Source organism: Stegodyphus dumicola, chromosome 7 (assembly GCF_044657685.1).
Source record: "Stegodyphus dumicola isolate Sdum_Otavi_A_Nest chromosome 7, ASM4465768v1".
Taxonomy (NCBI): domain Eukaryota; kingdom Metazoa; phylum Arthropoda; class Arachnida; order Araneae; family Eresidae; genus Stegodyphus; species Stegodyphus dumicola.
The window spans coordinates 176,811,296-176,874,915 of NC_140774.1; the positions used below are offsets into that span (position 1 = coordinate 176,811,296).

The window sequence follows — 63,620 nt, forward strand, 5'->3', positions numbered from 1 at the left end:
TTTTTTTTTTTTTTTTTTGCTTCGTAGGAGATATGTATAGTTCGACCGCCTCATCCGCGACCATGAGCGCAAACACGCATGCGCCATTCGGACCGAATTATTCTCAAAATAGGGTGGAATGATGGAGACTTTCTTCAAAGAATCTCTTAAGGATTAGAAATTCTTTGCTGTCTTTCCCTCCAGTATAGCTCTTTCCGGAGAAGAGAAGACCTTTCACGTCGCAGCGAGTAATACCGCCCTTTTTGGGCTAGTCTATGTGTTTTGGCAGAATGTCAACCCGTTTCTTAAATTGTGGGACCACCCCTCCAGCAGGAGGTCCCCAAAAATTTTAGCAGCTTTGTTATTTCTTTAACTTATTATAATAATTTTACAATTACTAAATATTTTTAAGCAGTGTATTTGAAAATAGATAAGACAATACAGACAAAGAAAAAAACGAAAACGATTCTTTTTATAATATAAAACGTTCATTTTCCTTGCTTTGCACGTGACGCTGTATTTTCGTCTGTTACTTATTTAAAATTTTCACATTTTTCTGTGTGTTAAAATTAGAAATTAAAGTTAATGACCTAAAACTGCAATAGTATAACATTACAAGTGAAAAACTTGACACTTTCACCCATGCGTGTGACGAATTTGCGCAATACTTATGGGGGTCCAACAAAATTTCTGTAAACATTATGGGGTCCTGGGGGTCGCGAAAAAATCTCAGTGATAAAAAGGGGTCGCGACTGAAAAATTTTAAGAAATTCTTATGATCGTGTTTGCGTTAGTTTTGGTTTCGTATTAATGTAAGCAAACTGCAATATTCGTAAAGGTTAATAAATCTTTTTAAAATTTTCAGACAAAAATATTCCCCTCCATCAAAAAAAAAAAAAAAAAAAGAAGGAAAAAAAGAAAGCGAAAAATACTATATTGCCGCTTTCAAAGAATCAAAAAGACAAGGGAAAATTACGTAGGTGAAGTTTGGTAAACTATCATATTGCTCAATATTAGTTTTGTGTGTGTGTGTAAAGCATGTAATCAAGGAGGTTAGAATAGAACCTAGTGCTGTTTGGCGATGGAAAGTTTGAATATTTTTATTTTATATGGTGGGAGATCTATTATGTCGTGGAGGCGTTCAGAATTTCTCAATTTCATAATTAAATAATTTAAGCTAATTAAGACACAGCTTATTTTGCTAATTTTGAAATTTGAATTTAAGCTAATTTTGAAAGAACACAAAGGCATTGATTTTCTTAGGAGGAGTAATTCAATTGAATCTGATATACCTCCTCTTGATAACATTGAATCAGAGTTTCATTGCATTCCTCTTCCTATTTTTTGTATTTATATTCCTGGTTGGTGTAGGGAATTCCTCTGGTTTGAAAACAATTAACTGATGGTTTTCTTTCTTTCTTTCTTTTTTTTTTTTTTTTTTTTTTTTACATTTTATCGGGAAAGATTTTATTGATTTCGAAATTCCTTTCTTTTTTGTGAATTACGTTCTAAATTTCTTACTATTTGGTCTATAATTGATCAATTTTTGAGCACATTGCGCTGAAATATTATTTGGATATTTTTGTTTAAAAAAATTGTGAGGCTGTAATATACACACACTTATATATTTGTGGACACTAAGTATATAATAATATTAAGTAGCCTCTACTTGAGTACTTGAGAAGAGAAATCTTTCATCAAAAATGCTTCAGCTCTGAGGAAATCACCTAAATACAATTTAGTCACTCGCATGTGCAGACTGTAGCCAAGAGGTTCTTTTCTGTAACAGTGAAACAGTCGGACTCTGAAATTTGATTTCTTCACTAACTTCATTAGTAATTCTTTGGAAATGGGTGACAAATGCAGGAAGACAGAATCACCAGTATAGAAGTTAAAACTAGAGCGCCTGATTGCGAAAATGTTTCAAGTAGAAATCTTAATCTTCAGTTTCTTTCTAGTAAGATGATTTCTGATGTTCGACCTGGGTGCAATACATAGCGCCACTTATCTCACAGTACGTCTCTTATTAGTTAGGATGATTTTTTTGTTTGTTTGTTTGTTTTCTTTGAGGACAGTAATGTTTTAGGATTTTCTCCTTTGCACCTTCTAGCCTACCCTACCTCACACAAGACTCTTTTCCAAACTTGCTTATCGTCAGACACACTTTCCGGCTTTATCTTCTAGAGCCGGAAAGCGTCGAGTAAAAGACTCAATAAGCTCGCCATACAACTAGTAGCTGTAGTTGGACTATGTCTATGGCGAGAACATTGCTACAATCTCAAAATTCGCTGGACATAATTTAAGTGAGCATGTGTAGTTTAAATTGGAGAAATGGTTACGACAAATATTATATACAACATGAAATTTTCAAGAATGTGGGTTTTCCTGTTAAAATCATGGTAACAAATATTAAAAAACAGCTGTACTTCGCAAAATCAGTGAGTGACCTTGTCAGCTTATTAGACACTGTATTGTTAAGCTGATATAATTGTATTTTAAAAATTATAATGTTCAGTTTCTTCGTATCATGTAACAAAAAGAGCATTAAACTACTGTACATATAATTAGTACTTACGTTTTTTTAACACAAAGTTTTGTTAAAAAAAAATTAAAAACTTTTTAATTTCGCAATAGTAGCGAAATACTGCCCTCTAGATCAAAACCAACGACAAAAAATTGCACAAATTCAATCTTTTTGGCGTAAATGAACTACTACATGACGGCTTTGAGACTCGCTTTTTACTATTCTTTGTGTATCCCTTAAAACGATCCAAAACATAGACTTAAGATTTTGTAAGTTTTCAGACACAAAAAATAAAATGAATTTCTGGCTTTAAATCCACAAGTCATTAAGCATTTTGACCCTAAAATTGCTTTGCCTTCATTTGCAGAACTTTTTGATATGAATTCCATAATTGGTGAAATCTTTAGTCATTTCTTGAACAGCTTTTGCAATACACAATTAAGATGAGTATATAACCCTAAAGGTCAGGTCTGTTTGATCAATGAAATGACACTGTAATGCCACCTACCGGTCACTGCAATTATGGTTATAACATCGGCCATCACTGAAAAATTTTTGAGTTATGCATTCCCCCTTTTGCAGACCTGAAACAATGATTTTTAGTTTGAAGGGCAAACTGGCTTCTTATTGTTAATCTTATGAAGATAAAGGAATATTTTGTCAGTTTGCTGTTTTTAATAAAGGTTAATTTTCTCTCATAAATTCTTTCATGAAAGCATCCTTCCCCATCGACATAGCCCTAATGTGCTTTGTAGTTACTAAACACTTCAGCTCATGTCCCAGTTTCATATTTTCAGTTTTATAATTCTTTAAGGATATAAATGACTATGGGTTTCATGCACCCTGTCTCATATTTTAATATTTGAAATCTGGCTACTGCACTGTGAAATGCTGGGAGCTCTATATATGCCTCCCATACAGAATTCGAAAAATTTAGCACTTTCATTTATGAAACCATGTAGTTCATACTTACTTGTTGCAGTCATAGACATACAACATCTTTAAGCACTTTTTGAAGAGCAATTTACACAGATTGAGTTAGACAGGATAAAAACTACAGGTGCGATTTAAAGCTAATATGAAAAGTCTGGGGGATTTAGAAAATCAACATCCTCTTTTTTTTTTTTTTTTTTTTACCTTCACTGATAATACTATTCCTGTAAACAAGGTAATTAATTTTGCATCATTATTCAAAAAAGATTTATATTTCCCATTAAGTATTTAAATAAAATTGAATAAGATATCTTTCTTTACTCTTAATTATCAGTTGGATGTGTTAGAAATTATATCTAGAGCTGGATTAACCATTAAACAAAATAAGCACATATTTAAGGCATCACAACAATTTCTCAATGTTGGGTTTACTATGGAATATGTGGTGTAATCAAGAAGGAAGAAACGGGTAAAAAACAAGCATAAATTAATATGGGGGCATAATAATCATTAAAATGTTGACGGTCCCTAAAGATTATAACTCGGCTGTGATTATATCAACAAGGTATATTTTTAAAAAATAAAGATTTAAATTATTGATAAGTGGCCATTTTCACTTTGAAATTTATAATTTGTTAAGAAATATGGTTATAATTTGAAAAATAAATATTTTCTGTCAAGTCAAATGGCAACATTATGGAAGCTTGCTACTTATCAAAGCACATAGATCTTCTATAAAAGCACATAAATGCTATATATGCTTTATCACATAAATGTGAGTATGCAAGTTGTGTCCCACACATAAGGACCTAAGTAGGAAAGGTGCCATTTCATAATGGATGCCTGACTGTTCAGCATTAAATTAACTGGAATATTTCAAAATTTTAGAAACATTTCCTTAAAAAAAGAAACAATTAAGCCATCGGAAACCACATACAGAATTACAACTTAGAGTAAACAAAACGTATAGCCAAATTGCACGATTTAGTGCCAATAATGAATAAGCATGATGATGACCCTGGTTTTATGTAAATTTGATTAATTCTTGATCATCAGTTTTTTGTGAAGGATGAAAGTTAACTACTGTTTCTCTCATTTTCAGTTACCTTAGAAAGTCCTCCATAAAGGCATCCCACTCCTTAGGCAGATGGACAGGTGAATGCAGGGCCAGACACAAGGACGGCTTTTTATGACAAATCGGATATCGTCTGGTACCTGTAACCGTTTAGTTGAGCCCTGGTTTTAGGATCCAAAGCGTAAGCAATTGCGCAAGTAGTAGAAAAACTTGATTTCGCACTAAATGAATTTAAGATTATACTTTATATATATATATCATAGCACTTACATTATCATTTAGATATATCCCATTATTTCAAACTTCTGTGAAATGACTGGCTCAATTTTGGCCAACTTTCACAGTTGATGGGATTTCATAACAGGATAAGATATTTTATATGTATAAAGCCTATGAAACTACACGAGACTTTTGTGTCTGAAATGAACCCCCCTGAAATCTTACATGTTTTAAATGTAGGCTTTTGATATTCTAGCTGATAAATATATGATGCCAATTAAAAAATTTTAGACTGGAAATTTCTTTATTTCTTATTCAATTTTTATATGCTGACATTTTCACTTATCTGGCATTTCCCAAGCTTTCTGGATATTCGAGATATTATTGCATTTTCATGCCCAACCAGAAGGCGCTTTGGCCATATTTTATGTGTAGCATCAGAACTAGGAAAATGGCTTATTTAAATTAGTTCTACACATTTCACAACTCATTAAATTTACTCTCTCAGGAGCCATCTTTATGATTTCTGCTTTAATTTGGCATGGCAATGAATAGTAAATTTCTTAGTTTTAAAAACTAAATAGTTTCCTTATTCATGAAATAAAATTTAACAAAATAGCTATCACACCTTAAATAAACAGCACAATAACAGTAGTATTAGTAGTAAACTTAACGAGAGATTAGCTGCTTTGTTTTGATATATCATTTCATGTGTGGTGCATCAGAGCAAGGTTTCATATCTTTGGTAAGCCAATATGTAATCCATCACCTTTGCATTCTCAAAAACATTTTCTGTAACATAAATAATGCTATGTCCAGTGAGGAGGATGGCTATGTCCAGTCAGGATTTACCTCCCCCAAAAAAACCCTCTAGGTATCCAAAATTTATACTTGGCACTGACACACAATATCTGGACTTATAAAGGGCCCCATAGCTTAGGGCTTCATCAAGTCTGTCACCCAAAAGTCTGTAGCTCTCAAATATTTTAAAATATGAGAAACTTAAACTGCTACTGTATTATGGAAAAAAAAAAAAAAAAAAAAAAAATTATACAATACAGCAATAACTATACAAAATTTAGAAAAAATATTAATATCTATCATAAAACAGTTAAACTTCACAATTCTGTTTGTCAAATGACAAATACTACGTAACTTCAATTTTTAAGAACAACAGTTTATAAAGATAATGATAATTTTTTAACATTAGTAAAACCTTTTGCTAAATTTTATTCAACAATGATAAACATATGCATCATATCCAGACTTTGCAAAAGAAATTTTAAAAAAATTTCACAGTTTATGTAAATTTTGATAGAGTTTGTTTATTCCAGTTTTTTTTTATGAAATAAAATCTTATATAAAGTTTGCTTACCTGAATATGGAAATTTTATTTAGTAATAAAATAGTTTGTAAAATTCTAAAGATAGTATTTAAGCACTTATTTTTTAGAATTTTAAATTAACAATTTCATGAAACCCCACTGAAAAAAAAATTGGCATGATTTTTAACTCTTTATTCACTGAGTTTTTGTTTATCCAAAGTTGTTATGGTCCCAGATCTTGAATAATCAAGGTTCTACTATTATTTCCATATTTGATGATAATGGTATTGACCAGGGCTGTGGAGTCAGAGTTGCTAAAAACAGGTCGAATCTGACTCCATGGACAGTTTGAATTTGAAATGAAATTAAAATGAACTGAAAAAAATTAATGACAAGCTGAGCTATTTTTATTTATCGACTGTATACATTAATAAATAGTTATTTTCTATTTTATTGACCTATTAATAAATAATATAAGGGAGGAGGATGGATGGGATATTTGCTATTAGAGATTAAACCGATTCATTTAGTTACAAATCTCACTGGTAAATTTAGGTAAGCAGTAATAGCAGTAAGAACTCCTAAAATTGATGCCATTCTTAGGAAGCGAGCAGGAAAAGGAGCAATTATTGATAAAGCAATGCAATAAGGAAGTACATATTTGATGATAAGGAGGTATTTTTAGAATTAAGAACTTTTTAAGAAGATGTAGATAACCCTAATGTTTCAGTAACAGAAAGACTGTGGAATGATCTTGCAAAATTGAGAACTCTTCTTTCTATACCGTATATAGGCACAAAAAAGCTGCAATCTGAAGAATTGACAGAAGGCGAGAATGGGATGTTTGTTCTTTCTGAAATGAAAGGTTTATTCCAGAAGGAATAATTTCTTCAATGAAGAAAAGAGAAACTAGTTTGCTAGACAATGAGATCTTGCTGAGTTCAACATATGGAGATCAAAAACACCGAATTTTCTTGGAGGACGAACAAATTAAAAAGGCAAAGAAAGTCATACATGAACTTTCATTAAGAATGAAATTATTCTCAGAACAATTGGAGAATTCGAATCAGGACAATCAAACTGCAGACATTGCAATTGAATCTCTATCATCCTTTTCCATTGATGAATTAGATTCTGAGAAATATTTTTGGATAATATTGAAAAAGCTAAGACAAAGCAAATGAAAATAAAAAACAAGAGCCTTTAGATATAAAAATGAAAAAATACAAACAAGATTTCTACATGGCCTACGAAGAAATAGAGAAATATGATTGTGCTTGCAAGACACCTCTTTTAGAACTTATAAAAATCTATCATGAAAAGTTAAAAGAAGTATCCCTAACAGTAACAGCTCTTCCTCCTACTCAAATTAGTGTGGAAAGACTCTTCTCAGCTCCGAAGTTTATCAAATTGGATCTATGGCCCTCCAACAAAGAAAATCTTGCCGAAGTTATACTGTTTCTTAGAAATAACTAATGCCAGTTTTTCCATTTCATAATAAATCCTAATTAATATAAATAATTTGCTATGCCATCAATTTTTTTTTCTGTTGCATCTATTACTTCTTTTACATTAAAAAAAATAAGCTGTAACCCATGTGTATATGTTTACATATATATATACGAGGAAGTTGCAGTCGGTCATTTTTCCTACCGACTCCACAGCCTTGGTATTGATGAAAATATGCAAATTTAGCATTTATACAGAATACCTGAGAAATTTCCATAAAAATGTTGCCATTATTTACTTTCTTTTTAAAATTAAATGCTAACAATAATATTTTTTTAAAATATTTAAAGCTTGCTTCTTCATATCTTGCTTACATACTAAGAAGCAGATTAAGATAATAAAAAGGCTTCTATATTTATTACTAGATTTCAAAATATAACTTTCACATAAGCTGAGCTAACAGTACAATTACTTCTATAACTCTCACCTCCCCCAGAAAAAAAGCACAAGGGGGGGGCAAAATAAACATTTTTGTTTTGGTGGTTAACAGATGCTAAAATTCCATGTTCCCATCTAAAGAGAAAGGCTGGAAACAGTTACTGTAATTCTAATTCTAAAGAGAAGGAAACATCTAAACAATCATCAATAATTATTATTTCCAGCACTGGCTGGATATTACCATTCCAATTTCAAATTAGATACTATATCTCTTAAGTTTGGAGGAAGCTCTGTCCATATTTGCAGACTTTTCATCTGCTAAGATAGAGTAAAGTGATCAAAACGATTATGCAGTCCAAATTCTGATCGTCCAGGAATGATTTATTATCCAGATTTCCCATATACATATGTATATTTTTTTCTTTCAGAATACAAAAATAGAGATTATGATATTCAAGGAAAAAAAAAGCAAGTGCATTTAAACTGGTTTTTTATCTTATTAGTTGAGATTTCTTTTAATGAGAAGCATCATTATCCGCAACAGTATTGAATCAAGATGTGGACACCATGACTTCCTTGTACATCCTAAATTAAATTATACACATTTATTGCTACACTTCATTTAAATTTATTTTCTTGAATTATTCTAACTAAATTACTCAATCTCTCAAGGTAAGTTGAAAATGACATCAAAAACTGAAAATTTGGAAATTAAATACTTAACTGAACTTTTGTCATATAGGAGTCAAACTTTTAAAAATAATATAAAAAAATAATGATAATATCAAATAATAATATCAAATATAAGTATTTTTTTAATAACGAGTATAAAACTTCCCCGAAATATTAGTATAGAAACTGGGAGAATGCATTAAAAATTGGATTTCATTATTTGTCAAAAATTATTCTTTTAAGCAGGTGGGTGTATATAGAGGTTGTCCCCAAACGTTTTTTATACAATTTCACTTTGCTATATATATATATATATATATATAAAATCATCCGTTTGGAAATTTCCTTTTTAACTGCAACGATATTTTGGAAAGTATAAATTATTGTCTGCAACTTGGACAGTTTTGCCTGTAAGGATTATGTTAATTTTATTAACAGTTAAATTTTAAGTGAAAGTTCCTTTCCTGTCAAATTCTTAACTTCAACTTACTACTTCCGGCCAAAACGTACTTTTGGAAGTCCAGTGGTCCTTTGTAGAAAAAAGAACGGACTACCACCTGAACACCCGGACGCATATAGGTTTGCAGTTGATTATCGTAAGTTGAACAGTATAACAAAATATCCCATGTATTCCCTACCAATAATTGATGAAATAATTAGAAAAATTCGCTCGACTAAATTCATGACAACCCTAGACCTCACTTCAGGTTACTTTCAAATCACTGTTAAGCCGGAGGATGTCCAGAAGACCACGTTCATAACAAAATCAGGCGTGTATGCCTTTTTAAGAATGCCCTTTGGTTTAAACGGAGCACCAGCTATGTTCCAAAAAGCTATGGACTTAGTCTTGAAGCCAGTTTACGTAAAAGTACAATTATTTATCTTGACGATATCATAGTTACCAGCGAAACATTAGAGGAACATTTGAAACAAGTTTTTGCCTTACTTAAAGAGGCCGGTTTCAAAATAAATGCAAGAAAATGCAAGTTCACGGCAAAGGAATTGCGATACCTCGGGTACAAAATCTCTAATAAGGGCATAGAGACTGATGATTCAAATATTAAGTCAATTAAAAGTTATCCTCCCCCAAATACGGCTAAGAAATTGTCTTCATTTTTGGGCTTACGTTCCTATTACAGAATGTTCATAAAAGACTTTGCGAAAATAGTTGAGCCTCTTCTAGTGCTAAAAAGAAAATAAAGTAGATTTTCTTGGACAGCCGATGCGAACACCGCATTTGAACAACTAAAGAATGCCCTAGTCAATGCCCCAGTCCTTAAATTCCCAGAAGGCGAGCAAGGTCAGGAAATTTCAGCGGATGCATCCGATTATGCATTTGGAGCGGTGCTCTCCCAAAATGGGCAACCTATAGCTTTTTTTTTTTGAAAACCTCGAATGCTACTCAGAGGAACTATTCCACTACTGAGCGAGAAACGCTCGCTGTGTTATTAGCAGTTCAGAAGTTTCGTGTCTACTTCGGAAGTTCACCGATAACGGTTTACTCAGATCATGCGGCAGTGGGTCGCTTGTATTCAGGAAAAAATTTATCGCCTCGCTTGATACGGTGGACTTCAAAATTACAAGAGTTCAACTCAATCATAAAACACACTCCAGGAAAAGAAAACTTATTAGCTGATGCCCTTTCACAAATAAAAATTGATGAAGAGGGAAACACAATCAAGTGTGCTATGCTCACCTCAAGAATTATTGAGTCCCGTGAAACAATAGTCGATGAATTGAAAAAGGACCTCGAATTTAAAGATATTTATGCATACCTGGAAGATCCTGAAACGTTTGAACATACAGATTTAACAGCTATTCGCAATAGGGCACAGCATTACGAAATAATTGACAAATTGTTATTTTATACAAAGGTAACGAATGAAAATCAGGAATACCGACCAGTAATCCCAGCGAGTCTACATTTAAGTATCTTAGAGGAGTTGCACGATCTATCTTCTGCCGGACATTTCGGAATACAGAAAACACTAAAGAGGGTACGCGAAGCGGTTTATTTTCCGCAGTTACAGAAAGTTGTTATGGCGTATGTTAAGTCGTGCCATATGTGCCAATTAATAAACGATGTTAATTACAGCCCGGCCGGGTATTTAAAAAACATAAAGACCACTTTTCCATATGAAATAGTTGGCATAGATTTACTCGGACCCTACCCTAGGACAAAAATAAATAAAAACAGATATCTTTTAACAATCATTGACCATTTTTCAAAATGGGTAGAAATAGTCCCTCTTAAACGAGCTTCAGCTAAAATAGTCACAGATTCATTCTTAAATAAATATATATTAAAATACGGGGCCCCACTAAAAGTAATATCAGATAACGGAAAACAGTTTGTTAGTAGTATATTTAAAAATTTGTGCACAGGACTTGGCATACGCCATCTAAAAATGGTACCGTATAGACCGCAGTCGAATAGCGGAACACGTAAATAAGAATATTGTAAAAATTATCAGGCGATATGTGAAAAATTTTCATGACCGCTGAGACAGCTGTGTCAATGAGTTAGGTTTTGCCTTGAGAACCGCAAAGCATGATAATACGCAGAAAACCCCCGCGGAGTTATTTTTAGGAAGAAAAATCATAACGCCTTTGGATAAGTTGTTCTTTGTACAACAGAGAAGAGAAGAATTCAAGTTAAAAGACATTCAAAAAATTATCGACGAAGCAATTAAAAGCTCTGATATAGCAAGACAAACACAAAAAGTTTATTACGATAGAAATAGAAAAGAATTTGAATATAAAGTGGGACAGAAAGTTCTTAAGTTGAAATATTCGTTATCATCGGCACCAGAAAACAGAGTTGCGAAGTTTGAGCAAAGGTTTGAAGGGCCGTACATGGTGGAAAGAATAAGAGAAGCCACGTTTTTTTTATTTAAAGGCCGAAAATGGCCAACAACTGGTTGCAAATATCGATCAGTTAAAACCTTATTACAGCAGCACTGAAAATATTGCAGGATTTATTACAGGATTCTGGAAGTAAGGAAAGAAGCCCACCAGCTAAAGTAAAAACCAGCTAAGTAAAAGTAAAGTAAGGAAAGAAGCCCACCAGCTAGAGTCCCCCAACACAAAAAAGAAAGCAGAGCCAGCAAACTTCGACCAGGGAAACCCATTCTAGTAATGCTACAAGCGCACAAAAAAGGAGGAAGTTAGTACCGACAGATTAACGAGTCAGAACCGAGGATTCTGCAAAAACTCAAGTACCATCGACCACAAAAGGCAGGCCTGCTGACAAGGGTCCAGGAAAGGAGAAAATTCAATGATGAATGAAAACGAGACGTAAAGCACAGTTTCCAGCATCAACAACTACAAGGGAGGCCCAAAGAGGACCAGCATGGAGACCGAAAAGCCAGAAAAGACCTGTAGACACAACCATGCCGGACCAACAAGTTAGAAGGGCCAAGAGAAGATTCAAAGACCCTGAAGGACGGATATCCCCAAAAAAGGAAATTGGCATTCCAGAATCCGCAACCTGCTCGAAAGAGTCCCAGATTCCTAGACAAGGGGAAAAAAAGGAAAAAAGTGGAATTAAACGGAGCGGAACATCAAACCTCGAGAAGAAGATTGGAGGTCATCCGGTTCCCTACATTTGAACAGTTCTGTAACATCAGGATGCAGGAATACAGAAAAAGATATGGAAGGATCAAGACCTGACATAATTACAGCAGAATAAAGAGTCCATTTATGAAGATGTATGTCAAGATATATGTCCAGAAAGGATCAACTGCAAATTTTACTTTTCCTAGCTTTTAGAATTGTTGTAAAGTTGGCCCTAAAAACAAAACTTTAAAGTCATTTAGTTAATTTGAAAGTTGGAAGAGTGTAGTTAACGTAAGTTTTCAGACTTTAAAGTCTTAAACAAGGTCGTTTTGAGACCTTATTTTTCGAGTATTTTAAGTCTGGTCGGAAGCTATGTAAGGATTATGTTAATTTTATTAACAGTTAAATTTTAAGTTAAAGTTCCTTTCCTGTCAAATTCTTAACTTCAACTTACTACTTCCGGCCAGAACATACTTTTGGAATCTTGTTGAATATTTAATGAGAAGGAGCGGTATTTAAAGCATGAAGTTACTTACTGAGTCAGAGAGAATCAGAGTTTCTGATTTACGCACGTCTGCCTTTTTGGCCGCTCTCTCTCTCAAAGCTGTTATTACGCACGGCCGTACTCAAGCCCTTGCTAAGCTTCGTAGTAAAATAAATTAAGGGGCCAAATCAAATTGAACCTTGATAGCTTCGGCTATACTTGTTTAGTTAATTTTAGTTTTAGTTTAATTCTTAGTCTTTTAAGTCCAAGTGCGGGCTTTGCTTGTACACTCCCAGGCGGAGTTTTGTTAAATCTTTTTGGAATAATAAAGGGTTAGTTACCCTTCTATCTTGTTGTTTCTTGTCACCGAATGCAAGCGATTATTTGCTTATCAGTTCTTAGATTCCTCACTTCCAACATTAACTTAATTCCAAAGTGAGGTACTCTACATGCCTTCATACGAAATAGTGCTTTTAAAAAAGCAATGGATGGAAGGCTATGTTTATGGTCTTTCCGAAGAAAATTATTAATCTAGTAATTAAAAACCGTTGTGAAGGCCATGGTTTTTCAATAGCTAAAGCTACAGTAGGTAATATTGTCAAGAAGAAAGGGGAAAAATAAAATGTCAGATTTTGGCTTCAAGTGGAAAAGTTTTTTCAAATATATATCCAAGGGGGAAAAAATGGAATGTTTCATATTCGAGCTCGTTTACAAGTTACACATGAAGAAAACCATAAAAATGACAATACAGCCAGACCTTTTGCAGAGATTTGAACCCCAGACCAAGCTATCAGTGTCAGAGACTTTAACGCTTGGCCGCTGGTGGGCCTGTTGTTGAAATAATTCACTCTTCATCTGATCAAATAGAATTAATTTTTGTGTTAGATTCTTCATGAGAACTATTTTCTGAACCACAACTTTCATCATATAATTCTTATAAACATTTACTATTCTTCTTCCAACAGATATATATCTATATATTTTTCATCTCTGCTACGTGGCATAATAAATACAGAAAAATTTACTGATTATAAAAAATGGTCAAAAGCCTCGAGTAATTGCAAGTGAAATGAAGAGTGCTTTGTGACACAGATCAAGGCAATTTTATGTTTGTGTCTTGTCTGAATATCTAAGACACAAACATGAAATTCACTTGACATTTCCCCCTTTGGGAAGGGTAAGCCTCAATTCTGTACCAACAAGCTGCCAAATAACATCTGGTATGTAAATAAAAATAAAACACAAACAAGCAAAAACATCAAGCCACTAGCAGGATGTATTAGACTTCTATTAAACAGGGAAGAACAGTCAAAATAAACACCAGCCATAATTTTAGATATATACATACAAGATATAAGAAAAACATACAAAATACAGCAAATAAATTATTTTGTAAACTTGATATATATATATTTAGAAAAGTAAAAAGGAAAATACCTAGTTTTCGTGCATTAAAAAGTTTTTAACACTTTTTGACCACATAGGTCTTTTTTCGTTTATTCTTTTTTTTTTTACTTTAAGAAAAGTAAAAGTATAAAAATTGTTAAAAATACGAACAATTTCTTTTGTGATCAAACTGACTGCTTCCGTAAATTCTGGTATTAATAGAATATGTGAAGAAAGGTTAAATGAAGATGAGGAAGCAGAAATTTTCAATTGTGATGGCAATGCCTCAGTTGTCAATGAACTAACAGATGGTAAAATCTGTAATATGATCTTAAATCCAGCACTATCTATGGCAGTATATTCAAACAAATTTAGTAACAAAAAGGTTGTTGAAAAAAAAAAATCAATTGATAATTTAGTATAAATTATCGACAAAATTATCGACAGAGCAATTAGAGAACTTAAGTAATAAAACAAGCAGCTACATCTATCTATAAAATCAAAGAGAATATATTAGCCTAGAAAATTAAACTGCTTAAACAACTTACATTGAAAGGCATATTTAATAAAACATAGTAAATATTAGCATTAAGGTTTCCTCTTTTTCTGTAAATGTTGACTCGCTTTAGGTCATAAATTCTTCTTTATTTCACAAACAGCTATTTCATATTTATAATTTCTACACGTAATCTTGTGAGATTTAAATCGATAATCTAAAATCCAAAACTGCCAATAGATCTATATTTTGAACTTTATACTTAAGCAGTACTAAGATATCAATAAAATGCTTACCTGAATAAAGAATCTCAATTATCAAAAGAATTTGCTAATGTATAGAAAAAACCTTCAATATTTAAGCAGTGTGGGATTGGACTACCTTAGGATGCCTTCAGCTCTAATAACATGAAATTTTATTCCTTAACAGTGAAATTCAAGCCATAATGCTCATAGATGATCAGGCTCTCTCTATATATACATAATATCTCACAAAATTCGCTAAGAACTATCCATCATGCAAAACAAGTCTCATTAAGCCTCCTGACTTGAAAAGAAAACTGAATGCTAGCAAATTATGAAAAGACCTTCTCTCAGATGAAACACTAGTTTCATACTTGAAGTACAAGATGAGAGAACTGATATTTAGTATATAGACACTGTACCTTACTGACATTACATGTTAAAGACTTGCTTAACTTAAGTAAGACTATATTGAAAAGGTCAAGATTAAAACTGAAAATATACTTCCCATTCTGAAAAGATTACATGCAATTACTCAGTTCTGTTTTAAAAACATAAGCACAATTTATAAAATGTATAATACGCCAGGTATCAATTACTGTAATGAGATTTTAATTTAAGCTTTGAATGATGCAATTATAAAAGCTCAAAACTAACAGCGAATTGAGTCCTATGCCTCATAATAAGCTGTACCACATTGTCATATGCAAATTCTAATCTAATTGAGGATGAAATTATAACAGATCCTATTGCCTTGTATAAAAAGCTTGAACGACTAGCAGATAAGGAACTGTTATCAGAAAGATTAATAGAAAAATCTAAACACATACGTGGGTTTTTATTCAACACGCTATGGCTATATTAGAAATCATATTTATGTCTTTGATTTTCTGCATATTAATATTAATCAATAATTGAGGGCAAACATAAATAAAAATGAGATACCCGACTTGCAGATCCATGCAATCAAACTAAAAACAATTAATACCTTTTAAGTATTCAGGTTCTATATAGGGTCAACTACCTCAAATTCTTTTTTTGTCAACCATTCAAGAATATTTTTGAGATGATGTATGTAATCACACTAAATCGCTAATAAGCTGACATTCAGAGGATGCAGTAATAAACAAAATTTTTTAAGATTTTCACACTGGACTTTTAAGTGAAAATTCATATAAACCAAGAAATGTAATAATCTTGCCTTTCTCTAAATAATACTTTCATATTAACCCATAAAATATGAAATCTGGCTGCCATCGAATCATGAAAGTTTGCAGGTATCTAGCCAAAGTTACATTAATTGTTCCTGTGAAATTCTTAAAGAACTGACACCTCTTTATTTAATAAACAAATAAGTATTCAACCTACTTTGTCACTGTGCTTCATTAAAAGACTTCTGACAATATTTAGTTTTGCAAAGGCCTCTGATTTTACCAAAAGCTCTGTTTAGAATGCTACAAGTACACAATTGTTCCAATCTATTATTGCTTTGTTGGCTGTATCCACTTGTTCTTTTCTCTATACAACAGATATTAATTCTCTTGACCAGCTGTAAATGCCGGAATGCTGTCATAAATGTTATTCTACAATTCTTGAACTTCATTTTCCTTTTCTTCAAATGCAAGTAAAAAACATAGCTATAAAAATAAATATTCTTGTTCATAAAAACAAAAGATGGCTTAAAGAGAATCAGGTTTATAACAAAAGAGAGTGCAAATGTTACGAGTGTATTGTTACATCAATTTAATCATAACTGGTGCTAAATCATGCTTGACAACAGTTTTCCATTGAAATACAATGGAATAATATATAAGTCCCTAATTATGTTTAAAAGGTACAGCTGCTGAAAATGAAAAGTATACAATACGAAGAGTGAATTTCATTAATAAAATATGCTGAACCTGAACAAAATCCTCATTCCAACTATGTTAAGAAATGCAGTTTAAGACCTTGCGAAGAATATACATAAATAGCAGAAATATATACTTATTACCTCAGTATTAAATTCATCATTTAGGGGCAAATTTACACTGAGAACTGGGCTGAAAAATTTCAAATGCGTAATGTAATAAAACAGATAAAAACTAAGAACCAAGTTTAAACTATAATAATTAACTATTTTATAATTAAAAGTATTTATATATCTCAATTTAAGGGCTACTGAAGCACTTGCACTAGAACCGAAAAGTGTGTGTATGTAAGATAAAAAAATGAAACAATAGCAACTAACAACAGCTGCAAATGACAGCAAACTGAGACTTCCACTTTACATAATAAAAAAAATTAAATCCTAAACGAATATCTAAATATTTCAGAATTAATGTCTATAAAAACTGCATCCATAAACTTAAAACACAAATTTTTATTTCACAGCGTATGAAAAGTTTTTTCAATAGGTTGCTTGCACATTGGCTTAGAAGAAAAACATTTCCTTTTAATAGTTATATACTATATTAGGCATGATATCTATCAATTTTGAACTAGTAAAATAATAGCTGTACTTCGTAAGAATTCTAACAGTCGAAGAAATTGAAATATTTTATTAGGCTAATTCAAACTGCCTAGAAATAATCACAAATACCCAATTACTATTAACAGTATTTAAACTCTGTTTAAAAACAATAAAATTCAACTGAAAAGAAATAGTTTTATCAACTCTATAATTTTTTTTTTCTTTTAGTACACAGTAAACGAAAAATAAGCAGTATATACTTACTTAAATTGATTATAAAAGATATATGTTTATCAATTATTCAATTTATGTTGAATATTGGACACTAAAATTATACATATGTTGCGATTAAAGTATTAGTTTCATTCCATAACCCATTTAATTTTTAGTGCTACTGCATACCTCATTTTTTAGTCAACACACTTTGAATTCTTAAACAGACCTTTTAAGATTTTGAATTATTTGCTCTTGCTTATGCACAAGCAATTAATAATGAAATCAAAATAGCTTGTGTCAGTATTATGCTTTTAAAAATCATATTCATGAAGCTTACACATGTGAAAATCTAAAATAAGACAGAAGTTTTAAATTGGAAATTTAAGTATCACTGCACTTTGTGATTTGAAAACATGTAACTAAAAATCATTGAAATGCACACAAGAAATATAAAAAAGATCATATATTTTATGAATATTCAAGCAAGAAAATTACATTGAAATTCCCCAATCACTGAAGAAGCTTGTTTAACCAAATTAATTAAAAACAAGATGTGTTTATTTTTTCTGTTTCTTTTTTTCAGCTTCTTCCTCCTTTTCTTTTTCAATGGCGGCAACATATGAACTAACTTCATCAGCATCTAGCATTCTCATAGAATCACCTTTCTTCATAACTGCAACTTCAAGATTCTTTCCTTGAACGACTTCCAGCAATGCTTTAATAGCTAGTTTGATTGTTGATTCGTCTTTTGAGATGATTTCATCAGAATAATTCTTTTCAAGGTATTCTCGAACTGTCTTAGCACTTCTTCCTGTTGAATTGGCTTTCCATTCATGATAGACACCAGATGGATCTGTTTGGAAAAGATGAGGAGTACCATCATAATCAAAACCAGCAATTAAAGCTGATATACCAAAAGGTCTTCTGCCGTTACTTTGTGTGTAACGTTGTTTCAGTTGTGCAATATATCGAGTTATATATTCTAGAGTTACAGGGTCTTCAACAGTCAATTTGTGACTCTGACATTCAACTCTAGCTCTATCTATAAGAATACGAGCATCTGCCGTTAAACCTGCAAAAGCCATGACAACATGATCATCTAGTAAACATATTTTCCTCATTGTTCTTTCTTCTTGTAGTTTTGCTACTGATTTCTTCTCAACAGCAAGCACCACAATTTCTTTTCCACATACTCCTACTGCAGTTGAGCCTTTCTTGACAGCTTCTAAGGCATATTCTACTTGAAACAAGTGGCCATCAGGAGAAAAAACAGTAATAGCACGGTCATATCTAGAGGTACCCATATTTTCGTCAATAAAACTACAAAAGAATTAAATAACAACCTTAAAAAAATATCAGAAACTAAGAAAACACAATGGTATGACTTAACAATTTCGGAACTGGCTTCACCACCGGTGAGGTTAATTGATAGCAGTTAAAGACTTGAGCAAAATATGTTTTTGCTGAGGTAAAATTTCACAAGGAAACAAGTCCGTGAAAATTATTAGTTAAAAGCATAAATACATAAATTTATTAACGTTATTATTGAAATAAATATAAAAAATTGTCTGTCTGTCCCCGATCAGAAGTTCTTTTTAGCGTTGTTGTTTCCTCTGATAAGAAACAAATGTTCAGGAGCGCTAGTTACCGGAACAAAGCATCCCGTTACCTAATTTCTTTTACATTTGCGTTAAGATATTATTTTTAATAACAGTTGTTAATAAATTATTTTTCCTCTCAAACCAAAATTTTGTTTACACCAAAAAAAAAAAAAATCCTTTGTTTACACCAAAGGATGGTTTTTTTTTGCTTCGTGGGCAAAATGTCTTCATGGATGCAAAATAAGACATAAGTTTATTTTGTCGTCTTCTGTTTGATTAGTATTCTCTGAGTATTAATCATGTCTTCTTCAAGACAAGCTCCTAAAATAAGTATTTTAGACAAACCTTTGAGCAAAGGCAAGGCTGAGGTAAATATATGCATATTTATATAAATATCAGCTGATAGATCAACATGCAGATGTCAAAAGTGTGTTAATACGCGAAAAATTATACATCTTCACTAAATTTTGCTCCTTAAAAAAGAAAATTAACAGTTCGCATCCAGTAAGAGTTTTCGGTCTTTAACGTGAGATTCTTGCAGTCCATTACTTTCAAAAATTCTTTAGGTTCTAGTGTGTCATTAACATCAATTTAACCACTTGTAGACTTTTTAAATCACATCCCACAAACTTTGGGAGCAGTATTCTCGGCTAAAGTGCAGAATCGCCCACTTCTTTATTTGGCGTTTTTTTTTTTTTTTTCGCTTTTTACAAGAGTAAGAAGAATTGGATTTTAAGTGAAAATAGGTCGATGTGCACATGGATACCGAGTTAGTGCAATTCTTAAAAACGCGCCAAGCAGTGGGCGATTCTGCACTTTCTCTGTATTCTCTCCATATGTTACATATACCAAACTGTAGACTTTCATTAACTTTTGCTTATTGCTTGCAAGTTGAGCTTTTATAAGCACATAATACTACCTTATTTACATATATAAAGTATGATCAAAGAGTCTGAGACAGGGAGCATATAGGTATATAAACTTGTCTGATTTAAATTTTGCTGTGATCTCCTTCAAAGAAGTCTGCCAGTGTTTCTGTTATTATTCAAACGCTTTCTAGAAGTCTTATTCTTGTAAAGTATTAAGCACCATTACCAGTTTGTTCTGAATCTCTTCGGTGATACTAAAACACCAATTTAAATTTCAGTTTAGGAAAAGGAACAAAGTAACAGCTAATCAAATCTCATGAGTAAGAAAGACAAGTGCTGATCACATTGTTAAGACCTACAAATTCATGTAGTCTTTATGTTTAGTAAGCAGGTGCATTATTGCTCACTGTTCCACTTTGAGATCTATGGTAAAAGCTTAAATGATCTAGTGCATGTGATTACAAAAATGCATGTAATGAAATTTGTGATGTAGATTTTCTAACATGATGCCAGCTTATTTAAGAAAGTTATTGCTTATTGTTACTATGCTTGCATAATTTGTGAATTGCTAACAATTAATGCAATTTCAGAACTTGTTTATATCTGATATAAATTTTACTCAAGATATTATGTTAGTAAATGATGATATATCTGCTAAAAAGAATTGTTTTATAATTTTCTTTTCCGAAGGACTGTATTAAAAGGAAAAAGAGCTGTTGCCAGGGAAAAAGAATTATTTTCTGCAAATGAGAGATTACTATTGATTGGTTACTTAATTTGACTTTTCTGTATCATGAAAAGATTAAGATATTAAGAAAGTGAAATTTAAAATTTATTACTGAATTCAGTGTCATAAAACAATATTGAGGTCAAGTATGTGGAAGATTTTTGCTTGTATGACTAGTAAATACTGTTGATTTGTGTATATATATGTTCATTATGTGCTATTCCTTTAGAGTGGCATCAGTTAAAAATGAAGAAAAAAAATGTGAAGAAAACTATGCTACAACAAAATGCAAATATCGAGGCTCGAGATTTCTAATTCTCGTTTGAATTATCATCACTCATAGCTTTTTTGCCATATTTCGCCATTTTTCTGAGTACGATGGATTACACAATTTGGCAATTACCTAATGACCAATAGGCTGTCATAAGATTCTTTCAGGACAAAGGAATAAATGATAGCAATAGACTTTGTTCTTAAAATCATCTGATGAAGTTAACTTTTGGTTACAAACAAAGTTACAAACTTTTGGTTACATGAAACAAAGCGCCTATATGGTGTTGTTACTTATGTTCTTGCTGTGGAAGAAAAAAAGGAAAAAAAAAAAAAAAAAAAAAAAGAGGGCTAATCTTTGGAATATGGTAACAGGTAGTTTGGCGACATTTTGGTAAGGCAATAAAGGTTACTAGCTAGCACTTTAGCAGTGTACATGGATAAAGAGTGTGCACAATGCCATTTTTGTGCAATTCTGGGAGGTTTAAGTGAAAATAGGTCGACGTGTACATGGATGACACCGTGTATGTGCAATTCTTAAAAACGCGGCAAGCAGTGGGTGATTCTGCACTTTCTCGCAATTTCGCACCTAATCTTCGTCATGATTAAGCACTTTTGTTCCATAAAAGTTCTAGCATAAGCGTAATTCGGCTAGCAGATTGTTGGAAAAAAATGTTAAGTAAACAAACAAACAAAAAAAAGCCTTTACTTCGTGAAAACAAAATGGCGTCCAAACAAAAACTAGCAGGTTGCTGTAGCAGGGTTGGTCGCCAAATTTTCGCCAAAAAATCGCCAAGTTACCATAATCCAAAGATTAACCAATAAAAGAACCAAAACATGGTTTTAAAACTTGCATCTTCCTTTCCTCAATGTCGTTTGTTTTATCTGTCTGTGGTATCAAGAATTGACAATGATTGAATTTTGTGAACTTCAGTTAGAAATCAGCCATAATATGACAATAGATTGAAATAGATACTTTTAAAGTCTCTTTTCGAAAAGAAAAATACAACATTGGACATGTTCTGGAACAAGGGATATTTGGGGTTTATGCCAGAAAAGCAATGTGGCATTCCCGGCATTATAATTATAATTTCAGACTGCTTTAAAGGATACAAAAAAGAATAATTAAGAAATACTGGATATGAACATTTCACTGTTAATCACAATTGTAATTTTATAGACCCTGAAACTGGATGTTATAACCAAACTGTGGAGCAGTGCTAAATGGCAAAATAAACATCAGGAAGGCACTACTCGCCGCTGTTCAGAGTCGTATTTGATACAATTTATGCGACGTCGGTTACATTCAAAAACTAAAAATTTTCTGTAATATTAAATGGTATTTGTAATTTTATGTCATCTACTTAGATTGAATTTCATTTTGTTATTTTTAATTTATGTGTTGAATATTCTGTGTAAAAATTTACTTTCTTTAAGAAGTTTAAAAAAAAAAATGCTTTTTACAAAACTAATTTCTTTTCAGTCTTTGAACTTTATTATTATTTCATAATTTAATACTCAGAAACAATTGGTGGCCCTCCCCCAAAAAGTGCATTTTAACTGATGCTGCTGTAACGGAATAGTACTATTCATTGTTATTTATTTGATTTAATTTAATTATAGGGTCTGTATGATTAGTAAATACTTACTTGCAGTATTTAAAGAATTATTTTGTTCTTTGCAATTGAAAATATTGTAGAATTATTATGAATTTAATTTTAAAAATTAACTTAAAATTCAAATCCCACTCCTTTAAAAGTTTTTTTTTTTTTTTTTTTTTCATTAGTTACATCAAACCCATTCCTTTAAAAATAAATAGACCAAAAGAATTGGATATATTTTGCAAAGTTATCTTGCTGCTATCTTGTTGACGTATGGTAGGAGAGCTGGCTGTCGCAGCTTTCTGTCCTGGTTCAAATCCCAGAGAAGGCATGGCTGGTTGTTTGCAATTGTATAGAGTCTTTGTAGTAAGCAAGCACTTAAAATGCTGTAGAGTGAAGGTCTTCTCAAGAGGTTGGTGGAAAGAGATTCTCGGATCAATCTTAAGAGGGATTCTTCTTCAAAACTGGGACAGAGTTCAGCAAATATGCTTTGCCACCTCAGTGCCTAAACCATTAACAGGCGTCATCTTTGCCTTTGACTGTCATAAAATTCAAGGACTTGATTTGATGTTACTGTCACGCGAGTGAAATAAAGTACATCACACACACAAAAGCATTTTCTTAAGATTATCCGGGTAGAGTAGACTTTAAGGTACCCCTTGTATTATGGCGAAGTTGCTGCTTGATTTATTGCCAAGTTTTTGTTTGATTCATGGTAGCCTGAGTAGTTGAATGTTATGGAAACCCTATTGTGACATAATCGGGTGCATGATTCTGAGAAATTTTGAATCATGGGATGTTTTGTAAGCATTTTTGTGGTGTGTGCTGGTTTGATTCTTTAGACGGTAGAATAGCCAAATGTAGTAAGATTAATTTGAAGTTTCTGTACGATTTGGAGCAAAAGGGAAAAAGAGCTTTAATTGACTGGTGTGTAAATGAAGGTTTACTTAGTAGCCGTTATAAGTGTCCTGTATGTAGGAAGGATATGTGTCTAGTCAAACGTAAAAACCATTTAGATGGATTTGAATGGGTTTGTAGGAAGAAATGTTTAGATGGTCACTATGTGAAGCGTTCGATCAGAAAGAGTACCTGGTTTGAAAAAAGTCATTTGAGTATGATTGATATTTTGATTTTTACGGGGGCTCTGGGTGTACGAAACGAACTCGAAAATCATGGTAAGTGAATATTTGCTTTTGGTAGTGCTTAAATGTATAACATGTTTTTCCTTTTTATGTTATTTTATTATTTGGTTTAAAATGTATTTTATAGAGATTATGTATTTTTTGCTTGCCTATATTTTAGAATTTGGTGCTCCTTTGATTCTTTAAGTGAAAATATATCGATGTGTACAGGGACAAAGTAAAGAGAGTGCGCAATGCAAGTTTGTGCAATTCTGGGATTTTTTTTTAAGTGAAAATAGTATACATGTATAAAGTTAAATAGTGTACGTGTATAAAGTTAAAAGAGTGCGCAATGCCATTTTTGTGCAATTCGGGGATTTTTTTTAAAGTGAAAATAAGTTGATGTGTACATGGATACCAAGTTTGTGCAATTTTTGTCTTGTTATTTTGTCTTTGTGTAGTGCAAGCCAAAATAACGAGTCAAAGATTTGCACAAAATCGGTATCCATGTACCGCCAAGTTTCGCCAAGGGGTAAACTATACTTTTACCGATTATCCTTTAACAATTATGTTGCACAAGTTCCAAATAATTTATAATATTTTGTGGAATAATTCTATTGTATTTGTTTTAATGGTTAACTTTTTCTTAAAAACAAATTTATTGGGTACTTTTCCGTTTCACCGGCGCAAATCTTGCCAAGCAGACTTTGTTGGCGACAGAATACAGTATACACATAAAAAATGTTAACAAACGTTACTTTATGAATTTTTTATTTTGAAGGCATAAGCATTTTAATATGGTTTAAAATTTTGTAAAAAGCCAATAAATTTGTAAAAAGACATTAATTTAAGAATTTACTATGCTTTCATGGTTCAACATCCTGATTTGCTAGTTCAAATCACGTGACCCCAAGTGATCTCGTCTCGCATAAACTATGCTACAAAAATCTAATTCTCTCAGTAATTATTTACATTAATTTCAAGTTAAGTCTTAATTTGGAATACAAGTTTGAATGCAAGACTTATTTCAATTTTTACGAATAGTTTACTCAGAAATTATGTAAAACCGTAGTGCTTTACTTCGCTAGTGCATTCTCATTAGAATTGATGAATTTAACCAGTTTGTGCCAGCAAAACGGAAAAGTACCATTTATTGTTTCTCTCAAATCAATTTCTTGGAAATAAATACTTCTGTATCATAAATCTTTGATTATACTAATTTTTTATTTTATCATTGATATAAGCTTCCTTCTTATATTCAGTTTATTCTTAAGATATCTCTGCACATTTTCTTTAAATAATTTTCATTATATATTCCTAACAATTGCAAAATAAACAGTTTCATTATACTTTTACTCTTATTGCTTTTGTTTCTTACAGATAAATATAAGTACTTATGCTCTCTTGTTTTCGGAAATTGTTCAGTATTGTCAAAACAGAGTTTTATCAGTGCCAGAACTTCAAGCAAAGTAAGTATGTAGCAATTCATAAAAGTTTATTTAAATTGTAATTAAAAATCAAAGAGGTAAGGAAAAGCTAAGAAATATGTTTTTGATTCTTCTTAATTTAGTTGCTGCTTCTTGCGGAAATATTTCTGTATTGTCTTTTAAGTTTTATAGTACGTATTTGTATAATTGATCTTTATGTAGAACAGTTGGTACAGTACCAAGTCCGCCAGACGTCTAATATTCAGAGTAACCTAGCACCCAGAGTAACCTGGGCATAGTATTATTTTTAAGCTGCAGTGATTTTAACTGTAATCACAAGTTTTGCATCTGTTCAATTTAAAGTTTTAAATAAAAAGCTTGTTTAAACCTTCTGCTGACTCAGTAGTTAATGTCGCAGAGGGACAATAACTCGCCAGGTAGTCTTTGTAGGGTTGAAAAATTTCACTTGAATAAGGAACGAAACCCTACATATTTTAGAGTTTAATCTAAAGAAGCTGCAAGCTCCATCCCCCCTTTATAATCCATTAGAATTTCTTCTTTATCTTTAGAAGTTGAAGCATTGACTTGCATTTCAAAAATGTCTATCTACCATTTAGCCTCAATTTCTTCTTTGATGTATAAAGTTCATGTTAATGTTTTTTATCTCATTTTGACTCAGCTGTAGATTTTCATTTTCTGTCAGAATTGAAATTTATTATGTGAATTTCGTTCAGCTTCCATTTTTATTAAAACTTTACTATATTCTTATGCACACTATTTCCATGCTTCTTCATTTATTCAACCATATCAGCAACATATTCTTAATTCAGCTACTTATTTTGATGAATAAATAAATGCTGTCATAAGTATTGTATGGCAACAGTGCAAAAATTTAAATGATTTAAATGATTATAAAGATTGTAATAACTGCTTTAAGACATAAATATAGTAAATCAGTATTGATAATATCTTTGAATGTTATGAGCAGCCTCAGGACATGAATTTGTTGCATGCTGTTTTTTTGCATAGACAGGAAATGGGGAAGGGGATAAGAAATTCGATAAATCACTTAAATGCAGAATCAAACCTATGTGATAATGATATGGTTAAAAAGGATAAAAGGAGTGATTGAGAAATGGCTTTGTTGTTGTTTTCCTTAAAAAAAGCAATTTTTATTTTCCTGTAAGAAAATGAAATTTAATTATTTATAGAATTATTTTGTGCATAAATTATTTTAGACTGAAATACGACGTTTTTATGATCACAAGCTTGATAATCTTGATTTACTTAAGGATAATTGTTATTGTTGTTGTTACTTATGTTTACTTGTCTGACATAGTCAGCCACAAAATTCTTCGTGGTAAGAAGCACAAGATTAGGCCTGCTGTTGGCAACAGCAACTTGAGCACAATTCAGTTGACAGTGCAGTTTAGCTCAGTTCTGCCCCCAATTTTGATAGAAAGCAGCCTGGGGGACGGGTCTGAGGGTCTCCCACTCCTCTCCCCTTCCATCAAACCACATGAGAGGACTTTCGGCTCGCCACATTGTTGCATGCTATTTAGAGTGCCGCCATGCCGCACTGACACTATACATTTACAAACATCCATGCTTTCTCTGGGATTCGAACCAGTGCCCTTTGGCACAGCAGTCAGCAATGCTAGCCACTATACCGGTTGTGCGGCTAAGAATAATTGTCTTGGAGAATAATACATTAAATATCAATATTGGTGATTATAAATAAATGCCACTGACTTTCAGAGATGATCACCATGAAGGGAATTCACTGTATGTACTATTTTTAATGTATATTTTCATAATGCTTAAATTACCTAATTTTTATTTAGCTTTAATTGCATTAATGGATGTTATATTGTAATTTATGTACATGCTTTCATCACTCTATCAAACAGTTAAAATACAGTCCTGTTTTTGTTTATCAATATTGTTTATCAGTACTGACTGAAAACCCGGTCAAAGTTTTACTGTTTATTAAAAGCTGAATTCTTGTACACATTTTTTGTAACAAATTCTACATCAAAATAAAGTATTGCTTGATTTGCTTATAATTTCTGGAAAAATATATATAAAGCACTCAAAGTGGCCAAATAATGGGCAGCATAGAAAAATAATTAATGGGGATTTAATGGATATCTCACTGAATATATGAAGCCAATAATTTAATTATCCAACAAATTGAATATGTATAAAAAAGAAAAATTTCCCATTTAAAATATTCAAGACTTTAAATTTTATTAATTTAAAACATTAAGGCAAAATATTTTTAATTAAAAATAATTGAGTTAAACAAATCTATTTCTTTCAAGCAAAATATGTCAGTTTCACCGAGTAGCAAAAGATTTCAAACCTTCATAGCTAGACATTTATGCATTTTTTTTGGCATTTTCAGAATTGATAAAACTATGGTATAAACATAGTAATTGTTCAGTATCTTTTTTTGCAAAATTCTGTAATGCCTCTGTCAAAAGTTATTTCCACTTTTGAAGATAGCCTTTCTCTATATATGATATTAGGTGGTGGAGGAAGATCAGATTTTAACATGATCAACATTTTTATTTTCATCATTTTGATGTTCTAAATCTGTTCATGATATTTTATTTTCTAAGAGAGAATTTTTTTAGGAATTTCTTTTATTTTCATTTTCAAGAATAAACTTGCTCAAGAACTCAATTGCTTATTGCAGGGTTTTTTTTAACTTTTTTGAGTTGCGATCCCCTTTTATCATAGAGATTTTTTTCGTTACCCCCCAGGACCCCATAATATTTACCAAAATTTTCTGGGACCCCATAAGCATTTTGCAAATCCAACGCACGTGTGAGTGAAACTGTCAATTTTTTCACTTGTATTGTAATATACTATCGCAGTTTTGGGTCATTAACTGTAATTTATAATTTTAAGACATAGAACAATGTGAAAATTTTAAATAAGTAACAGACGAAATGACAGCATCATGTGCAAAGCAAGGAAAATGAATGTTTATATTATAAAAAGAATGTGTCGGAACGTTTTCGTTTTTTTCTTTGTCTGTATTGTCTTATCTTTATCTATTTTCAGATATATTGTGTAAAAATATTTGGTAATTGTAAAATTATTATTATAAGTTAAAGAAATATCAAAACTGGTAAAATTTTTCGTGACCTCCTGCTGTAGGTCCTGTGATCCCCAAGGGGGTTGCGACCCGCAGTTTAAGAAACCCTGCTTATTGCAAACTTGTAATTGTGATCTTTCAAAAGTTGTTTAAAAAAGTGCTAGCTCATCATGATAAGAATACATTTTCCCTTTGTACAAAAAGTTTTTTTTTTTTTTTTTTTTTTTTTAAATATGAACATAGAAAGTAATTGAAAGTGTGTTCAAAGATCATAATAAATATTGTAATGCATATTATTATGCAGAATATTAACTAATTTATTTTTTACATAGGTTAGCTGAGTTAGGTTATCATGTTGGCCAAAGAATGGTTGATACTCTGTTTGTGCGAGAAAGAAATTTTAAAAGAGAAACAAAGCTGATAAATGTTTTGATATTTATAAAAACTACACTTTGGAAAGTGAGTACTTTTAAAATTTTCGAAGTTTCCAAAATTTTTAACTAAAAAAAATTATTTATATTTCTGTAAAAGACTGCATATTTATTTCATATAGCTGTAAATTGCAATATTTTAAATGATAGTTCTTGATTTGACTTAGTAAAATAAAATAAAATGTTTTTTGCTATAGACCTTGTTTGGTAAAGAAGCTGATAAACTTGAACAAGCCAGTGATGATAACAAAACATGTATCCTTTGATATAAAATTTGAAATTGTGCATATGAAATTAAGTTATGCCAAAATTTTATTGACTTAGAAATCCTTTTAATGTCAGTTGGGCTTTTTTTTTAAATTTATAACTTGCATTTTCCTTTTTTTTAATAAAATTTAATTATAGAAAAGTATTTTTTATTCTAATATTGAATGCATTTCTTCAGAATTAAGTAAAATCTTTTATGTCACTGCTATTTTAATATTATTTTTAGATGTAGGAGATCATATTGTTGAAATATTGAATGTTTTATGTAGGTTGTAAGTAATTGTCAAAAGGACGATGTTTGAGCACAGAGTAGTTTGCAGTTCTTATGAAAATACCAAACAGCAACATTTGGGGATAATTTGAAGAAATTATTATTATTGTGTTTTTCATCAGAGAAACGGATTACCACATTTGCATTAATGCTGGAAGTGCTACTAATTTTCCATTTAACTTTGTTTTGGTTCAGCATTTTTTTGTTGCATTCTTTTTTTTTTTTTTCGTTGTTTAGAGAAAGTGTAAATAATATATCATAAAACATACCAAGCTTTTGTCATGCAGATGTTTTGTCACATTAATTTTAATGTTAAAAATGTTACTTCATTTCAAATAAAGGAGATCATGTTTATTTTCTTCCATTCTTAGATTTCAAAATCTTGCATTAAAAATATATATATATATATATATTTTGTCATTTAAATAACAGCATTTCAATATTAGTTGTACTTGGAAGCTCTTCCAGCATTTTAATTCAGACTCACTTGCACTGAAGATAAACTTTTAAATAAGTTTAAAACATCAGGAAAGGAGGAAAAGATAAGTCATAAGAGGAAGAAAAGCATGCTAGTTTGCAATTTAAAAGTTTAACATGAAATTGATGTTAATTTTATAGAAACTGTAAACATTTCAATAGGCTGCTTAACTGTTCCTTAAACTGCAGAAGTTTTTACTATGAAACCAGTATCAGTGTAAGATTGAATTTTGATTAATTTGAAAAATCGTAACTTGTGCTGTATTCGGATATGTTGGAATTGTCAGAAATATGGAGGAAGGGACAGAGGGAGTAAGGTTGTTCAGATTTTACAGCTACTTGATGTAGATAAATTAATGGCATTTGTATTTATGTAGAAGACTAATGAATTATTTTATAAATGAAGATAATCATTAAAGCTGGATTGTTATTAAATGACTATCAATTGTATGGTTATTTCATTTTAGAAATTTTAAGTGAAGTTGTATTGTTGTTTGTTTGCTTTGTTTTTGTTAGTGTGTTTCCTTTTAACAAATATTTAAGAAACTAATTTAATTGACAGCACATAATTGAATTGCATTTTAATTTATCATTTGGTTAATTTTAAATTGCGAGTTCAAAATTTTTTAAACTGTTGATTTGGTTATATTTGTTGTATTATTCCTATCTGTATTACTCTTTTCAATTATCTGCAAGTAATTTAAATTTTAAAGAACCAAATTTTAATTGAAACTTGAAGACAGCTTTCTTTTGTTATCGGGGGGGGGGGAGAAGTGAGTTTTATCTAAGATTTTTGTTAGCTTTCCCCCTTCTTTTTCAATGCATTTTAATCAGGACATACTGTTTTTAAAAATATGATGTTCATTATTTATTTATTTATTTTGTGTATGTGTGTTTTGCAAATGAAAAGAGTAGAGTCAAAGAAGCCTTAACAAGCCTAAGTTTTTATAATAGAGAATGAACCATTGGTTAATAAATTTATATCAATACCAAAGGATAAAGGTAGATATTATGCTATTTTATTATTAATTAAAAATTTAGAACTGCATTTTATAATGAGCATGTTTTACTTTTATACTGATATTTTTAAATAACAGAGGAGTATTTAAAACTTTGTTTTCTGTTCCATTTATCATGCAATATGAAATAACTGTCAGCTTATTAAATATGGCCATATTGATATTTAGCAATTTATTAATTTAGAAGCCAAATAACAAAAATCAGCGTTATATTTTCAAATTTTCACAGGACTAGTTTTGGTGGTTTTACCGAACCATCAACCTCAGTTACAAAAGCACAAATGATTTGCACTTTTGCAGCTGAGGTTGATGGTTCGGTAAAACCACCAAAACTAGTCCTGTGAAAATTTGAAAATATAATGCTGATTTTTGCTGTTTGACTTCTAAATTAATATTTGTTCGGCATGTTATTGTATCTTAATTTAGCAATTTACAAAAAATGTCTTTCAGTTCAGTGTTCAGATAAATTTAAGTGAATTCTGTAATGCTATACAATATCCTGTGAATAAATGGCACACTGGATGATCTTTCTGCAGGAATATTATGCATATCAAAATCAGCATATAATCAATAAGACAATTAGGAAATATATTAGTTCATTATTTATATGCATTTAGGAAATATTGACATTTCTGCTATATTTCTTAATATTTACAAATTGTGGTACTTTTTGATTATGTGCCCCCCCCCCCCGAAAAGTCAGGAAACCATTGCCAACTTTGCAGAACTCTGGGAAACCAATTGATAATGTAACCAATGAGAGAAATGTTTGTTTGGGTATCCTTATGTCTTTTTTAATTGAATTAGTAAGATCTAGCATCCCCTACTTTTTAATATTTTTCTCAATGACTTGTATCCTATGTTGAACAATAAATAAAATGAACAGCTATTATAAAAAAAATATGGAATCACTTTTAAACCCACATTTTAACACTCTGCTTGCAATTTTTCCCACTGCCTTTCCAGAAAATTCAGTCATTTAATAAGTACAATTCTATAAAACAAATATATTCAATGCAAAAAGATATACAGGTCTAATCAGAGAAATTACAATTAAATTTCAAAAGTGCAAGTACACATGTGCTATGGACATACCTCGATTGCCACTTAAATATGTTTTGGTGACTTCATGTGTTGCCACATGAATACATTTTGATGACATGGTGTGTTTTGCATTATCAAGTTTCGTGACTTTTTGATGAGGGATGCAGGTAATTTGGAAATATCCAAATAATTTGTGCAGAACTGTAATTTAAGCAAGCATACAAAATTATTATTTTAGAAAATATAAAAAAGTATTTTCTTATTGAGTACCTATGTAAAATATCTCAATTGTATTGTAGCAGTAATTTAAATTATTTTAGCTCCATATTAATGATAAAAGTAAACTAGTATTTAAATTTTGAATTAAGAATATGAATTTAAAAATAAACTGCTGATAAATGCAAAAAATAATTAGTCATGCTAATTTTTATAGGGTATGCAATAATAGAAAATAAATGTATAGAATAAGGAAACCTTTCAAGTTTTAACCATTAATAATCAAAACTATTATGTATTATATAGTGCCTCAATCAAAAAATATTTTTACTATTAAAAAGTCAGTCAGTTATGTATAAAATATCACCTTTTGTTTTTAGATAAGTGTTAGGAATTTGAATTAATCATTGGAAATGGGTGAATTTTTTCCGTTAACTCAAAATTATACACTACATAAACTGAAAATTAATTTTAAAAGGCAACAGAATATATATTAAAAACTAATGATTTATCTAAATTAAAACATTTTCAAATTCATGATTAGTGATTAATTCTAAAAAGAGTTGCACAGAAAATGTTAAATAATTTTAATAATGATATAAATTAGTTTCTATGATCAAAATATGTTATAAATATATTTTTTTGTTCTAAAGTTTGTTTATATATTAGAAAAAATTACATTTAAACTTGCTGTGCTGAAATTTCTGAAAATCAAAATTTTGTTAGTTTACATCCAGAAGTGAGCATGGACTTGAGTTGTTTGTGGATTAAGCAGTCACAGATTGTCAGAATTCTACTTACGTTTATATTAAAATTTCATCTTATAAATACGCAATTTTTTTTTTTTTACTTCAATGCTGCATGAACTTCCTTTTAACTGCTTTTTTTTTAAACACAAATTTGATAGGAATACTTGTATGTTCCACTTTTATTCTAAAACACGGGTGTCTAAAGAGCCGCCCAAAAGTGTGCAAATGCAAATTATGAAAGTACTTAAATTTATAAATTTTATTAAAAATAAATGTTTGAATTTAAATCATATATAATTGATTCATTGGTATTTATCTCTACATGTAATAAAAGAAAGAGTGTGTGTGTGTGTGTGTCTTTTGTTCGCGCTGTGCGTAAGCTAATAGACCCACGGCTACGAAATTTGGTACATAGGTGTGTCTAGACAAGAGCCAGTGCACCTCGAAGCGATTTTTTTCGAAATTCGAATCAGAAATTTTTTTATTTTATGTTTTGTGACGAAATCGCGTCATTTTGAGACATAATGGGCTATAGGAAAGCGAGATTTTACTCTACACACTCCATTTTCACATCGTCATGAAACGTAGGCACTTAGCTATTTTACGAACTTAAAATAAATTTTGTGATTCAATAAATCAATTAAATACAAATTTATTTAACAAAGTGAGCTTAACACCTTTTCAATGGGATTTTTTCTAAAAATTTTTATTTTTAAAAATGTACAGTTTATTTTTTAAAAAAATTTTTGGGTACGTTAAACTTTCATCCTTGCGACTGCTTTTACAAAAAGAATTTTGGAAAAATGATAATATTTTGTATTTAAAAAAAAAAAAAAATTAAGTGAAGCTTCCGAGTACACATCTAACATCTTTAAAAATGTGATTTTGGCAACATTTTTTCTTTCTCATTGTTATTGATAGATTTTTGATGAAATCACATCATTTTGAATAGTTTCATTCTTTTAGAAATATGAGTTTGGCAACAATTTTTCATCATATTTCTTATGTTACTGTTTTTAAGAGATTGGCATATTTCATTGTCAATTTTTTATGAATATAATTCATTTTTATTGATTTTTTTTTTGATAAAGTTGTTCTGCAGAGTAAAATTCTGCACCAAATTTTTTGTTTTTTGAGTTTTTTTCATGTTATATTTAATAAATAAAGGTAACACACAAAACGTTAAAAACCGCCCCTTTGGATGTAATTTAAAATATGAAACCTTTCAAATTTTTTTCTAATCCAAAAGAGCTTTGTCCCCAAAGGACTAAAGGACTTTTTTTTTTAAATGAAGTTGTTCTGCAGAGTAAAATTCAGTGCAGTTTTTAAATTTAACGTTTGTTGTTCCCTTCAGGCATTTTCTGGTACTTTTAAAAGCCAGACGAAGGCTGGCAGCGTAGCTGCTAGTTTTAAAATAAAAAGTTAAATATAAACCTCTTAGTATGTGTTATGTTCACCTCTTTGTGGAATGGGCTGGAAATCAAAACTCTACACAATAAATATCATAAATATTTTACTCTTGCTCCAATGTACAAACTAGAAAAACAATTCACTTATATCTTTAGAACACAATTACAATAAAAATAATCGCGTGTTGCCACATCTCTGAAACACAATCGCGGAAAACTTCATTAATTTAAAAGTAGAAATAAATTATTTTTAGCTTTATACGAATATCAGGAGCGCGCTTTTTCGGCGAGCAATGGATGGCGTAACTCACTGGGCCCCCATGACCCCGTGATCAGCTCAGCTAGATATATAAACTGAAATATAATGCAACACATAAAAATTAAACAAACTGTAAATATAATTATAAAACATAGAAAGCAATAATTCAATCAGTCATTTATAGGAAGTCTGACCAGTTTATGTATTAGTCTTTTCATTTCACCCGACGCAGTTTTTAAGTTGACTGACCTTACTCTTTGGTCAGTTCCCTTATAAGTGCAAATTACTTTTGCCATCTTCCACTTAAGTGCTGGCAAGTTCTCATCCTTGATTAGCATTAAGTCATTCACACGTAAATCAGCACTGGGAAGTTTCCACTTGTTGCACACTTGCAACTGATTTAAGTAGTCTTTTGACTATGATTTCCAAAACGATTGGGAAATCTGTGTGACTAATTTCCACCGTTCATGGATGGGAATTTTCTCATTTGTTACATCAGGCTCAGGAACACTTTTTAACTCGGAACCGATAATAAAGTGACCCGGTGTAATGACAGAAAAATCATTTGGGCCCTCAGAAGCAGCCACTGAAGGACGGGAGTTAAGTATGGCTTCAATCTCCACTAGACACCTTGAAATTCCTCTTGTGAGAGGATGTCTCATGTGAAACTTCATGGATTTAACGGCAGCCTCCCATAGGCCTCCAAAATGAGGGGCTGATGGAACATTCATTGTCCATTTAACGCCTTCGTTGGTCAAGTAAGTACCAAGTGCCTCCATCGTACATGCTTTTAAGTAATTCTTTTCACCGATAAAGTTCGTTCCACAATCACTGAATATTTCAGTGGGCTTTCCTCGTCGTCCTATGAATTGTTTCAGAGCTGCAATGCATGCGTGAGCACTAAGGTCACTACTTTACTTGTTTCTAAGAAAGGAGCCAAAATCCTATTCCCCCTCACATTTCTTATAAACCTTAAACCCCAAGCAACAACTCTCTGCAACTTACTCCAAACTGAAAATTTGTTCCAAAGCTGCTCAACTAATTCCAACTGAACTACAAAACATTTGACAGAATTTTTTTACTCTCTTAGTATTTCCGCACTGTCTACATTTGGTAACCCTCTAACCCAATGTTTAGGCCAACTCTCAAAATTTTTTCGTAGCCAAATTGGACCTGACCACCATTTTTCATTAAGTACCAACTTCTCAGCCGAGATTCCTGTAGTAAGCAAATCTGCAGGATTATCGTCAGACGGACAATAATACCAATCACTTGGACTCGATCTTTCCTGAATTTCCACAACCCGGTTGGCAACGAACTGTTTCCATCTCTTCACACTTCCCTTCACCCAATGCAACACAATACAAGAATCACTCCAAAACAATATTCTTCCAATTTTATCCTTAAAGACACTCTTAAGGTAATTTCCCACTCTAGCACCTATTACCATGGCCATTAACTCCAACCGTGGCAGCGTTAGTTTCTTTAACGATGACACTCTACTCTTCGACATTATAAAAGATACTCTGTAATTCCCATTATTCTCACAATATCTAAAATAAACAACAGTTCCGTAAGCACTTGGGGAAGCATCGCAAAACACATGTACTTCGGATTGCTCATTCTCACAATCCAGAAAACAATATCTCGAAATAGTAACGTCTATCAATTTTTCAATTTCTTTACACCACGTTATCCACTTTTGCTGCAAGTCCTCCGGCAATTCTTCGTCCCAATCACACACTCTCTCCCAAATTTCCTGTAACAATAACTTTATACGTATCACAAACGGCACAATCAAATCAATAGGATCAAAGATTCTTGCAGCTGTCTGTAAAACACATCTTTTAGTGCATCGCAACGTTTTCCACGAATCCACCAAACCCTTCACCTCCAATGACAACTTATCTCTATCAGGATTCCAATTCAACCCTAGGACTTTCAGTTGTTGAACTCCCACTATCTCACTGTCACTAAGTCCATTTTCTATCCACAATTTTTCTAATTCTCTACTGTTCGACCTCAGTTTCCTTAAACTAAATCCACCACTCTTTAATATTGATACAGCATCTGATGACAACTCAAATGATTCTCTCACACTGTCTCCACCATAATATAAATCATCTACATAAAGTGATGAATTTAACATTTCAAATGACTTCAGTTTACTTTCCTTATATTTTTTTATATGATGCTTTATCGTAGTACTCAAAACGAAAGGGGAACTTTTACATCCAAAGGGTAGTCTTTCATTCTCATAATTTTATATTCTTCACTAGGGTTATCTGAATACCAAAGAAATTTTAAGAATTTTCTATCTCTTTCAGAAATTTTTATCATTAAGAAAGCCTTCTCTATATCACCATTAAATGCTATTTTGTAATTACGAAATTTTAGAATGACATCAAGAATATTTGGATTTAAATTTGGGTCAATTTCCAAACAATCGTTCCAAGAAAGATTACCTTTAGATTTTGAACTGCAGTTAAAGACTATACAAACTTTAGTTGTTTCTTTATCTTCCCTAATAACTGTTCTATGAGGCATAAATGCTCATCTCTACCACATTCCTCAATAACTCCATTTTGTTTTTGGTCATTTATTATATCCCTATACTCATTAGCAACCCAATCATTTTTAGAAAAATCCTTTACTAACTCATCAAACCTCTTTTTAGCTAAAAAATAATTATTTCCTAATTCATCGTAACTAAACTTCCATAATAAATCAGTTTCTTATTTCTCATTCACGAATTTTAAATTTTTCTTAAATTCATCTATCAGCGCTTTATCAACTACATTTAACTCTTCCTTTTCTTTAATTCCTAAAGCATCAAGCTCCCATAATATCTGAACATCTGAAGCAGTTACACAAAAATTTGCTGAAACTGCAGTCTTAACATTTGGCTTGTAACCATCTTGACTTCCCTGTAAAGCAAACCCGAAAATCGTTGGCACGCAAGTAATTTCCTGGTTTATTTTTTTGAAAGCTGAAGCTTCAATAATCTGCCAAAACACATCTGCCCCAATTAATATCTCAATGGTTATATCACTGTCACAGCAGTCGGCTAAGACTAATCCGCGGGACTGCATAATATTTTGTACTTCTTGATTTGGAACAGAAACAGATGCCGCTGTAATAGTATCGGCCACTAGCACTTCAATTTGAATACACTGATTAGGGTTGTATCTGCTAGATAATTTTAATTCTACTACTTCGTATAATTTCTCAGTAGGCTTTGCTGAGCCAAAGGAAAAAACTGACAACCTTTCCTTTCTAATTGATTTTAATTTTAAGCAATTGGCAAGGGCCTTCGTACACCAGCTTCTTTCAGAGCCATTATCGCATAATATGCGCGTCATTTTATTCAATTTTGTTTTATCAACAGAGCTAACGTATACACTGTACGTGAGTAACAGCACAGATGATTTATGTATTCGGCTTGACCTTGATACTGAAGGTTTGCACTGAGTTTGTTCGGCACCACCGTTCTCTACTTTGGAAAGCGGTTTATTTTGTTTATAAAAAGGAATCATAGAATGATGAGCTTTCCCACAGAAACAATTTCTGGCTCTACACGTTTTCGCATTACACTGGGAAGAAAAACATTTGAAACAAAGGTTATTTTGCGTAGTAATTTCAACACGCTCATTTACTGAAAGCCTTTTAAAATTAGGACAATTTTGTAATGGGTGGTTTTGATTAGTTTTACACAAAATACATGTTTGATCTTTTGCTCCAGATACATATACATTAGAAATATTTTTGTAAGTATAATTACGAAGTTTATTAACATTATTTCCATCACCTCTTTTATTATCATTACCTATAAATAATTTTGCAAAAAGGGATTCTAGTTTTTGTTTACCTTTTGATGACAAATAAATATCGCATTCACGACCTAAACTTTGGGGTTCGAACCATGTCTCTCCCTGTTTAACTGCTATATGGGTTTTTAATTCACGATCAAGTTCACTGTATATTTTATTCGAAACCATAAGATCACATAACGATTTAAAATCTTTTACATTTCTCAACTGACAATAATATTCAAAATTTGCACTTAACCTTGATGCAAACTGTACAAAGTTCTCAGATGACAATTTTTGCGTAGAACGAAAATGATTTAAGCACTCTTGAGGGGTTGGTTGAAATTCCTTTAAAATCATGGACTTTATCGCAATTATTAATATCTTCTTCCTTCACATATACCATTAAATTAGTGACTTTCTCTCCCAAAATATTTAATAGGATTTCTACTTTTAAATCTTCAGGTACTTGTTTTGTCCTAAAAGTCCTTTCAATTGATTGAAAAAAGAGATTAAAGGATTCTGCTTTAGGTACAGAACTTGTTAATGTTTTTATACTTTTAATTAAATTTTCCATATTTCGATTTGAATTGTCAGTCTCAACATTTGGATTTTGTAGCACGTCTTTTCTAGTGTTAGCTAAAGCTAATTCCGCCTCTAACTGAGAAAGTTTTATTTTCTCTAACTCTAATCTAATTTCATTTTCCGATTTTTCTTTCTCAGTTTGTATTTTCTTTTTCTCTAGAATATTATCAATAACATTTTGCACAAATTCAGCATCATTTGCACAAACTTCTGAACTTTCTATCAAAGTTTTCAAAGTAACAATTTTCGCCCCGCTTGGAATTACTAATCCTAATTCCTCCGCGACGAGCATCAACTCGTCTTTTTTTAATGACTTAAGCGACTTCAGACTCATCTTAATTCAAAGAAAAATACAACCTTGAATTGACAACTAGAACACAATGAGTACAAAAACGAACACAATCAAACTCAACACAGACACTATCAACTCAAATTATCAAGTAGGAACACCTCAATACACAACACTAATAAACGGAATTTAACACTAAACATTATTACAACAAACCAAAATTACTCACCACAATCTACACAATGGAACACCTTCACTTTTGATTTCCGCGCAACACATATTCCCATATCGCAACACTATTTTTCACACAAAATTCGATGATACACATTATTACCATCACATTGTCACCTAACTCCACTTCCTGACACCAAAAATGTTATGTTCACCTATTTCTTTGAAATGTGGCCCCACAAATGTTTTTCCTTGCAATGCGGCCCTCAAATGGTCATAGTTTAGACACCCATGTTCTAAAACAAATAATTCTAGATGTTAAAGATACAAATCATGAGAAATAAGAATTGATGAAATATGCATAATTTTGCAGGGCTATTTTTTAGATTAAATAGAATATTCTTCAGTTGTAGGAGTGAAAATGATGACAGAGAAACATATGTTTACACAATAACATAAAAAAAAATCAAGAAGGTTCCAAATAAAGGATAGAAAACAAAGCCTTTGGTATTATCTATTGAATGGTAATATCTGTTTTTGAAAATAAATCAAGACATTGCTCATCATCCTAAGCCTTTTTTGTGCAAATTATTTGTTCATGATGACAGGCATTCATGATAAAAGGTATTAAAATTATTTTTAATGAAAATTACTGAATAAATAAAAATTATTTACCACAAAACTGCGAATAGAGTTGTGACTTCTTTTCCTGATTAAAGCAAGATTTGATATGCACATGGTACTCCTGGAGAAAGTGATATATAGTAATAAAGCAGGCAGTTAAAATGCAGTGAATTTGAATAAATGAAAATTAAAAGGAGCATAAATTAAAAAAATAAAAATAAACAAAACCTCGAAGCTTTCAGATTTTACATTATGCCCAAAGGGGCTTTTTTTTTTAATGTTTTATGTGCTACATTTATTTATTTATTAAATATTATGTTCTTGACACTTAAACCATAAAATACAATTCAACAGCAATATCACATGAGCATATTTTTACAATTTCCGATGTACAGTCTCGTGTGCTGGAGATAAAAATGCCCCCCCCTCCCGTACAGTGTTGTCATTGCTCGCTTTGAAATCATTGAGTTTGTTAATAAAAAATTCATTAAAGTGTTACAAAATATGAAATCGATAATAAAATAAATTTCAAATTTCAAATTCGGGCTTCCATATGCCCATATTCAATGGAAGATTAAATTATTCAAAATTTTATGGCTCTAGGTACTGTTGTTTTATCACAATGCGAGAAACGTACATACATTTTTGTAGACTCTTTATTATTTAATTTCTTTAAATATAATACAGGGCTCTAATATTTGGTGGCAACAATTTGAAAAGTGAACCAACATTTATGGTGAACTGACGCAAAATGAAATTAATAGCCCTTCTTGGCTAATAAAAGCTAAAACTAATCAAAATGAAAAAGTAAACCTTAAGTGAAGTAAAATTCTCTAAACTTAACCCTGTTGTGCATTTTAAATTGTAGGATAACAAAACGTTTAAAATGCTGTAAATCTAAAAATAAATGAAATGAAAATAGAATCACAACTGCTGTAAATAAATTTAAAACATACCTTATGCTCTAACTCAAATTTCATACTAATTTGCAGAGATTTGTACAAGCTGTAAAGTACATATAGTACAAAGTCTGAAATTCGGATATCCAGTATCTGCATCTCCAAACCAGCGAAGAGGAGTCAAAATAAATAAAGCAAAATAAAATAATAATACCCCCTTTACAAAGGCTAGAAATGCAGAATATAGCAACAAAAGAAAGCAGGTGTGCTGTGAATGGGACTTTTCTCTGGACCAACTGAGATACCTGCATGAACACTTGCTGGCTAGGGAGTTGCACTCTGGCCAATAACAATGCATCATTTGACATTAGCCAGGATCACATTTTTGCAGGTTGTGGGTTGGGACAGTACTACCCATTTTGCTGCTGCCCAGGGCAGTCTCTGCAGGTCCTAAATTCTGCTGCTTGGCACCTTTCTAAATTCTAAAAATTTGCTGCTAAATTCTAGTATTTCCCAGTGCCTTTCCTAAATTATGTCATTCCTAATTTTTGCTGTGTGGTGTTCCTTTAAGTTCAAAATTTTTGCCACCCAAAATTCTGACACCTAATGTAACTGCAATGGTTATAGTTGTTCTGGCACTGGCTCTGTGAGGGGCTAGCACTTTTCCATCTGATCTAAATAGTAAGTAAAGCCCCAATGTTGTCATATCTTTGTGTCATTTTACTAAATTTAAACTGGTGATCTGAAATCAAGATTGTGGAGTCCCACCAGTCGTCGAGCAGTAAAAGTCGGTGAATACTTGTAGTTTGCTCTAAGGTTTGAATCCTGTCAAACAGGCTTTCTGCTGAGGCGTTTATGTGGTTTTCCCTATATGTAACATGTATGCAAGCCATTTCCCTTAGAAGGTCCTCCATGAAGGCATCACTCCCCTTGGGCAGATAGTCCTCTTTATGTAGTGCTTTGTCATAATGAAATAAACCACACCAAGAATTGGCAAAGTCCCGATAATTCTGAATCTCAGACTTTGTGTTGTAGTACCTGGAACCATAGGAAACTAAATTAGCACAAATGTATTGCAATCTGGTGCGACTAGAATGCACTAATAAATAGAAATATGCTGTTGTTAAGTGGAAGGAATCTTTAAGCAACTTAAATTGTATACCCATATTTAAAAAGTTAAGCACGTGTACACACACCAAAAAAAAAAAAAAAAAAAAAAAAGAACAGTGCTAAAAAATAAAGTGAAACAGACTACAGAATAAAACAAGTAATGGATTACAAAGTAAGTGGAGAAGTTTAAAGAGTACAATGCTGATCTTCAGGAATGCCACCTTTTTATTTCCCTTTGCAACGAGAATATGAGGGTGTTCTCACTTGAACATCCCTGAGGCACTGTGGTATGCATTGCAAAACATTCACAAGATCCAGTTAGCCTCTACAGCAAGGATGTCAAACTCGCGGCCCACAACAAATATTTTTGCGGCCCGGCCAATAAATCGGCAAATAATAATATATAATAATAAAATAACATATCGACGAAGAAAAAAATGAAATGTTTACAGCTAAGTAATTAACGATAATTTATTCAGTGTTGTTAGATTATTCACAGCGAGCTGACACACACACTACTTAAATTACAAATGCGTGTGAGTAGCTTGTGTTCAGCTACCTTCGGCTTTTGGGGAACACGTGCACTCAAAACTTGTACACATCCCTGGATAGCCGAATGTGGCCAAACTCATGGTCTCAGTTTTCCAATCATAGTTTTGTACGATATATTGGTGCATGCACATGCATGCACTTTGCTTTATTATTAATTATTACTTAATTCATATTGTTACGGATTTCATAGTTATTTATTTATTTAGTCAGACGATTTTTGAAAAGATAGCTGCGTTGGAAGGTTAAAAATAGAACAGCGCGTGCATTTAATACCTAATAAATAAATATCTCATAATTGCTGTTGCCATCCACAAAAATCCAGATATTTATATATGTTTCCAGTATATTCGAGAAATTAATTATAAAGCTTATAAAAGCCGAGAACAAACAACTCATCTCAGTAGTAGCTGTAGTTCTAGCGAATTGTTTGTTTACTTAATGCTGTGATTGATTTGTAGCGATTTCGCTGTGAGATAGAATTAGTTTCTCTGTTTTGAATTGATTTTTGCTAAACGTTTGACATTTTGTGATATTGTTAGAATATTTTTGAAGAAATATTTCAGCATTTTGATTTATCTCTTGTGGAAAGAATAAAATTTTGTTAACTTTTTAACATTAACCGTGTTTATTCCAGCCCTTTGTATTCAGTATGTCTATATCAAAACCAAGTGGTAGTAAAATTAAACAAAAAATCGCTGACGAACATAGAATATTCCAAGTAAAATGGGAATTAGAATATTTTTGCTGTGAAATAAAAGATAAATAATCTGCTTGATATGTAATAATACTATTAATGTACCAAAGTTATATAATATTAAACGTCATTACGAACAACACAAATCGAAATATAACAATTACGAAGGATGAATGAGAGAAGAAAAGTTGAAAGAGCTCAAGTTAGGAGTGAAAAAGCAACAGTCCATGTTTAGTAAAGTATTGCAAGAAAGTGAAGCGGCGGTATATGCAAGCTACGTCTTGTACGAGTTGATAGCTAAACATTCGAAGCCTTTTACTGACGGTGATTTCATCAAGGAATGCGTAATGAAAGCTGGAGAAATTGTTTGTTCTGGAAATGTGAAGGCTTTTCAATCAATTTCATTGTCTCGAAATACAGTTGCGGAAAGAGTTCCTGATTTGGCCGCGAATTTAAGTGATCAGATCAAAATCATCTAATTTCGAAAGTTTCTCCATTGCCTGTGACGAGAGCACGGACATTAGTGGCAAAGCTCAATTAGCAGTGTTTCTTCATTCTTGTGACAAGAATTTTAACATTTTTGAGGAATTACTGGAACTAATACCGATGCCTGGTACTACCACAGGAGAAGATATATTTACTTGTGTTTTTGGACTTCTGCAGAAATACAATCTACCTTTGGCAAAATTAAATTCTGTAGTTACAGATGGTGCTCCATCAAGGACCGGGAAAAACAAGGGCTTCGTAGCATTACTAAGAAAAAAACTTAGTGAAATTCACGGTTCAGACATTCATCATATGCATTGTATTATACATCAAGAAGTTCTATGCACAAAAGTAATAAATATGGAGAATGTTTTGTCATATATAAAAAAAGTTATAAATTTTATAAGATCTCGAGGTTTAAATCAGCATCAATTCACTGCTTTCTTAAGTGAGTTAGATAGTGAATATTCGGGTTTGTCCTACTATACCGAGGTACGTTGGTTATCTTGCTCCAAGATTCTCAAACAATTCTGGGATTTGAAAGAAGAAATATGTCAGTTTTTAAAAACGAAAAATCAAGACGTAAGTTTGTTTTACGATCCAATATGGATACAAGATTTATCTTTCTTGGTTGATATAACCAAACACTTAACCGATTAAAATTTATCGTTACAAGGAAAAGATCATATCATTACGAACATGTTTGAAATAATTAAAGCATTCAAATGTCAACTAGTTCTTTGGGAAAAACAACTCAAAAAAGAAGATTTGACGCACTTCCCGACGTGCAGCATGAACAAATCAAGTTTAGATGATACTTGTTCGTATCAAAAATACGCAGAAAAAATTGCAAATTTACCAACTGAATTTGAAACGAGGTTTAATGATTTTAGTTCCCTCGAAGACAAATTTTTTTTGTTTTCTTCGATTTTCTCAATAAGTATTGACTCAGTACCCAGCCATATGCAAATGGAGGTGATCGAGATTCAATGCAACTCAAATTTGAAAGCAAAATTCATTGAAGTGGGCGTGCCTGAATTTTACAAATATTTACCAGCCAGGTTTGAAAATACTCGAAAATTCGCATATGAAATTATTTCCATGTTTGTTAGCACTTATCGGTGCGAGCAGTTATTTTCAGTCATGAAAGGTAATAAGTCTCCTATTAGAAACCGTATTAATGATGCTCACCTTGAGTCAGCGTTGAAAGTTATCACTGCAAATAAAATTTCTCCCGAAATAGGAAAGATAATAGCAGAGAAGAGATGTCAAGTATCAGGACGTAAACATTGAATTTTTTTTTACTGTTTGGTTTTGAGGGCCGTAAAAAAATTCCAGCGAAAATGTATGCGCGAAAGCGCCAAATCTAGCAAGCACGCCCATTTAACAGCGTGCCAAATCTAGCGTACGCGCTGATTTCAGATTGCATAAGTTTATATAGTTCTATATTTCTTAACACGCCATCAAAATAATAGTTTAATTTTTAGTTCCTTTTTTGATAGCCTATGGATTTAATAATTTGGGAATTGCCCATGATGAAAAGTCTGCAATAGAATTATGGGTAAAGTGCAGAATCACCAACTGCTTGACGCGTTTTTAAGAATTGCACATACTCGGTATCCATGTGCACATCGACTTATTTTCACTTCACAAAAACAAATCACAAAAATTTCACAAAAAAAAATCCCAGATTGCACAAAAATGGCACTGCGCACACCCCTGACTTTATCTATGTACACATCAACCTATTGTCACTTAAAAAGTAAAAGAAAATTGACAAAAATCCAATTGTTTTTTCCCTTGTAAAAAAGCGGCAAACAAATAAGTGGGCGATTCTGCACTTGACCGAAAATGTTTACAAAGAAAAGGCATCATTCATTATAGAAAATTATGTTTGAACAACCAACAAGATGACATTATGCTTTAGCAATAACTCGGTAGCGAAATATTATTTCAACTTAAACTTTCATCTAAATTAAAACATCAATATTTGATAGTTATTTACTATTATACTTCCTTTCTTGCGTTAGGGTTGCCGCAATTACTTTTGGCAGCATTGGCATCAACAAAAGTTTGGCGATTTTTTACCGCCCTCAAAACTGAATAGTACCAATTTTTCTTGTTCTTTTCTATATAAATATATATATATGTTTATTATTGTATTATTCGAAATAAATCTACGTTTCTATGAATATTGAATTTTTTTTTTTTGCGGCCCGCCTAAAGTTAAACCTTGTTTGTTTGGCCCAAGTGTACCTATGAGTTTGACATCCCTGCTCTACAGCATCATTTGCCTAAAAAGTTATGTGGCATACCACTAAATATCATTCAGGATTTGTAAGCATATAATTTAATGAGGATTCAGGCTGTTTTTGATGCAAAAAGTGGTGCTACATCTTACTGTGCACAATTTACCATCTTCATTTGTTTTTTAACTTTTTAACCATGTTTCTATTCTTTTATGTGTACATATATAAACTAATAATTCATAATAATTTATAATAAGAAAACTTTCATATACCAGATATATATATATATATATATATATATATATGTATATATATATATATATGTGTAATATGTTCCCATATATTGATATATATATATAATAAACATGTTTCTATTATTTTATGCGTATGTATATATATATGTATATAATAACCATGTTTCTATTAATTTGTGTGTATGTGTATAATATACATATAATTATTATTTAATCCTGTACATGAAAAAGTATGCATTTAAATATGACATCTTGCATCTAATAAGCTTGATGTGATTCTTATTGATACCAATAATGATTTAGTTTAATTGATCTCTATTTCTTCTTCTTCTTTTTTTTAATTCTTAATTCCATCTTATTAAACTTTAAATAATAATAAAAATTTTGTATGCAGGTAGTCTAAACTGTGCCGCTTTTATTGCTGGAATTATTGAAGCTACATTAGTTTGTTGTAACTTCGTAAGTAAGATGTTTATTAATTAAACTTTTTTCACTTTGGTTTGAACATTATCAGTGTGTGTATAAAATTTGTTCAAAACCTTGAATGAATTTTATACACACAAACCTTCTTGAAGTGTTTGGTAATACATTGATCATTGTGATGGGGACTGAAGTCTGCAGTGTATTTACATAGCTCATGGTTGTCATGGTGTATTCTGCAACTGTCACTTGTCCCAGGATTCCCCGTAAGAATGTCTCCTAAAGTATAATTTGGCCTTTATGGCCTGCTTATTCCTGTGTTATGTATGCCAATCAACTCTTTGTTTAGAGAAGCATACTCCAATACAGCTGTTCTTGAGATGTGAAAGAAATTATAATTTATCTGTTTAGAGAGGTCATTACCATTGTTGCATGGTCCTTTCACAATGTTTATAGGCTCATTTTAGTTGGTAAACATCAGATGATGGTGAATTAACAGATGGCGATGAAAAGACCATCTGCTGTGGAGTCCCATATTTAAACAATGAACTTACATCCTCAAGTACACTTGTACTTTCAACTATATTAAATTCATTTGAACCATTAACAGCTCCCTATTTGCCTTCACCAAGCAGAGTAGTCCAGTATCCATATTCATTGATCAGGTACGGATATCTGTCAGCATCTACTGCTAATTTTACCATTAATTACTTTTTGTAGTCACTGACACTGAGGCCTTTGTCAAACTCTCTCTTGTCACATGCCATCTGCATTATTTTGGAGAGTGCATTGTAGGGGTTGGTCAGTGATGTTTTCTTTTTATGGCTGCCTAATAATTTTATTTATTAGTTTCAAACTAAAATATTTAATTTTACTATATTAAATCAGAATTTTTTTTTGAATAAGTAGTGTTGCAAAGAACACAGAAAATATATTAATCAAATATATTCAAAACAGTTCATTCAGTTGCGGGCTGCTTCTACCTGAGGTTGGGTGCATAATAATTTTATTAAAAAAAAAAAAAAAAAAAAAATAATTCTTAAAAAAAATTCTTAATAAAGACAAAAAAATTCATAATAAGCCATTCTTTATTTTCATGAAAACAGTCTCACTCTTCCGAGATCAGCTCTCGCTCTGTCTACAAGCAAACCATTCGAAACACTCAGCACGCAGGCTGACGTCACGAACAGCAGTGCCTCGCGCCAGTTATTACTTCAGTTCATTTCACAACATCCTCCAAGCTCATAACAAACATTATTTAAAAGATGAAGTCTTTTTGGAGCTTTTACAAGTTGTCCAGAGGAGGAATATTGTTGCGTCATCTGAAGACCAGCATGACAGTTCTTAGTATGTACATTTCTGATTAATAACCTAGTGAAATCACATTTTTCTGGTAACAGTATTGGATACAGAAAAGATTCATGGTCATCTCTGTTTAGTATTCTCGTTTTAACTCTCAGAATACCATCATCATCAATGAGCGTTTCAATAAAATTATAAGATTTCTTTTCAGTCAGATAATAATTTTGAACCAAACGAATTAAAATTTTTTCAGAATTTTCAATTTCATATTGTGAAAGTTCAATGTTTCTATTCTTTTCAGAACCATTTTTACAATTATTTACAAATCTAAATATCCATGCAAATATTCTAATCATTTTATCATAATTGGATACATCGATTCGATACCAAGGTGGTGCGTCTTTTGATAGATCAATATTCACTATTTTTATCTTTTTCCTCTCCAATTCTACTTCTTCATGCAAACAAATAATCTCACCAGTGGGCCAGTTTTCAGGGCCTTCTCGCAACCACAAGGGGCCTTCCCACCATCTAGACCGAAGCATTTGCTTCACAAAACATCTGCACGATAACAAGTCGGCAATATTTAGTTTTCCTGGGACATGTTTCCATGAATGACCTCACGTCAACTCTTGAATCTCTTTAACCCTATTTTCGACGAAAACGGACCAATTTCCTTTCTCTGTTATCCACCAAAGGACAGTGGTTGAATCAGACGAGAAGGTAACTTTTAAATTGGGCAAACTGAGAGCCTTGATAATAGAATTTGCAAGTCTAGAACCTATACAACAGGCCATTAATTCTAAGCGAGGAATGCTTAAAGATTTCAAAGGTGATACTCTAGACTTCGCCCGTACAAGATTTATTTTTACTTCAGAATTAAATACTCATCGAACAAAGACGCACGCTGCATATGCCCCCTTGCAAGCATCCACAAATACATGTAATTTAGACATGTCATTGATCAACAAGTATCGAGGCAAAGTAACATCTTTCAAAACATTAAGTTCTTTAAACCAGTTCAAAAATATATTTACATCATTTGGAGACAATTCATCATCCCATGAAATTTTCACTCTCCACAATTTTTGCAACAACAGTTTCGGAAGCAATGTAGTTGGCATTAATAAACCAATAGGATCAAAAATTGTCTGCACAATTGCTAAAATTGTCCTCTTTGTGATTTTCATATCACAGGTCAATGTGTCTATGTCTGTGCAGCACCTCAGCATATCATTATGCAAATTCAAATTACCCCCAAAACAGAGTATCCCCTGAATGTTTGTCAACATTTGTACCAGCCACATTGCTTTCAAAATCGCGCAAGTTAAAACATCCATTTGACATGATTAATTTGGAATGTTCAATAAACGTAAACTGTTCATCAATACTAAAAACACTAGATAAACAATTATCCACATAAAATGACGATTTCAATTTTTGAGCAACTTCACTATACTGACGTTTACAGTTTTCTAATAGATGCATTCAACAAGTAGGGGCTTGAAGAAACTCCAAACACAACTCTGCAATGCCTATAAATTAATTGTCCTTCATTGCAAGGAAAAAAAAAAAAAAATCTGAGAAAATCTCTATCTTTAGATGCGACGGATAATATTAAGAAAGCCTTTTCAATATCGACACTAATACCTATTGGATACATCCTAAAACGATCTATAATATCAGGTATTAATTCAATAAGATTCACTCCTTTACACAAACATTCGTTCAAAGAGAGCTTCCCTTTCTCAGATGCAGAAGCGTTAAAAACAGGATGAATTTTTGTGGTTACACTTCCTAATTTGATTACAGGCCTATGCGGCAAATAATGACATTCATTATTCAGTTCGTTTTCTGGTACGCATTCAATAATATTCAACCTTTCCCATTCCTTGAACACATTTTGATAATCATCGAAAAATTTACTACATTTGAGTTTATAGATCATTTTTTGATACCTTTTCCAGGATAATTCTTTATTATCAGTTAAATGTGTCGTATCACATTTCCACGGAAGTTCTACTTCATATCTTCCATCTGGAATAATTTTCATTTTGTTCTCAAATTCAGATAAATTAAAACTTTCATTCATTTTAACAGTTTCGATTGGAGTGCATATTCCTATTTTTTCGAGTTCCCATAACTCATTCAAAGGAACTCTCCTGACATGCATTGAAAATGTTTTCAAAATATTATCCTTTTCACCCGAATTTTGTGTTCCAAATACCATCCACCCAAGTTTCGTTTTGACAGCCATTACCCCAGACTGTAATTCAATAGAATTTCCCATCAATAATTTTCCTATAACATCTGCTCCGATTAAAAGGTTAATTTCAATTACCTTTCACAATGGATCAGAAAATTCGATTTCTTTTTTTTTTTTTTTTTTTTAATTCATTCAAAATCTCTTTATCCTTAACCATAGGAATAAAACCACAAATCCTTTTTTCAGAAAGTGCTTCAAAACTACATGCAAACGTTCCTTTAAAATTGCTGACCTCGACCGAAAACACTTCATGTTGTTTAGGTTTCGTTTTGTCCCCCGCCCCCAAGCAGTGCATGTATAACTGTCTCCTGCCTAAGAGGAGATGCTGTCAGCTGACTCATCATACTTTCACTAACGTAGCTACTTTGGCTTCCACTATCAATTATGCAGCGAATAATTTTCTCGTGACCTTGACACCGAATTCGAACACAAAGCGTTTGCAAAAATACAGTTTAGCTTCTGCCACAGTTAGAAAGAGAACTCTCTTTTGAAACACGTATCTGATCATTATTTTTTAGCGTTTGATTACACATTACATCAAAATGATTACAACTTTTGCAAATAGAACAACTTAACTTACCTTTCAAAGGACAAAATTTACTAATGTGACTCACTCTTTTCAGGCAAGAAAAACAAACACCTTTTTTCAACAACAATTGTTGTTTTTCAGCTAAAGTCATTTTTTTTTTTTTTGCGGAGTAACATTTTTCACTAAAATGATTCTTTTCACAAAAATTACAGTTTGGAACACTCTTACCTGAATTCTCAAGACTTACTAGAGCTGACGCTGTTACGGGTTCATTTTGCTTTACCTGTTCGTGGTTAAAGTCTTTCTTCCGATGGTTCTGTTGGGAAGCAAAACCAGTTCTTGCAAGTTGAACCATCTCTTTCCCCTTAACTTCCTGTTTTAAGAAATTTATTAAATGTTGCAAGGATAGAGTCCCTTTAGTTTCAATGGAGTCGTGATTTCTGCTTCTTTCCCATGCCATCAGTACTTCTTCTGGTAAGCAACTTTCCACTAAGGGGGTAAAAAAATCCCCATATTTTTCTTGGGTTCTCCCCAAACTTTCCAACGCTCGCAATTTTCTTTCTAGTTCATCATACAGAGAGGGTAGATCAGTTTTTGCTCTTCCGGTTACAGCGTTCTTCATCACTAGGCTTAACAAGTCTCTCACATAGATTTGCACAAGTAAATCTTCGCGTCCAAAGCGCTCTCTTAGTTGCTCGATCGCTTTGGGATAATTAGCTGCCATTGCCAGGAAGCTAAAGACTAGGCATTCTGCTTTTGATTTGGGTTCCATGGCCTGCAACAGATACTGCATTTTATCTTCATCAGCGATACTTTTGTCAACGTGGATTTTCTGGAACTGACTCCAAAAAGTCAGGTAATCTTTAGCTTCACTACTGAATTTTTTAAGCTCAATTTTAGGCAATTTAAATTTCCTAGATTCGGAATTACTTGGAAGAGAGGAGGCTTGTATTTCCACATCTATTTGAGCACACTGTTCTAGAAACTTATCTCGGTAATCCTCCGCTTCTTGAAAATCATCACTAAATAATTTTTATCCATCTTCAGTCTGCAAAATCTTCTGCGCGATAGCACTCTGGCATACGTCAAGTCTCTGGAACTTATCAGAAAGTTGACACTTCAAAATCGAAAGTATTTTTATATCTCTTACTTCTTTAGTTAATTCACTTTCGGTTTTCCTTGAGGTTTGCGAAAACGCAATTCTAAGTCCTTTTCTTTGAGTCTTTAAAGCGATCAAATCCATCTTCAAAGTATATTCAAAATCGAAATTCAATATCAAAAGTTCAATCGGAAAATTCTAATTCATAGCACCCGGTCCCGCCGAGGGTACCACTATGTTACGAAGAACACAGAAAATATATAAATCAAATATATTTAAAACAGTTCGTTCAGTTGCTGGCCTGCCTCTTCCCGAGGCTGGGTGCATTATGAATAAAGACAAAAAAATTCTTTAAGCCATTCTTTATTTTCATCAAAACAGTCTCACTCTTCCGAGATCAGCTTCATTCTGTGTACAAGCAAACCATTCGAAACACTCAGCACGCAGGCTGACGTCACGAACAGCAGCGCCTCGTGCCAGTTATTACTTCAGTTCATTTCACAACAAGTAGTGTAATTTTTCTAATATTACTATTTTATTGATTCATTCTAACAAAGCATTTTATTATATTATATACATCAGTATAAGCTATATTCAAAAATTCAAGAATTGGAAGGGGATATTGTAAAATTTAATTTGGTTTTGACTGCTTATCACTATATCTAAATAACCATATCTTTATATCTATCACCATATCTTTATAACCATATCTAAATAATAACTTAATAAATCATCAATTTCTTTTAATTTTTGATGCATAATATTTTCCCAGATAAATATTTTTGACAATGCATGTCAAAAAGTAAATCACATGAATTTGATTGTGTGTGTGTAGGTATGTTATATTAAAGATTTTTTAAATTTTGTGATAAATATACATGTAGTATTGTTTGTTGTTTTAGGCGGCTAAAGTGACTGCTCACTGGCACAAGGGTACAACTTTCAAGATTATATTTGATGAATCAGTAGTTGCTCGAAATCGTTCGATGGATGGAAAATAAAGTTAAAATTTAACTGTCTTGCTGCTGTAAAATTTTGACTGTAAATATCTATTTAAATGTATATTAAAATAATAAATATTTTCCATGTCCTCATATCGGATCATTAGCTGAACATTCAAATTATGGCACCAAGATGGAAGGCACAGAAATTTGAAATTCACAGAATTGATAGATGTGTTAATTATATGCAGATCATAAAAAATTAAATACAGAATATTCAAATATACAAAATGTTGAGTTATTCAGTATGAAATATGATTGCCAGATGCAGAAGTATATGTACTTGCACACCTTGATCACTAATTGTCTGAGGAATGTTTTATCACATTGGAGACACTTGGGCATATAAAATAGTAAGATTGGCAGGTTGATCTTTTTTTTTTTTTTTTTTTTTTCTTCTTTTGCAGTAGCCAATTAATGATGTGTGCCTAGGTGTGCTCGATGGAAGACAAGTTTGGAGATGTTACAGACTATGGGAACATCTCAGTTTATGCAAGCTACTCTCAGTACCATGAGGAACTAATGTTTAGCATTGTCGTGTTGAAAATTAGTTTACAGGACATCTTGAATAGATAATGGGTACCACTGGCTCCAAAATCAAATCAACATATCCTTGAGCTGCCAATGTACCAGAAAGGAAAACTTGAGGGTTCTGCCGATCATACATTATGTTATCCCACATTATTATTGTTCCAGGAACAAAACCAGTGTATAATAATAGTATGTCTAAGATCGTGAGACTTGTCACTGAAGAAATAATTGTTTGTTTACTGTTTGTTTTACCCTCCACCATTTATCTGGATATATGTCATGATAAGGTCTGATAGAGTTGCTCGGGATAAATGGAATAGGTGTTGCTAAGTCATATTGCTTGTTACCAAATATTAAGCAAGCACCTTCTAATAATTTATGTAGATACTGTTGAACTGCCTGAGCTCCTATGTGACATCAAAGTTTATTTGTTGTAGAGTAAGGATCACTATGCACTATTCTTTTAATCCTATGATTTGTCAAAGGAGAAATTTGCTTCTAACCACTGTTTGCTGTCATCCAAGTTCATCATTGTTCTCAAAACTCCTGAGATATGCATTGGTGGGCAGTGTTGACATTTTGGTGTGAATGTTTTAATGATATGCTGGCATGGTAAATCATCATTTTTGATTTTAAGAATTCTCTCAGGTATCTGCTGGTTGGAGCTAGGTACTTCAAAATTTGATTATTTGCATGTCTTCACTATACCTGAAATCTTCACAGTTTTCATGATTTTATAGCTTTTCATAACTTCCTGCTTGCAATTTTAGCACTGAATTGTGCTTGAAATTGCTAAGAATAATTGTTTGAACCTTTCCAAATTTTTTTTGTAAACTTGTGCTAAATTATAATTATTTTCAAGAGATTTTGGGAAAACTTACAAGTAGGTGGGAGTATTTAATAGCAGTTACTTTTTTTGTTGTTATTAATGAGCAGGCACTCATAGGAAATCATTTAACATGAGTTGGTGTGAAGCCAGTAGGCCATAGATCTGCTGCTCATCACAATCGCATCTGTCTCCAAAGAAAAGTATTTTGGCTGATGACTACAAGTATTTTCCTTCATTCCTCCTTAGCATGGGGAAACACTTATTAGAGCGAATTGGCCTGGCTCTTAGCACTGTAACTCAGCCTGCAGATGTTTTACTGCACTAAGATTGGGCTTTGGGTTGTCTAATCAAATTCCTTGACTACATGTCCTCAAACAAATTAGTTCTCACTTTTGCTAAATTAATATATCAAACCACCTGTGTAGTATGAAGATGTACTGTCATGTTGAAAATAATACCAATTTGAAATTGGTACCACAGGATAGGTAACATAGAATTATACAACGTCACATCACAGACTTCACTATTCATGATTTACAGTAAACATTAGACCAAGATCTAGCTAAGAAAAATAGCCATATGTCATAATTCCAATAAACAATAGACTAAGCAATTCATAATAAACAATAGACCAGCACAATAAATAGACCAAGACATAGCTAAGAAAAATAGCCCTATGCCATAAATCCATCTCCACTAAATTTTATAGTGGGAATACATAGACTCCAACCTTCAGCAAACCTTGTCAGTAGTCAACGCGCGAACGACATTTTTACAACTTTGAAAATGTGCGCGTAGCGTATGTTGTAATTAACCATTCATTAATTTTAAATTAATAATTAATTGTAATCAATTTTATTACATTTAAAATCCATATACATATAAAACTGAATAATTAAAAATATACCTTGTAAATTATATGCACATTTAATTAGAAATTTTCTTTTAACTCCTCAAGCATTCACTAATAAAAAGTACTTCAAATCACTACTAATCATAGAAAAAATCAGAAGCTATAAATCATATCTTTATTCTGGATATGATTTCTACAGGGAAATAAAATTTAAATAACCAAGAATGATACATATAAGTATTAAACAAAATACGCATAATTTATGAATGCAAAGATTTATATGTAGCATGCTTAGCAAGCTTAAGTTCTGATTTTGAGAATGTTTTTTTATAACACAGTTCTTCATTTGCCTGCATATTTATTTTTTCAATCAAAACTGCTTCAAGAGTTTTAAGACCTAAATTTGATCGAAATTCCGTCTGATTTTTTTTAACAATAGAAAAAATTCTTTCGCAAGCTGCGTTTGAATGAGGTATTATTAAGACAGCAAGCATTACAGAAGGCAATACTTTGTATTTAATACACCCATTCATATTTTTTAATTTCGCAATTTCTCCCCATGCTATATCAATACGCAAATCTACAATTTCTTTCAAATCATCTACTTGATACATGGAAAATTCAATTTCTACTTGATTAAGACATTTTTCATCAATAATGGATGGAAAAGTATTCATCAAGTAAAGAACAGATGAAAATGAGACTTCTGTTCTCAAGTTGATGTCAGCAACTTCAGCATGTTTTATAAATGGATCACTCAGTGGAAATTTATCAATTATATATGAACATGCAGTTACAAAAAAAGCTCGCACAGAATTGAAAAATGATTTCACTTCACTTTCATTCAACTTGGCATTTTTTAAATATAGTCTTGTTTCCGCACCAATCACTAAATTTTCATTTTCTTTTTGTTTACTATACTTCTGAAATGGAATAGACGTTAGAGTAACATCTTCATTTTCTTTAGAAATTACTGATGGTTTTACGAATCTAACAAATAAATTCATTAAAAGTTCAAAAAGTTCTCTTCTCAATTTATGTATATAAGGAGCTTGTTGTTGCAAATTAATATTTACTGTTATAAACAAAGGCAAAGTATTTTTCAAAAATAACAAGTACAATTTGGTGGTCGGTGACTGTAAAATTTTTTTAATGTTTTGCAATCTCTTTCCTTCATTCTCACTGTTATCTGGTTTATCTCCAAAAAAATTTATCACAGCATCCCACTGTTCCAAAATCCTTGTTATAGATTCTAAAAGAGACAACCATCTCGTACTGCAATATTTCAAAATTTTATGAGATTTTGCATTCTGTCCCAAAATTTGTTGAGCAACTTTGAAGCTATGCTTCCGTTTCGAACTTTTCTCCAAGTAAAAATATATATCTATTATCAACATTTCAATTTCTGAGCCAATTAATTTTTCAGTAGCTTTTTTTGCAGCTATATGCAAGAGGTGGCACGGACAACCTCGGGTGATTATACTTGATTGATGCATTTTGATAAATGATGCTACACCTTTAAACTTTCCAATTATATTACTAGCATTATCTGAAGAAAATGATAAGCAATTTTTCCATTCTAAACCTTTGTTTTTAAAGTTTTCATTTATACAATTAAAAATACCTTCTCCTGTATTATTCGTGCATTCTAAAATAGAAATCAATGAAGTAATTATCACTCCCTTTTCTTTACTGTAGTATGTTATAACCAATGGGTACAGTTTGTTATCATTACTTCCATCAGTACTTAGAGAAAATGATGTACTGCACACTGATTTTATAATATCAGCAACAGTATTTTCTGCAAGCGTTTTCACAATAGCAGCAGTTTTGGTATGACCGCAGCTAAATTTTTTTGCTATGGCAGAATCCGGAAACATTGCTTTGAAAAGCTCTTTGGAATGATCCGAAACAGAAAGCGGTAGATTATGTTCAATTAAAAAACGAACAAAATAGCATTCGGCTTTTATAGGATCTGTTTCATCATCTTTTATTAAGAAATTTATTATTTCTTTAGATTTTACGGTGCCAAGTTCTATATGCTTTTGAGAAAACACATGCCGTTTACAGTCCTCTTTTCCGCCATGAGCAACTGAGAAGTCTTTGTTGCATACACTGCAGTGTGCGTGATTCACAGAAATTTCGGACGCTTTAATGCATGGAAATTCTGAAGAATATGAATCTTTAAACTTCTGCTTTGATAATTTTGGCTTCTTCGTTCGAGGCAGCATTATGATTAAAAATCTTTCACCTGATTCACAGTTCACAAGACACACGCTAAGCTCTCGCCGTAAACTACACAATGCAGCCGAATGCAGCCTAAACACGCATCAGCGAGGAACCTGGGAGACAGACAATTGGGTGGAACTATTGATAAGTCGTTAACGGTTGGAGTTACTGATCTACGATTGGCTAATTCTTCAAAACTAGGAACGCACTCAACACGTGATATATGATAACACGAGTATTCAGCCAATCATCGGATGAATTAGTTGGTTCCGTTTTGCGTACTGGTTCTCCTGCTCTTGTTTCTGTAAAATCCGTAGTTTTTTCCATACTTTTCGTAGCTCGCAGTTTTTCATGAATTTCCGTAGAAACTACGGAGAATCCGTAGTAGTTGGAGTCTATGGGAATATTGTGCTCTGGTAAATAGCACTTACCTGGCACTTTCCAGATTCCTACATGACTGTCGCAGTGCCACAAAATTTACTGCGATTTGTCATGCTCTATAATGCTATAGAGTTCCAGTTTTCATGTTATATAATTCTCTTCCATGTCCTCAGGAGACATGTTTTATACCATTGGCGGAAAACATTTAGTGTAGGAATAATCAGCTCATATGCTGCAACTGGCTCATGGACCTCCAAGTGTAAACACATTTTTACAAATGGTACAAATGCATCACTTTCAGATACCAATTGATGGTCTGTGTTTATCATTTATTCCCCCCTCTTTTCCTGGATTTCCAACACTCTTTAATTTCTTATAGGAAATATATTAAATGTTAAAAATATAAAATGTCGAATAGCACAATTTTAGCTTTATCCAAATAAAAAAAAATTATATTGTGTTTCTAAAATAAATTAAAACTTATTTTAAAGTACATTTTTAAATACTTCAAAAGGAAAGACTGCAGTTGAGGTTGGATGTCCAAATGAGTCGGAAAACCATAAGGTATTTTTAGGGTTTCTACAAAAAAATATGATCATGTACACAATAATTTAGATAAATATTCAACTTCTGCTTGTTGGGGAAGAAATGCAGTTGTTAAAAATTAAGTTCAGCATCAGTTGAATAAATTTCAACTTACCTTGTATTTCAAGTCAAAGAAATTTGTCTAACAAAGAAAAGTTATTAATTTTTAATACATCTCATATATATGGGAAACATTAAATACAAATGTATTGAAGTTATATTGTAATTGATTGCTGCTATATATCCTACAGGGTTCTTAGAAAATGATAAGTGTATTTCTTTTATGGTAAAAATGTAAGTAAAAATTATAGATTCTGTTGGAGTGCACTATATGCAATAAACGGGTACAAAAAAGAAGTAGTAAATTTTTATTTGCTTTGGTTTGTTTAAAATATAATTTTATTATAGTCACTAAATTGTATTATAGTCTAAATGTAAATCTTCTAAATTAAAGCATGTTAAAAAAATAGATGAATTTTCAAAGCATGGTAATCATTCATGAACCCAGGAGCTACAGTTGTTAACAAGAAAATACAGTTAATAAGAAGTTCCAACTTTAACTTCATCCTTAAACAAGTGCGTTAATTTACCATATAATTTTTTAGTCTGGTTTTAGTGTTAATTATTATTGAACTATTATTGAATTTTCAATTATTTAACATGCTGTTTATATGCATTCTAGCATGGACACTCTGGAATTATTTTTCATTCTTTAACAGATTTTGCTAAATTAATTAACTCTTCAGAAATTGTAAAATCTGCTGCAGATGATTCATTGTTTTAATTTTTCGTTTTTTCAAAAGAGTCCATTTGGTAAATTCATTTGCAATTAATTTCCTATTTTATCCTTATTTATCAGTGCTGCTGGAAATAGTCTTTTGGTAAGCCTTGTGAAATTACTACTAACATTGTGAGAGGAAACAATTTGTATTTTTATAACGTTTTTTGTTTCATAATTTTATTCCAAAAAACCATGAATTTTTTTATTTTTTTTCAGTGCCTATGTTATCTTCAATAGTTTCTGTTCTCTTTCAAGCGTTTCATAATTATTGTTTTCAGTAACACTCGCAGAATTTAAAGCAAGCATAATTACACTGTAAAAAGAGTCTGATTTGCATATATCAGGATTCAGCATCGCTAATCTTGTAATACAGGATTTTTAAAAATTTATTGTTTTATAAATTTAGCTGCACACATCTCAAAACAGGGACATCTTAAAAGTGTTTCTTTCTTAGATGCCCAACTCTTATGGAAATACATTTAAAAAAAACTTATGTCTTTGTTGCTAAATATATGTTTTCTAAAGATAAAGCCAGCCAACAATGCTTTAAAAATTGAGCATCCTAGGCTCTATTTTTATTTATTATTATTTAACATATAATTGTTATGTTATTATTTAACATATCAAGATATTTTCATAAAGTATGTTATTATACTGTTTATTATATACTGAGGAAATTAGAAAAACATGATATACTTTGCAATGTAATTTATATTTTGATTGATTAATGCCGGTTGATTATTTGATTAATAAATAGTTATAATTGATTATTCAATTGACTAATTAATTATTTTTGATTAATTAATTAAAATTGAAACATTTGAATATATACATGTAAAATATAAAAAATAGGATGGCTTTGCTGTATGCAAACACGCAACCTGTAAGTAACTTTCTGTAATTTAGGATCTTCCCCCTTGACCATTCGCAGATTCTTCAGAAAAAGTGTGTGGAACTAACTTCCAATGCAGTGCTTCCAAAATTTGTGTTTTCATTACATACATATACATATGCACATACACAGAGACACTGTATCCGCAAAAGTTAAATTTAATAATATTAACAAAACGGACATCTTTAAAAATGCTAAAACAAGAATGTTTATGTCATTGAAATTATTTTTTGTAAGTGGAAGTGCATGTCTACAACCAACGGTTTCAAAAAATAAAGGCTGATTAAGGACTTCTGTGGAGGCGGTGTATATATATACTGTTCACAAAATTTCTTAGTGGCCTTTATTTTTGCAACCGTTGGTCGTAGACATATACTTCCAATCACAAAAAAGTTTTAAATGATGAAATATATATGCTTTGCGATTTTTAAATTTTAAGAAATCAATTTTGTTATAATTTCGAAATCTACCAAAAAAATTTGTATTGGTTATAAAAAAAAAATAAAACACAAAAAAATGTGTCACCTGTTTGAGAAATATTGACTTAAATATTTGGTATTAAAATCGGGATCATATTCAGATGCTGTGCACAAATTGAAGAGTGAAATGTTTGCATTTGCATGTAATTAAAATATTGCTTAGGAAAAGGACATTATTAGTATATCTGATATTAAGAGACTAAGTGAGGAGCAATTCTATGCATATTATTGTAAAAATTATTAATCAATATAAATATAAAATTTTTAAATGGGGATCCTATTCACAGACACTCATAAAATAAGTGTTCTAGAAATTACTGGCTGGCTTCAGTACTGGCACTTAACTAATTCAACATTATTTGCATTAATTAAACATTAAAAATATTTGTCATTCAGCGAATTTTTTGTATGATTACCAGATTATGATTCTAAAATAATAAAACTTCATGAGAGTATTAAAAATGTATTTTTACACTTGGAAATATTTACTTCTGTGAAAATCCTTTTGACATACCAAATGTAATAAAATGACAAAGTAAACTACCAAAGGTATTGGATGTCATTTTTAAGGAAAAAATTCTAAAATTATTCTAATTTACATATTACCCGACCCCTCAATACAAATCAAACTGACGTCAAAAGTCATGAATTTTGAAATTAAATAACCCGGTCAATTTTTGTCATACGGGAGTCAAATTTTTTTTTTTTTCTTTTTTTTTTTTTTTAAATAACGGGTAGGTACAAAGTTTTCTCAACATAAGTATGGGGACCAGAAGAACGTATAAAAAGTTAATTTTAACGAAATTAATATGTTAAAATTTCAAAATGCCAAAACATAAATGTTTGTATCCTTCAAAAATTTATGTATAAACATCAGTGGTTGTGAAAAATAAAGGCTGGCTAAGGACTTTCGTGGGCACGAAAAAAAGGAGCGAAGCTGTGCGGAAAAATAAGATTACAGGGGTAAGTCTATTTAACATTGAGCTAAATGGCTAAACTGGCGAGATATCGCCAAGCTGTCGATAGTTTTGGCAATTATTTTTTGTAGCCAAATTTGGCGAGAAATCGCGACTTTTTGGTCCGTCTCTGCATAACTATAATTGGTAATATCTAAACCGTATCCGGCCCTTATATGTTACTTTAACCGCATATGCTTTTGAGTGATTTCGAGAAATGGAAGCTACTGGAGATTTCCCGGCGGTCGGGGGAAAACAGTGTATAAGATCGGAGAGAGTGTCAGTTCTCAGTTTTTAGTTCAGAACAGATTTCGGAGTCCCGAGAGATCTCCGTGCCAACTTCGCTCTTTATATGCGCTTTGCACTGCTTTCTGTTTAACATTCTTAGTAGTTTAAAGTAGTAACTATTGATTGTGCTCTGTCGTATTGAGAAGAGCCGTGCCAGTACTTCTGCGGAAAATTCTATAATTGTAGAATGTTACTTTTGTGAAAATTTTATGAGGCTATCATCGGTTCTGTGGGCATGTAATCCATTATGAACCCGTGCACACGCAACAATATATGTAAGGGATATTTTATTTACATTAAATTGGTTTGGTTTGTTCTTCATCATCTACTGCACTCAAAGTATGAATTCACATGTCTGCCTGCCAAAGTATTTGAAAGGAAGGAAAAAACTAGTTTTACTGCTAAATATACTAGAGCACTAAAAACATAGAAAAGTACTAAATCTAATTGAAAAGTCTCTTAAGTATAGTGATAGTCATTCTGCTGAGAAAGCAGGCGCATGTTTTAAAAACTTCAGCATGGAAATTCTAGAACTCTGGGTAAGTGAACTTTGCTTCCTAGCAGCGGCTGTGAAGATGTTAGAAAAATACATTTACAGTTAAACTAAGAAGAGTAAATGATAGCTGAATAAGACTGCCTAAAATGAAAATGATTTCATGTTGGGGGCAAAATTTGTAATATAAGGATTAGAAGCTGTAAAAGCAGCCTGTAACTAGACACTAGTAAAAAAATTAAAATATGAGTAGGGAAAAAAAGTTGTAAAATTTGTGGAATTATTACTGAAACCAAATAGGCTGCTGTGTGCTAAAGGGCAGGGACTCTAAGAAAATAACAGAAGTTAAAATTTGTATTAACTAGTAATAAATGATGCAGAAGGGGGCTGTAATTGAAAAGTGTTAAATTTTTGGATTATTTTGGTTCAGAAGGGGGAAAAATCTTATCTGTTTTTAGAATCTCTAGATTGTTGCTGCAGATGTATTTAAAGACTCTGCAATTGATTTCTGCGTCGGCGGATTTTCTCTTGTTACCAACGATTGAAACATTAGAAAAAGTAGATGCCTTTTTTTCGAGTATTAATTCGAAATCTTCTTTCTATGTAGAAGTAATCATTGACAGTTTTTCCACCTTTATGATTAATAATGTTGCTTATTTTGCTTTTAGGAATTTTAATACCATGCATTTCATAACGTTTTGAAATTATAGAATAGTAATATTTCTCTTTGGACCGCGCAAAAATATATCCTTTAACCCACAGCTTTACAAGCGATATTTTGAAAAAATACATTTAAAAGTCTCAGATGATATTTCTCCTTTCAAATAATAAGCTGTTGCCAGAAATTTTTATTCCAAAACATTTGCTTTTTTTATCCTTTATCGAAATGGTTCTAGAAATGTGTAAACACTTTCTGTAATTCGATATGCTGAATACATTGGCTGGGTGGAAACTCAAAGCTTCCGTCAACGAATGAATAGAGCATTTTTTTCCTTCAAAATCTATGAAATATTAATTCTGGAATAAGGAAATGTTTACTACTAGAAAATTAACTTAATATTCCATTAATCCATTAATTCCATTATTTACATAATACAAATTATGTAAATTAATGAGATTTGACGTAACGGAGCTATATGGCAACTTTCCAAATTTACAAAATAGAGAATAACATTTGGGAAGTAGCTAAAATGTATTAATGTTTCCTCGCAAGTGTCTTGTAATGTTCTGTCCATGGCTTCGAGTGATTTTTTATTTGCCGTTGTGCTCTCGTCCCAGAAAATAATTTTAGCTTTTTTTAGTAGTTCACCTCGTCCAGATGCTCTTGAGATTTTACATAGTGGGAATTGTTCTTCGGCTATATTCAGCGGTAGTTGTAGGGCGGAATGGGCAGTTCGTCCTCCTTCCATAAGTGTGGCGGGCAATGCCGGATGAGGCAAGTGCGATGTGTTGTTTAGCACGTATTTCTGCGAGCAATAGATTTATTAGAAACGTTGTCCCGGTGCCGCCTGGTGCATCCAAGTGGATAATTCAGCCAGTATTGCTGTTGATCCGGTCCATGATAACATTGTACTTTTTTTTTTTTTTTAATTATCATTGAGGGGTGGTTTATTGTGAGCAAAGTATTGAAATAGTTCGTTGATGTAGCTTTTTTCCTTTGTAATTCCAAAGTT

General features: G+C 31.8%; 2 protein-coding genes across 2 annotated transcripts; one reads left to right on the forward strand and one right to left on the reverse strand.

Moving 5' to 3' along the window:
• Positions 1-17,895: 17,895 nt before the first annotated feature.
• On the reverse strand, positions 17,896-18,995 carry LOC118193562 (proteasome subunit alpha type-7-like). Its single transcript, XM_035364669.1, has one exon. The coding sequence runs from the start codon at positions 18,749-18,751 to the stop codon at positions 18,005-18,007; it is 747 nt and encodes a 248-aa protein (XP_035220560.1). The 5' UTR covers positions 18,752-18,995; the 3' UTR covers positions 17,896-18,004.
• Positions 18,996-19,259: 264 nt separating this feature from the next.
• Trs31 (trafficking protein particle complex subunit 31) lies at positions 19,260-52,743 on the forward strand. Its single transcript, XM_085821092.1, has 7 exons — positions 19,260-19,416; positions 25,017-25,105; positions 28,502-28,628; positions 28,798-28,855; positions 30,558-30,617; positions 46,428-46,492; positions 52,552-52,743. The coding sequence occupies exons 1-7, from the start codon at positions 19,348-19,350 to the stop codon at positions 52,648-52,650; spliced, it is 567 nt and encodes a 188-aa protein (XP_085677218.1). The 5' UTR covers positions 19,260-19,347; the 3' UTR covers positions 52,651-52,743.
• Positions 52,744-63,620: the final 10,877 nt, after the last annotated feature.

Bases quoted from the DNA above. Each gene is read 5' to 3' on its own strand.
- LOC118193562 (XM_035364669.1), bottom strand. From the start codon at position 18,751: ATGGGTACCTCTAGATATGACCGTGCTATTACTGTTTTTTCTCCTGAT.
- Trs31 (XM_085821092.1), top strand. From the start codon at position 19,348: ATGTCTTCTTCAAGACAAGCTCCTAAAATAAGTATTTTAGACAAACCT. The intron at 25,106-28,501 runs GTAAGTATGTAG...TTTTTTACATAG, and splicing joins GTGCCAGAACTTCAAGCAAA to GTTAGCTGAGTTAGGTTATC. The intron at 30,618-46,427 runs GTAGATATTATG...TTTTGTATGCAG, and splicing joins ATCAATACCAAAGGATAAAG to GTAGTCTAAACTGTGCCGCT.